Consider the following 71,569-nt stretch of genomic DNA (forward strand, 5'->3'; position numbering starts at 1 on the left):
AGACCAGACCGGTTTTTAAGCCTTTTGCGACTTCTTAGGACCGAATGCGATGCAGCGAAGCTGGTCCTAAGAGATCGCAAGAGGCTTAAAAACCGGTCTGGTCTCTCTCGGTCGAAGTCGGTCGCAAGAGTGTGAACAGCGCGTAATTCGTTCGTTTTTTTTTTTTTTTTTCGCACTTGACGGGTCAGGTGTTTAGAAAACATTCCTCCCACTCCTTTCCACTTTGGGGGAGCGAACTCTAGAGAGGAGGCGACCTCCTCTCCAGCGTTCGCTCTCATAAAGTTTCCTTCTTTCCTCCACTTATGTATCGAAATGGAAATAAAGTTCCCTAATAATAATTTTAAAAAAGTGGAACTAGGTGGGAGGAGCTTCCCCTGAACTCTTAACCCATCACCGACTGTGGGTGCCAATATTTGGTTATCTGAGAACTTTGTAAAAAAGTAGACGCACGAGCATTCTTAGAGTGTGCAAACCGCGATGGAAGAAGAAGAGAAATGTTTCTGAACGGTGCCACCTCGACATAGAACAAGGGTATCGAGGATCCGCTCGCATTTCTCTCAAACGCCGTGACCGCGTGTCCAGTCGCGGACAGTGCCCCCGACGGGATATGCGCGAGGCCCGAGCGAACTTTTGCCGCCTTGGATGACCTTGCCCATTACACATCTCTCTCTCTCTCTCTCTTTCTCTCTCTCTTCATCCACCATGGTGCAAAGTATACAAAATAAACTTGGCAAATTGAAAAGGACGAGATAACGAAGCGACTTTAAAATGTGGGAGACGTCACACACCCTGATCGAACGCGGGTTGTAAGTCCAATGTAGGAACGTTCAGGCGGACTAACCTTCTGCTGTATAAACAATTGCAATTACTCTCGCTTATAAGTCTTCAAGTAGATTACTCGATTACTTGAGAAGAAAAAGTAATAGGTCGTTAGCTGAAAAAGTAACCTTTGCTTTCCGATCACTTCAGATGTTCGAAGGACAGTGTTACCCACCGGTTTGAAAACGGATCTTTCGTACAGTCCCTTATTGCATTAGAATCGCCGATTAATAATTGACTAATCTTCTTAATCTCTCAAGTTTGGTAAGCTATTCTCCCGTCGGAGACCTGTTTCGAGGATTCCTCGGCAGGAAATTTGCGCATTCAAAAGGCGCCGTTAGAAAGAGGAAGGGAGACATAATTACGGTTACAAGTAATTTTTAGCACCTCCAAAAGTAATCACATTACTTTTACGACGACTTTTTAATAAATGTAATTGTACTGCGCTTTCTAATAAATGTAATCTAAATTTAAGAGTACAGGCGACCTGGAGTTCGCCGAAACTGTTCTCTCTCGTTTTAGACCATGGTGTAAAACCGGCGTAAAATCGCAAGGAGAAGAAAGGGACGCCGCAAACACAAAACTACAAAAAGTGTTAAAGTTTTACGGTTCGTTCGTACCTTCCTTCCTTCCTTCGTTCCAGGTGCCATTATGTCAGCGATTCCTTTCGCTGTAAAACGAATAAAAAAAAACGGGCCTTTTAAAGTTGTCGACAGCTCATGGAGACGCGGGGAGTTGTTTGTTGCGTTCACGCTCCCCTGCTCGTTTCGTGATTCGTCTTTTTTTTTTCTCTTTTTCTTATCAACGAATGACGCAATCTGATAGGCTGCAAAGCGATAATCAGACGCTCGGCAGTCGGCGCACCCTGCGTTCCCTCTGTTCGCTGCAGGTACACGATGTCAGATTACCATGCGGACACCCCTCGGGCAAATTCAAAGCGTGTTTGCTTCACACATGTACGCTTCGAACACATCTGCAGACAGCTTTTTGTATGACCAATGTGACGTCATACAAGTAGGCCTCAGACGGTGTCTGGAGACTGTCTTTTGTACATTGTATTAGCAGCAGAAACGCGCATTTCAGTTGTCAGCGACTAGATGGACGGCTGCCCCGCCGTCCACACGGGGCGCGGCCCCAAAGGCAGACAATTTTACACACTGTATCAACATCAACCGCCGGGATACGGGCTGTTGTATTGCCCAACGTACAGGGGACGCGATAGCGTCACGCCTCTATTTGCCCATCGCCCGCCTCGCCACAACCCCCCCCCCCCCCCCCCCCCCCCACGGGCACCGCGCAAGGGCGCGGTCATAGCGATGCAGCCCCAATTAACGGGATTAAATGCGCTAATCCAATTAACCGACTGCCGAGCGGGCCTATATGCGGGATTGCTATCCCGCTTCGCTTTTCCGCCCCGCGAAAGAGAAAGAAGCCCCGTCGCAAACGAACCCCGGAGTCGGGCAATCTGGCCGTCGCGCGGAGAAGAGAAGAGTCGTCGGAACCGAGGCATCAAAATTGCAGTTGCGAGGGTTAGAATTTAATCGATAGGGGACTAACGAACGGTCCTTGCCGGCACATGTTTAACGCCTCTCGTCATCATTCGCGTAACGACGAGTCTTGATACGGGCTGTTGAAGGAACACAGTCGACTGCGTAACAGTCCTGCGAGTTGACTTCCTCGTTTTGCGAGCCAGGAAGTCACACGACTTTTTTTTTTCTTTCAGTCGCGAAAGGAAACTCGCACACTCTCACAAGAAGTCTGCGAATTTTCTTTCCCGCAGAACACGAGGGCAGCGAAACTTCATCAACATATCGCATCCGTTTTTTTTTTTGTTTTTTTTGCCTAGACCAATTTTGGGTTTTGTCATTCGCCGAGATATTTTTATTGTTCAACGTGACTGACAGTCTTCGTGCTCCGCATAAAAGTTAACTCACAAACGGTTTTTTGGAGTGTGTGCCTGTGTGCGCGTGCGCGCAGACCGGAAGCTCTGAAATGGATGTCGGCGCAAAAACAGAACGTGATTTTTTTTTTTTTTTTACACGTTCATTTTTAATATGAGTATACACTCCGTTTCGCATGAAGTCCGACCTCAACAAAGGCCGTGATTGCGTGGAACCAATGAATCTGCGCCAAATGTGCCTGGTCACGGCGCTCGTCCTCTTTGGGCCTTCATTATATCATTGGCTAGACCAATCGCGGACTGAAAAAAGAAAAAGCGTAGGATAACGGCGCATCGACTGTGTAATCGGATTAGTGATATAGCCAAACGCATTCTACACTCTAAAAAAAGTCTGTGCGTCTACTTTCACGCACAACACTCGGAGAGCCAATCAGCGCAACTTACGGAGGCAGCTCAGCGAATGACGATGCCGAAACATATGTTTAGACCAAAAAACGCAGTCTGAGTTGTGACATTAAGCAATGCAAAACGTCACGCTTGCGTTGCTTAATGTCACAACTCAGACTGCGGTTTTATTGGTCTAAACATATGTTTCGGCATCGTCATTCGCTGAGTTGCCTCCGTAAGTTGCGGTGATTGGCTCTCCAAGGGTTGTGCGGGAAAGCAGACACACGGGCTTTTTTTTCAGAGTGCAGACAAAGACGACGAGCATCGTGACGGTGCACTTTTTGGTGCCGCTCGATTGGCTCTGCCGGATAGCAGGGTTAGCTGCGGAAAGACCCGATGTGAAACCGGAGTCGAGGATGTTTCCTCGCTCATTTTCATCCAAATGACGATTAGCCTAATCCGAGTGCCACCCCATCTAATTCGAGCGCTATCTAATTTAATCTCGATGCTACCCAATTTAGTCCCGGCGTCGGTGAATTTATTCCACAATATATACGTGTGCTTGTCTTTAGCGGTCGCGTTTCGTTTACACTTTTGATAACTAGAGTAATTCTTTTTTTAAATTTATATTTTGTTTGGGACAACTGATATTGTGATCACAATTTCGATTACACTCTGAAAAAATCCCGTGCGACTACTTTCCCGCACAACACTCGGAGAGCCAATCACCGCAACTTACGGAGGCGGCTCAGCGAATGACAATGCCGAAACACATGTTTAGACCAAAAAAACGCAGTTTGAGTTGTGACATTAAGCAATGCAAGCGTGACGTTTTGCATTGCTTAATGTCACAACTCAGACAGCGCATTTTGGTCTAAACATATGTTTCGGCATTGTCATTCGTTGAGTTGCCTCAGTAAGTTGTGGTGGTTGGCTCTCCGAGTGTTGTGCGGGAAAGCGAACGCACAGGCTTTTTTTAGAGTGTACGTGGAGTTAAAATAGTCGCATGGTTGACGTAGCTTAATTTACACGTTGATTACTCTTTTGGTAACCTCGAGTTCTTAATAACGCACTGGACTTTAATTTAGCTGCATTGACGTTTTGTTTACTCTTTCTTATTAGCTTATAATAGATCAACTGGTGATATAATAACTCTAAGTAATCAGAAGAGTCACCAAAATGTCAATTATGCCGAATTAAAGTTGACTGGGTCAATAGTAACTCAAAGTAATCGAAAGAGTGATCTTTATGTCTATTGGGCTCATAATAAATCAATTAGTTAAATATTACCTCAAAGTAATCAAAACGGCCATCACAACGTCAATAAGACCGAATTAAAGTCAACTAGGTCAAAAGTAACCTCAAGCAATCATAAGAGTAATCATTAAGTGGTATCTGGAAGTAATCAAAAGTCCCCAAAATTTCAGTTAGGCCGAATTAAAGTTCATTGGGTCAATAGAAACTCAAAGTAATAAAACGAGTAATCATAATGTCAATTTAGCTCATTATAAATAATTTGTTAGAATATTATCTTAAAGTAATAGGAAGAGTCATCATAATGTCGTTTAGGCCGTATTAAAGTCTATGGGTCAAAAGTAAATCTAAGTAGTCAAAAGAGTAATAATACTGTGAATTGAGCTAATAATAGGCGAACTGGTTTCATAATAACTCAAAGTAATCAAGAAAGGCAAAACAATTTAAATTAGCTGGTATGAAGTGTATTGCGTATAGAGTAACTCGAAGCAATCAAACTTCTAATCACAACATCGATTAAGCTTATAACAAATCTATTGGTTTAATATTATCTCAGAGTAAGCAAGTCATCAAGATGTCAATTAAGGCGAATTAAAGTCCATTGAGTCAATAGTAATTCGAAGTATCCAAAAGAGTAATCATAAAGTGACTCGTGCTCACAATAAATCGGTTAGTCTATATAATTAGCTCAAAGTAATGTCAAGAGTAATCAAGACGCCAATTAGGCCAAATCAAACTTTATTGGGTCAATAGTAAATTGAAGTAGTCAAAAGGGTGATCAAAATGGTAGCTGAGCTGAGAATAAATCACTCGGTGGTATGAAACCTCAAAGTAACAATGAGATAAGGCATTATGGTCAGTTAGACTAATATAAAGTCAACTAGGTCGCTAGTTACTCAAAGTAATCAAGATGTCAATAATGTTGGTTTTAAATCATTTATATGACTAATATATCGGGGAAAGATAAAAAGTAACCGCTAAGTTAACTGAGTTAATTTAAAGTCAATTGGATGAATAGTAACACGGGCTATTCAAAGCAGTAATCAAATTCTTAGCTGAATTTATATAAAGTCGCCTTTGTCAATATTAATTCAAAGTGATCGACTGAGTAACGAAATGTTTGCATCTATAAAGTTCTTCATGTCAATAATAGCCATATAACCAAAAAGTAATCAGAATATCAAATGAGCTTCTACGAAGTTATATTTTTGTCAATAATTCCTCGAAGTAATCAAGAAAGTAATAAAAATGTTTGTGGAACTTTTACTCTGAAAATTGTGTTATAAATAGATCGAAGCAATTAGAAGTGGAGGCGAGTTTAAGTCAGCGGTGTCAATAATAGCGAGAAGTAATAAAAAGAGTAATTACAATTGCAATTGTACTTATATCATCTGAACTGTATCAATAATGAGTCAAAGTAATGAGAAAGAGTAAACAAAACGTGAATTCAGCGAAAGTCGAGTGCGGCACTAATAACTCGAAGTTATCAAAAGAGTAATCCACATGTCAAGCGGGCGACTGAAATTCCAAGTGATCGAAATAGTGGTGAATATATCAGTAGTCCCCAATAAAATAATCTAATTGTATAAATAATTACTCGAATTTATCAAACGTGAAAGCGAAACACAACTACTGAAGACAAAAGCATGCGTGTATATATTGTGGATCAAATTTACCGACCCCGGGGTTATATAGGGTAGCACTTGGGTTAAGTTAAATGGCGCATGAATTAAATTCCATGGCATTTGGATTAAAATGAGGACGAAAATCCTTTAGAAGCTTCGCCTTCTGCGCGAGCTCGCTGGCTTCCGCGGCGCTTTGGTTGCGCGTGCCTGCGCGTTCACGCTCGTGTTAGCAGGGCAGAAAGCTCGCGCTAAACGCGGAATGCTTCTAGTCTCAGTTTAAGGGTGAACGGAGTATAGTATGAGTTTCGATCGCACATGCACAGCAGGTGGCCAACCCCAGAAAGAAACTGTCGTACGACGTTCTGCGCTCCAGGAATGTACAGTTTCCCTCGTCGCCTCGGCTCGAAGTGACGACTTCGGAGTACTATTCATTTATTCGTATACGGTCTAACGTCAACTGTCGTTCTTAATGCCAGAATGTATGGATGGATGCGTACGGCTCAACCGTCTAAATCGGGCGGCGACTTGCTCCACCTAGCCAGTATTTGTTTAAAGGGATACTGAACCGATATCTGAACTTTTCAAAATAAGCCCCGGACGAGCTGCCCGGGACGTTACTATACCTAAAAATCAAGACCATACCAAGGGATGGTGATCGGATTATTATATTTCTTTGATTGAAGAGCCGCGTTCGAGCAATCCGTCGGCCGGAAGCCGCCGGTGCGATTGACGCCACCGCGAAGGAGCCCTAGCGGAACTGACGTCACAGACCTCTCGCTCCTTGGCAGACTCGGTTGTCCCGCTGCAGTCCTAATGGAGAACCGCGCCGAGTGTTCCTCATTCTGAGCCAGTTTCTTCAATAATTATGCCGCGGTACTGCGCTGCACAAGACTGCTCGAACAGCGTATGTTACAGCGGCAGGCCTGCGCACAAGTTTCCGAGTGAGCCCACGTTGCGGAAGCTGTGGATTCGCGCGGCCCGTCCTTCCCAGCCAACATGGAAGCCCGCCAAAGGCGATTGTCTTTGCACGGAGCACTTCGAAGACGAGGACTACAAGACGAGCCCGAAGTTACTGCAAAGTCTGGGCTTGCCTGTAAAACAGGCCTATTTGAAGCCTGACGTGGTGCCATCGCTCTTCACGCGAAAACGCAAGCGAGAGCGGCACAGCGGCGCCGTGGAAAAACGGCGACGGAAAGAGGTGAGCGCAGTTACTAAAATATTTTTCTGCTTGTTTCTGAGAGGAAAGCACGAATACGAGTGGTCGTGAGATTAGCGTTGTACATTGCGCGACGCTGTTAGCGCAAGCCTGCTAACTCGCCTTTGAGGACGAGCGCGGAGAAACGCCGAGATCGCGTTTTCGCTAGCAGCGTCGCGCAGGGTAAGTGTGTACTATATTCGTGTTCGCTATCGTGCCCTTAGCCGGACGAAAGGTTGCCGCCAATCGCAGGTGCTCCACTGTCGGTATCGTGTACATGGCGAGACTGCAGCTATACTCTGTTTCACCTTATGATGTACCGCAGGAAAGGCTACAAGCTCGAGCTTGTAGCCTTTCCTGCGAGCTCACAGCGTAGGCAGCTGCCTACGCTGTGAGCTCGCGATTCTTGCCTTCGTTGCGGTACAACATAAGGTGAAACGGAGTATAGTAGCTGCGGCGACGGCACTCGGTTTTCGGGCTCATTTGCTAGAAACTTGCTTTGAAGCTACGAGCTTGCGCCGGCACCTTTGGCTCAGTTGTGAAGGCTGGTATTTATCTTTATTACTACTGATAAATGCCAGCTAATTTTAATTTGAGAAATTTGGCATAAACCAATAAATATCGAATTTTGATTTGGGCTACCTGAAAATGGCACATAGGACCGAGCTGAACCATTCCTGGGAGAAGGGTTAATTGATGATCTACGTACTTCCTTTTGGTTTGCAGCGGGTATATTCCGAGCTTGAGCAGGATGTGCAAACTCCGCGGCATCTTGAGCATGTGCTATTCTTCATTGTGGCGCATAAGGAGATGCTGTTGAATTTCGGAATAGGGTACTCACAGTATGAGTGCCACGCCATTTAGAAAAGTGTGCCTGTATACATCATTCTGTTTTGGAAAACTCATTTTCCTCTCTGGTCTGCTCTCCCTGATGAGGTGGTCAAGCTGCTGTCGCTTCATCTGTTCAGTGTTAACCTGGAAGGCAGTTTCTCTCAACTGCGGAAAATAAATGAAAAAGAGCGCTGCAGTTTTTTTTAATGAGAACCTTGTTATGGTACATATTTCCACCCCTTGTTTATATTTCTGATTACTATGACGATATCTTAGTTATAGACCAACACGCGGCCCTGACGTCACGCAGCTGTGGTGGCACTCTTGACGGCACTGCGCAGGCGCAGAGGCTTCACTTCACGTGAATTCGGTTTCTGCGTTCGCACAGTCCCCACACCTGGTGTGGGCAAATGCAGGCTTTTTTGTAAACAGTGTGCCGGTTTATAATATCTTGTTTCGTCTATGTTCTTCCCATACATTGAATACATGCTCGCAGTAATGCTTCACGTCGACAAGTGCCGAGAATGCCTAAAAACCTGGTGGTGTATGGAATTAAATTGCAGCAAAAATCAATTCTAGTGCCAAAAATAGATGCTGCTAAACGCGTGCCAATTTAGAACAAAAATAAACACTGCGAAATCTTTTGCTGAGTTACTCTGTCTTAATCTCGCGGAATGTGGTGTTTATTTATAAAGTTCACTAAGAACACCAGCTGGCCATTTATGACAATTGCACCCCAATCAAGAGGTTATTACAAGTGTTGTTCAATTTCTCGACTCGAGGCAAGGCCACTAATTAACCTCGGTCGTCATTCGACCGTTTCATCTTAGTGTTCATGACTGTGCACTTGACGGTGTGATTTGCTTACCAGTTCAAGCAAAGTCAAGATGAGGAGGGTACACAGAGTGACATGAGCCTAACGAAGATAAGGGCTTGGGCCAGTCACCCTCATTTGAGCAGAACCTGGGTGTTAGCAGCATATTGACAGTGTGTTTGTTTGCATGTTGTAAGTTTTTATGCCTATCATTTATAGATAATTGCTGAATTGCTGGAGGCACCGGCACAAGCAAAGGCCACACTCATCGCTGAAGAAGTCAGCACATCGTCAACCCCTTCTGGTGACGACACTGAGCAAGGTCCTGACTCTGGACATGAACCGATGCGTGATGCAAATGCTGGCATCGAAGAACCTTGTTCGAGTTCAGGTATGTGCGCCAATTGAAACTACTCGGCTGACATATTTTAGTACTGAATTCTGCCAAATTAGGGTAATCTAGCCTATTGCTGATTACATGAGCCAAGGATGATTTTGTTTTGAAAGACACTTTATTTCCTCTGCTGTGAACAGCCCCCTCCATCAGTAATGCCAAACAGGCTCAACCTGACCTTCGGAACGCTGCTACGCAGACCTCGGGCATCTACAGAAATCGAGGTATGTATCTGCAAGAAGAAATTTCACTGAAGGCAGCATTGTTCAGATCGTTGTAACACGTTATGATGGCACAGGCATACAAGTCACCTTGAAGACTTCATCACGAAAGTCCCAAACGAATCCTGTCCTCGTGACACCACGATGCTCCTCACCAAATCATGTCCCCCAGGCTCCATTAGATTGGATGTTGCCTGAAGGGCTGACTCTGTCGCCGCAGCCGCCAGTGCGCAGACAACCAGCTCCACCACCGGACCCACCACAGCTGCCAACAATAAACAATGAGCTGCCCAGTGCAGGCCAGGAAGAGTCTGTTGAAGAGTGTCCCACGGAGCTGCCAGAGCCACACGTGGAAGCAGACAGCCTATACCTCCCCTCTGACGCTAGCTTCCTCATGATGATGTCCGACACCGGCTTTCTGAGGTTGGTATCAGTCGGATATATGTCATCTTTAGTGACGAGTATGAGAGGGTGTGTAAGAGGTTGCTTTTTTCTTTTCTTTTTTTTATTCCAGGGATGCACAGCAGAACACTGCATCTGACAGCGCACTCAGTCAGCATGAGAGCAGCAAAAGCATCGACTACGTCTCGGAACGAAAGTTTATTGTTTTCGAGTCTTGTTTGGACGAGCTACTAGGTAATTGTCCCGAGTGCACTGCACTGTGCCGCATCACAGAGAAGAAGATCAGAGGGACATGTCTCCGGGTGCACAGAATGTGCAACAATGGCCACCAACACACCTGGACCAGCCAACCATCAGTGAATAGGAGGGCCCTGGGCGATGTGCTCCTAGCTGCAGCAACGCTCTTCTCTGGGAGCATCGTCAAAAAAGTGCTGAGGCTCCTCCACCAGATGGGCGTGCCCTGTTTATCGTACGAGACATACTTTAAGATTCAGGGTGCCTTCCTTCTACCAGCGATCAGACAGGTATGGCACGTTTTCAAGCCTTTCCTTTCCTGTGAGAGGTTTATTTTAGGTGCCAATATTTCAGGCTCAGCACTCCTATGGGATCCTGAATGGTGTAGTACATGCGTAGGAAGCACCATATGTTTCTGTCTACAAGTCACACACTCCTATAAACGGCTGTTTTTACAGAAAGCTTGATATATACATGTTTGCAAGTGCGTCTTCAGGGTGCCTCCATCTTGCCGTGTTGGGTTGTGCTTGGGCGCGGCCATAGTCTGATTACGACACCTTAGTGAGGCATCGTAATCAAATTTAATGCGCCCAAGTGCACTCCAACTGGGCAAGGTGACGGCACCCCGAGGCCGTACTTGCAAACGTCTATAGGTGGCACATCTTTATACGGGCCGCAAGGCAAAACTGCATTGATAAGCTGTCATATGTATATTGTAATATAAGCACAAGTAAGAGCCAGCTTCAATGTTCTTGCGAACTACCGTGGGAAATTTGTTCTGATATGGCCGGCTGTAAGCTCTGCTGGAAGCCGGCATATTGCCAAGGTTCCAATTGTAAGGAAAAGCTGATCCGCCGACCCGAAGGCCACATCTAATGGATCTAGGTCTGTACGATTCAATACACTGCAGCACCCGAGGCTACATCTAATGGATCTAGGTCTGTGCGATGCCATACAAACTACAGGCTCTGCCGATTCTCCTTTGTTGTAACTTTGATACGGCCTTGCACAGCTATGGCTTATACTTGCAAAAAAAGCGGTGTAAGTCGCACCTCTGTGTAAGATGCAGTGACAGGAATTTGAGGAAAGAAACAACTTATGTGCTGGAAAATATTGTAAATAGGGAGAGCTGAGATGTCCTCTGTTCCTCTGCACCTATTTTTACCACACTCCTGGGGTGGAAAGGTACCAACTGTGTGGGCAAAGCAAGTATATACAGGGTTCATGGCACATACTTCAAGCTCGAAGACTCGCCGCATTCCATGTGGGTGAATTGTCGCCCTATGTGTTTCTAAACGTGGAGGCAACGTTTTTAATTAATTCTTATTCTCCTGCTTCGTGACTGATTGCACCTACTGGATAAGTGTACAGTGTAAAGGGCAGATTTTGATTTGGGGAATAAGTAAAAGAATCAAAAATAAATGTTTCCCAGGCCGATCGTAAAGATTAATCGGCGAGTACTCTATTTTTTATACGGGGTGGCATTTCTTCAAGGTTAAAAAAACGAGCCCGCTCTTGAGAAGGCGGCTCCTCGGCAGCCAAACTGTCCTTGTTGATTGCTACGAGGGGAACAAGACCTGAACAGGCAGGGGTGTATGCGACCTAAATAAGTGCAAAACTATGCTTCTTGAGTTTCAATACGGAAAATGTCAAAAGCTATTCATCAACTAGCCCTTGCATAGATAATAGAAAGTAAAAAAGTGTTTTGCCAATCTACCTAGTAGTGCATATGTGCCTTCAATATTTATACTCACGACTCGGAGCATTTCATCCCCTCATTTTGAAAAGAAAGAAAGACGAATTACAATTTGTCAATGCTTTGATCGCATTTACTGGGATTCAAACTTAAATGCTGAACTTCCATGGACGTTCACATAAAGAAAAGAAGCTTGCAGTATACTTATAGGTGAAATGAAAAGCATGTTCAGGATTTATGTTTGTTTACAAAAGTCTTTGCAAATAAACTTCCAGGTGTGGAACAGGAAACAAAACGAGCTCTTCGAGCAAGCAAGTGGACGAGAACTGGTCCTCGCTGGTGATGGGCGGTCAGACTCCCCCGGGCACTCAGCAAAATATGGAACATACACCGTCGTCGACGTGTCAACGAAGAAGGTTCTCCATGTGGAAACAGTGCAGGTAAATTTCCCCTGCTATAAATGTTCTGATGCTTCTGTTCTTCTGGAATGAAACCTTTCTGTAATTAATTGAAAATGAATGGCGAAAACAACTTGTTTCAGACATGGGTTGTCTCATTCAACAGCTCTAGTTGACTTCGTTCTGGATACTTCATGTTCGGTGTGATAATGCAATGTTTTATTTGTCACTTCAGTCCAACGAAACGAAGGGCAGCTGGGCAATGGAGCTCGAGGGCCTGAAAAGGACTCTACTGATTTGTGAAGCCAATGGATTGACTGTGGGAGGAATCATCACTGATCGCCACTCCATGATCAAGTCATTCCTTGCCAAGTGGTACCCCCAGATTCGGCACATGTTCGACTGCTGGCACGTTGCAAAAGGTGAGCCATAAGTAATCGGGGTTCCAGGTTATGCAAAAACAAAAAAAAACATTTAATTGCAGAACACTCCTACCCTTGCCTGTCACTATACTTTGTTTCTGCATATGTTGTACTGCAGGAAAGGCTACAAGCGGGAGCTCCTTGCTGTATGGCAACTGCTCGGCGGCACAAGCTCTCGTGCAGCAGGAGCAGCTGCCAAGGCCATGAGCTTGCGCTTCTAGTTTTCGCTGCAGTACAATATAAGCTGAAACATAAGCCGTGTTTACATGAATGCGGCTTAGTCGCATCGAATCCAGTTGTCGCATTCAATGCGGTGATGTAAACAAACAATACAGTAGGAGAGCGCATCGCATTCAAGTCGCTAGACAGAGGTGGATTGAGATGGCGAATGCACATTTATTCAAAACATGTAAATGGAGGTTGCATCGCAATTTGGATCGGGGAGGATTATGGGAAGGCACCCGCTCTGGGAGCAAGCGAACAGCTGAGAACATGGCGGCAGCCACCCTCGGCGGCGGCGGAGAGCAGTCCGTGTGGTCGCCCGCAATATTTTCTTCAGAGAAGAACCGCAAGCTTTTATTGTCAAACTATGTGAGCGACATATAGCAAATCTGCTCGGTAAAGCGGCCCTTGTCCAGGCCTCGCGAAATAGGACCTTCGTGTCCGAAGGAGTCCCTAGAGCCTTCAGTGCAAGGACAGACGCCGATAGCTCTGAGCACTGCATGCTAGGCAGAAAGAGGAGCTCCAACCTCGGTGCCGTTCCTGGCTGTGCCAGAGCCTTTCGGCCTCAGGGTCCGGTCGCGGTTGGCAAGGTTGGGCGAGGTGGCGTCCCCAGAGCGGTTGGGAACGATCTCGCTCACCAGGCCATGCGCATGCCGACTTCGAGCCCAAACTGCTTGGGTTTTGATGTTTCTCCCGTCCCGTAACTATTTGCGCAGCATCGAAGACAGCAGGCACAAACTTTACACTCGACGAAAGCGTCTAAAAAGTAAAGTGTCCTAGAGTGAGGTATCGCCATGTTTTTTTTTATACTTGAGAAAATGGGGCAGGATTGGGTTTTTCTTGTTTTTGGTGTTCATAATTATGAACTCTTTATTTTGTCAAGCTGTTGTTTCTGGCAATGTAAGCTTGGTGCTTAGCAGAATGAATACAATGCTTCATTTTTCAGGCATCAAGAAACGCATGGTCTCAGCTGGGAAACTCAAATCCCTTGTGGGACTCCAAGACTGGGTGCAGGCAACTGTCAAGCACCTCTATTGGTGTGCGGAATCCAGCGATGGAGCGCCAGAGGAGATCCTTCCTAAGTGGACTTCCCTGGTGGGACACGTGGCTGACTTGCACGAACATGCCGACCCCCTGTATCCAAGGTGCCAGCACGGAGACCTGGGGAAGAAAAAGTGGCTTCCTGAGGGCAAGTAGACCACAGCATATTAACAGTGTTGACATGTTAGTGTTTCATACCAAGTGATGCTGTGAAGTATACACCAACTCATGTTTGCAAACAAACAGGTCCGGCCGATAGCAGTGCCACACATTGCGCAATGAGATGTGGGCAGACATGCTGGTCTGCCCACAAAACAAATTTTGCCTTGCACGCATGCTTGTCAAAGCCTTATGATTATTTACTTTGAATCGTTTATAAGAGGAAGACCAGCGCTCGTGGACCATAGAATTACACTTTCAGCGTTCTCCTCAATGCTTGGGTATTTAGAAAAAGGTCTGCTGCGACGCTGTCTGCTTTTGTGTGGTATGAATACCCGGCCGATTCAGTCAAGGCAATCCGTTTTCCAAAGACGTTGCCATGCTGACAATTATCGCATTCATTTAGGCTTAGAAATGGCCAGAATGGAAAGACTAAAAAATGTGGCAAGGTCATTGCTCATGCTTTGCGATTTAAGTGAGGTAAGGCAAAGTGAAGGCTCCTGCACCATTCGTTGCTGATTAACGCACCCGATACTGCAGCTACAACGACATATTAGTTCCAAAGCGAGCAGCGCTAACTCACCGGGGCACTGCCATGTTTCCCCGCATCTCTACCGAGCCAGTCGCGTGATTTCAAAATCCCTCGCCTAGGTACTGCAGTCAACTTGTAGCCATAGTTAGCGCTTCAAGCAAACGGGCCCTGGTGTGCCTTTTCTAGTGGAACCGCAATTTGCTCACACATAAAACTTTTGAATTGGCCTCAGGTTGAATTCTTTAACAATTTCAACCAAGTTGTTGTACTGGTTCTTAGTTTCAAGGTGTCTGATTATGAATGTGGCAAGTTTACTGGCTCTCTATACTGGTTAGTCCGTGTGGCAGCCAGGGAAGAACCTATGACTGCTGGTAGAGGGGAGTGAGCCGATAGGTGGTAGCTTCAGCTTCCTTCCGCGTGCATCGTTACCGCGCGGTGTTTATACGGACCGCTGGGACCTGTGCTTACATGTTCGGGCACACGAGTCAACCAAGCATGACGATTTGGTGCATCATGCCTTTGCAAAATTAAAATCGGCATCGCTTGGTCTATTCGATAAAAAAATCTAGGCATCATAAACACGGTCAGTAAGCAGGACTGGTAGCAGCCTATTAAACTTACCCAATTTAATCTGTTCTCATCAGCTCTAACCCTTTTATTAACCTCTGGATATCATATATTTTTAATTTAATTACACAAAACTACTACTTTTTCTTATGAGCCTTAGTGTTATTGTTGTAATAGCAGATTTGAAATCACACAGTCTGTAATACAAGTGTCCTACTTTATCCAGGACTTCAGGCACACGACAAGCTAAAGAGCATCGTGCTGTCAAAGCCACTGCTGAAAGACATCCCGCAGCTCTCAACCTCAGCGCAAACCTACGCAACTGAGTGCTTTCACAGCACTGTGAACCAGTTCGCACCGAAGTCGACACACTTCGGTTACGAGAGCATGCAGGCAAGGTATGCAAGCTAACCAATTGTTTGCATGTGCCCGCTAAAGTCTTAACTTTTCAGAGTCTTTGTGGCAGCGCTGCATTTCAACGAAAACAGCGACAGGCCACAGGCGACTACTAAGGAAGGCAAAAAAAGGTTCCTGGTCAAGCGGCCTAAACAAACAAAGAGGCCAATTGCATCTCCCATGAAAGGGCCCTGCACATACGGTAAGATGTCAAAACGAGTACAACTACCAGCTTCTAACATCTAGTCTTAATTTCAGCCTATGTACAAGAGCTCATGAAGGAAACCCTCGCCCTCAATTGCCACTACCCGTCGTACCGAGCTGCACGAAAGGCCAACTGTGTCGAGGCTCCCCCAACTCTGTCCAGTGGATATGAACGCCCCAACAAGGACCTGCTCATCTCTAACCACCGTTCCCGGTTCAACTGCTAAGCTGAAGCTGAAGGAACATGTACTGTCGGGGAAAAATCAAATGCGAACAGAAGAACGCGTGGCTTGCGGTACAAGCTGCGCCGCCTGGAAGCGAGCCTAGGGGCGAGGGTGCATGGCCTACCCGATGAGTTTACGCCCTTCGCTCGGCACTCCCCAAGCTTCAGCAGTCCGCCTCTTAGTGCACTGAAAGCTATCACCACTATCTTTGCTCACTCGGCGCATGCGGCACAAGGAAGCTTGCTGCTTGTAGCAGCTAAAGCGCGCACTCTCTCGGAGCGAGCAAAGATAGAGGTGGTAGCTTTCAGTGCACTAAGAGACGCACTGATGAAGCTTAGGGAGCGCCAAGCGGAGAGCATAAACATATCGGAGTAGGCCACGCACCTTCGCCCCTAGGCTCACTTCCAGGCAGCGCAACCTGTACCGCAAGCCACGCGCTCCTCTGTTTGCATATCATTTTTCCCTGACAGTACATTGTGCAGGAACTTGAAACATTTATTTACACTATGCACAAGCAGCATCAATCGCATCTGTTCCGAGCACGAGCCCCCGGCCGCCATTTCAAAACGTCTGTGGCCCATTTTCTCGTCTTAGGTCTCCGATTGTTGGTACAGACTCCCCACCGAATGGGTGTTACCCCATTTTAAATTTGTTATCTCTAGCGGATAGAGAAGTTGGTCTTTTCAGAAGACTGCCCCTGGCCGGGCGCACTATACATGCAAAAATCCTGCCGTCTCGCCCACAGAAAACCTTTTCAACTCTTCCTATCTTCCGGAGTAAACGTGGGAGCTGTTCCTTCAGAAGGACGAGCCCGCCCACCTCCAGACGTGGCGATTGCTGGCCTTTTGTTTCAAGGGCAGATCGAAGTTCTCTCGGGTAGTCTGACCTCCCGTTACCCAGAGCCTGTTAAAGAATGCTTTCCTTTGTTTCCATATTTCTCGGAGCATCTCTGGAGACGACGCAAAGTCTTCTCTTTCAGCCACTGGAAGTGCTGTCAGTCGTCCTCCCCTGAAAAAGCTAGTCGGTGTGAGCGGCTGGCCTTCGTCAAGCTCATTGTAAACGAATGTTGGGGGACAAGAATTTAGCATCGCCTCAATTTCGCATAGGACTGTGGACAACTCTTCTGCTGCGTTCATAGTTTTTCTTCTGATCACTTTTCTTAGTCCCACCTTCACGTATCAAACCAGTCGCTCGTAGAATCCTCCCCACCAAGGAGCACGCTCAACAATAAAACTCCCCTCGATGGTTGCATTGGCGAAGTGATTCACCACTTCTGAGTGTCGTAGGATCTTCCGAAGTTCTGCCAGGTCTCTGGAGGCTCGCTTGAAGGTTAGCGCATTGTTTGAGTAGATGATGCGGCAAAGTCCCCTCCATGACACAAACTTACGGGCAGCTACAAGAAAACTTCTCGTTGAAACGTCTGGTACGAGCTCCAAGTGGACCACCCGCGCCACTGGACAAGTGAACAGCGTGATGTACGACGTCCTTTGCCTGTATGTACAGCAGTCCTGCAAAATCTACACCAACTACCTCGAAAGGTTCAGCCTGCATCGTTCTCGTACGCAGCAGAGGTCCCGCTGGAGCACTCGCCGGAATAGCACTAAATCGCTGGCACGTTACACACAGCGCAGCATCTTCTTCACCAGCTCTCGTACCCCGAAGGATCCAATACCTCTCGCGGAGCTGGACTGGAGTGTGTCTTACTCCTGCATGTAACACCATCCTGTGAGCGTCGATCACAAGTACCGTGGAATATCGATGCTCTTTCAGTAGTACGATAGGGTTTCGTTCATCGTATGTCATGTTGTTCGATCGGAGTCGCCCTCTTATGCGAAGCACTACCTCTTGGTTGATGAAACTACTGAAGTCTCGAAGAGAAGTGGATGGGGTCTCGGTTCTGCTGGTCGCACGTCGAAGCTTGGCGGCAAACGCCGATATTAGCTTTTAGCCAATATGTCCGCGCTCCTTGGATTTCCTCTGCAGTCAGAGGCCCCGATTGTTTTCCCGTTGACCTAACGTTGTGAAGGAATCGAAACATCCACACTCTTGTTCTGTTGAGTTTTGAAGCTGAGCTGAATGCGGTGACATCAAGCAACGTTGCAGATGGTGTTGAAATGTCCAATATGTCAGCTCTCGGTCCCCTCTCCTCGAGCTTATATCGAGGTGGCTCCTCGCGCTTCTCCTTGGGCCATTCTTTAGCTGGCAGCGGCAACCAACTGGTCCCCGAACAACAGAGTGGAGTGGAGACCAATCCAAGGTGGTCAGACCTCGTGACATGAGGTCGGCGGGGTTCTCCTTTCCCGGCAGGTGGTGCCATGTCACACATTGCAGTTCTTCTGTGGCATTCCAGCAACCTTGTCATTTGCCAACCTGATGTCTGCCCTCTATGGAAGGCAGACTTCGCACCTCCCAATGGTCTTGGCGATCATAGTTTCGGAGTCTCGCATGACATCGTTGTCCGAAGGATCGTCCACCGATGTGTCGATGACACCCATCCTCTGAAGTTCCCAGAATTGCTTGAGGCTTGGCATGGGTTCGGGCTCTTGGACCGCCGTTCTCCGCATGACCACCCTGGAGCAACTAATAACCCGGGAGCTTGACCCTTTTCGTCCCTGAACCGCCCATCCGAATACGGGCTGCACTGCAGTCAAGCTTCCTCTGTCGGTGAATCTTTCCAATGATGTACTCCCAGTAGTGATCCGGGCCAAGCAGGATATCGATGCCCCGATGTTCCAGTCCGGTCATGGCATCTCCTACTAAGCAACCGAGCTCCTTTAATGTCGCGACGATGGATTAATCTGGGCTCGGGAGATTTTGTTCGCAGATGGTAGGTGTTTCTAGCATGTCGATTTCATATTTTTCGTAGTACTGTTGGTCCCGCAAAGTAAGCTGCACCCTGCGAAACAATACGTTCGGTGCTTTCGCCTCTGAACACGCCGAACGTGAGGATCTCCATCCCGAGTTGTTTGCAACCGAGTCTCTGGGACAGCTCCTCCGTAATGAAGGAACGTTGACTGCTGCTGTCAAAAAGAATTCGGGATAGTCTTCTTTTGTTTTTGTTCTCGGCCCATGCGGTCACCGTCTGCAAGAACACTGCTGGCTTGCAGTTCTTTTCATTGATCTGAAGACTGACCGGTGTTTTATCTTCGCTTTCTGTTTTATTCACCGCGAAAAGTCGTTCCAGTACGTAATCCGGGTCACACATAGTAGGCGCATGCCATCCTTGACACCTGGTGCAACACGGCGTGCTTCGGCACATTCTCGCCGTGTGGTTTGCTTTTGTGCAACGAAAGCATCTGTTGCCAGCCTGTAATCTTTGTTTTTTTTTTCTCAGTGAGCTCAATATTGGCGTTGCAGTCAGGTGTGGCGTGTTCTTCGGATTTGCAGAACTAACACTCTAAGCCTTCAGTCTTGCCATACAAGGCCGCTGCGGTAGAGTTTCGAAGGTTTGTGTAGTTTGAAAGTTTCTTCGGCAGTTCTTGTTTAGGGAAACGAATTGCAGGCTTACCGCCAAAGTCGTCCTCTTGTTCCTCTGACGTCCTTTCCCAGCTCTCGACTTCAACTCGAATAAATTTGAGTAGAGTCTGTAGAGCTCTTAGATGAACATTCTCTGTTGGAGACTCGGGACTGGTGCCCGTCACTGCGGTGGCGTTCTTGGTGTCCTCCAACGACATCTTCCGGTTGTAATCCAGGGACATGTCCTTCGGTAGTGCTCGCAGTAGGAGCGAGTAGAGCATGGCGCAGTAGGATTCCTCGCCCACACCCAGTGCTCCAAGTCCCCAGATGTGCGCCTGAAGACTGTCGTACAAACGACGCAGGGTTCGGGCATTGCCCTGTAGTGGTACCTTCTGGATGTCCATCAGACTTTCCATGTGGTTGTGTACCAGAGTCTCTTGCTTGCCGAACCGCTGCTGTTGAAGGTCGATCACGTCCGCATAGCATTGAGCGGTTGGCTGTAGTTTCGGATGGCAGCTGATCCATCTCCGGTAAGCGCTGATCTCAGGTAATTGAACTTTTTCGATGGAGTCAGTTCCGGATTCTCGTGGATTGTGGTTTCACTCCCAGAATGCTTGCCAATTCTTCCGGTTGCCGTTGAACTTGATAAATTCTAATTTTGGAAGCTTGACTTTCTACGGCTGTTGCTCTCCAATCGTTCGAGGGACCACTTGCTCGTTGGCTGTTCTCCACGCCCTTCGCCTTCTTTCTGAGCTTCGTGAGGCATGTGACAATCTTGTCAGTATAATCTATGATTGGCGTGAACTCCATTTTCACGTCTCTTTCGGTAATCAAAGGCTCGATCGCGGCATCTACGTGGCCGAGTTGATCCCGAGAGAGGCTTATGCACTCAATCAAAATCTCTAGGTGATCGATGACTGCTGGAGTCAGCTGAAATAATTCTTTTGCCTCGCTGAGGAGTTTAGTTACTTGTGTTTGCAGAGTCTTCCGTTTCTTCTTGAGGATGTCCATGATCTTTCAGTCTTGTCTCGATGGAACGTTGCTTCTGTCGTTCGATAGGTATTGCTTCGGTCTACCAGATTCCCTTCGTCGAATCGTTACGTAGCGGGTTTCCGCACAAAATGCATGAACTTCTGGTGGTCATTGTTGGTTACGTTGATGCAAACATTTATTTACACTATGCACAAGCAACAAAGCAGTTCGATCTGACGTGTCAATCTCATGTGTTCCGAGCACAAGCCCTGGGCCATGCGCTCCCAGGCCACTAGCTCCTTGCCATGAGCTCCTTTTCAAAACGTCTCTGGCCCATTTCCTCGTCTCCAGTCTGTGATCGTTGTTACACATTGTTTGTAAAGTAAAAAATTGGTTAGTTTGCAATAAACAGTGAGTTTCTTATATGTCAAATATTGATCTCTTCATTCTAACATTAATTATGTACTGCTCGTGCAAGCTGTTGCTCCCAAGTGCTTGGTAGGAAAAGATACATAATTAGGAGGTTTGAAGGTAGATAGCATGCAAACTTACTCAGCACTTTGACTGCTTGAAGCCCGTGTAGTCTGCAGGGTTCGGGGCGGGGAACTCTTTGCGGACCCTGGTCACCACGCAGCTGGGCAAGGTGACCCGGTTCTCCTTTCCGAGCCTTCCGTGTATCCACCAAACAAATTGGCAGTATGCCGTGTACCTGTACTTACTGCAATGATAACATAATAAAGTTATTTAGTTACACTGCCAGGTATCCACTTGGAACTAGAAGGCATTCATTGTTTTTAGTTCGATGGCCAGCAGCAAGACGCCACAAGCTGTAGTTTCATTAAAACATGCATATTCGAGCGAGCAAGCATGTAATGAATGGTTTGCTTCTAAATTTTGGGTATGTTTTTCAGGCCACCAATAAAAACCTGCCTGTGTCGGAAACTTCAATTGCCAACATTGAGGCACTGCCTTTTCTGGTTCATCTAATGCAAATCTCGCTTTGCATCCTCCCTTTATTTACAAAGCGGTGCACATGATAGTAAAAAAGTATAGTAATTTAGTTTCACTGTACGTACGCATTTATCTCCTTTATGTTTCTTGTGCTGAGAGGCCGGCAGACTCTCAGCTTCCTGTACTCTAAGTCCAGGATATCCCTGTCCAGGCAGTACAGCTCGAAGAGCCTGTGTGCCGTGATGCAGGGAAGGCTCCCAGCCTTCTCTTTGACCTTGCACTGCTCCTTGCAGCACACACTTTCCACTGGTGTGGACATGGTGCCACACCGGGATTCGCAGCAGCACCTGTTTCCCAAAGGTAGAAACATGAATTAGTGCATATGTCAACATTTCTGTAATGCTGTGTGGGCACTGGTGTGGCTACACACTTTGCCTCTTTTCTCAATCCAATTGTGTCGCCCAAACACTGCTCAAGCCTCAGATGCCTTTTGGGAGTATCCACAACCACGATGCAGTCACTATACAGCAGCTACATTTTTGCGTATAATAATATAGTAATACTTTATTCATATTCCGGAATCTTTGACCCAGGCATAGAGGGCCGCAAAAAAGCAGTGCTGCCCATGCCACAAAGGCCTGAGTGCCCAACCTGGGGCCCAGCATTGCGCAAACACGTGCATAATAAAAAAAAAAAACAAAAAAAAAACGTACAGCGCGCACGTGAGTACTTCGACGGTGTATCGGCACTACGTGCAGGTTCAAGTCCGCACGCAGCTGATGCATCTTCAATTTCTAACGCGCCTTCGCGGGACAGGTGCACGGGTAGCCCTGCCTTAGCACTGACAGTTTCTAGCAAAAGGAGGCGCATCTTTCTGTAGCCCAAACGATGGAGCCGATAAGTTCAGGTTGGAGCTTACTCGCCGCCGCTCGGCGATACCAAGAGCATGTCAGTCACTAGTACACCTGATAACATAATATATAAAACCCCATTTATCATCGGTTCTTCGAGGCTACAAGTCAACTTCGCGCAACCCCAAAACAATCGGTTCATCGAGGCTGCAAGTCAACTTCGCGCAACCCCAAAACAATCGCTCTCCCGGGCCTATGCAAGACATACGCTGCGCCATGTGCGCGTGTTCTTACCAGCGTGTGTTGAGTAGCCGCCGCCTGTCACTTCGCGGCAGAGCGTCTGGCGAGGAGTCCGCTGCTGGCTCCGTTGAAGTTTCATTACTGTCCGACGTCGCGGACGGGTCGCAGGCGTAAGGCAGCACCTTACGCCTCTTCGCTGGCAGGTGCTCGCGCTCCTCATCCGACGGTACTGCGTCGCTCCCGCTCCCGCTGCAGCTACTGCTGCTGCTGCTGCCGCTCTTGGCGCACGCACGTGTCGCCATAACCACGCCACCGAGCTCGAGGTAAACGCGGCAGGTCACAGGTGACAGCAGACCAACTAAGTTGTGATTTTTCGCGTCTCCTGAGGCAGCTGCGCGAGGTCTCTGAGGTCTTTGACGTCACGAAGCGAGGTTCCGGAGACGCTCACCAGGGGCACCTTAAAATGCTTATTTTCCGGTTTATTAAAATTTACGTGGTATTTTCGCTTTACCAGCGCCAGTAAAAATTAAATGACGTGCCATTCTTGCGATTAAGACCAAAAACGTCGACCCGATTTCACAGTTCAGTATCCCTTTAAAGAATAGTTAACGCCTACGTAACGTATGCAACATTAAGGTTAAGCCTTTTAATGGTAACACTCGGTTTTGGCCAATCGCGCTTCGTAAACAGGACGGTGGGGAACTACGCGGAACAGCCATCGAAGAATTGCAGCGCCCGCTTCCCAACACGTGTCGGCCAGCGCGGTTGCTCCCCGCGGTCTGCATGGCGTGAGGGAAAGGCCAGCGGCCCATTTGGCTAATGACCCCGACGCGCTCAGAGAGGCCCCCCGGCAGCACGTCTTGGCCAATTTCCCCGGCGAAAGCTTCGTGCTGCGCGCTTTTAGCAACGCTCCGAGCGCTCATTTGCATATCCTGACATACTAGCGCGCAGGACAGAGGACCCAAAGAAGAAAAAAAAAAGGAAGGCGAACGCGTTTCGCCGAATGTGAAATACAAATTCGGGGGATCTTTGGTTCGCTTCCTCGTTGCATTAGATTTCTTTTTTTTTTTTTTTTTTTCTGGGACGGCTAGGTTCCGGGGGAATGAGCAGGAAGGCGGGGGATGCAAGTCTTTCCTAGATGTGGGTGCTCTGCGTGCATGCGTGAGCGAAATTTTGCGTGTGCTAGAGTCGATTTGTACCGACTATACGAAGACAGAAGAAGAAAGAAAGCCGGAATTAAGGAAGCAACGCGAAAGTTTTCAAACTTCGGCTCAAAAAGGTCTTTTGTGTCGACTACCTTTTATACTGGAATCCGTTTTGTAAAGTAAGAAGTCGTTTTCGAAAAGTTTAACGCGGCCATACTCTCAAACAACGCAAACGCAAAACGAAAACAGAAAAGAAGGTACGAAAGAAACAGAAAGAAAGAGAGAGAAAGAGGAGGGGAACGGTGCGGCCGAAATTGCCGTCACGTTTTTATTTTACGCCTTGGCTAAGTGACGTGACTCGAGACAACCGCGTTTAACTCGAGATGGAACCATACATCACCGCGTCGTTAATTCATCGTGTACCCTGCTTTGCAGATCCGGTGCTAGCAACCCTGCTTATCTTTTGGAAAACGCGGAAGAGCTTAATTATGCGAGATAAAATGCACGGAAGTCATTACGCATGCGTGCGCGAATATCACATTTCCTGAAGCACGATTCCAGCGTTGCCAAATTTCGAGCTAGCGGTAGAGCACCTAAACTTAACTTTGCCTCCCTCCTTCTGAAAAAAACAAACAAAAAAAGTATAATTGTATTTGCCTTAAATATACTGCGTAAGTTTTATGCTATTTTTCCTTGCAGAAGAAGTTAAACTGCAGTCCCTCGCCTCACACCTTCGGTCGCCTAGGTAACTCTTGTAAACAACTTTCACCGGTTCCTAGATTCAATGGCTTTAAAATTTCTCACTCGCACCTTTCTACCTAACAACTTGAACAAATTATCAGCCTCAATATATGGTAACCATATTTTATATTTCAAATTTTCGGGATGCACTTGCCATCTTTTACGGTTTCTAATTCCACTTATGCATTACCCTTTCTTTGTTTGCTTTTTTTCCTTTTTTTTTTGTTTTTGTTCATATGTCTCCCTTGTTGAAAGGCCCTGGTGGACATATAAGGGATTAATAAATTAATTGAATTGGGGTGGAAACGATCAAAAATGATTCCCTAGCTAATATGCACGAACAAAGAAAGGGCCGAACACGAGCGAAGCACGAAACGGCTCGCGTCGAACCTCACTTGGGCATAGCAAGTGAGGGCTATACGCCAGAGCGCGGGTAGCCGCGGAGCACGCACAATAAAGTAATGAGAGACGGGCCCTAACTATTAGTGTGATGTATCCCATTGTCCGTAGACTTGTTATTTCACCGCGGCCTCACTCGTGGCCGTCCTACATCCGGGGGAAGATCACCGTCGGCACGATCCAGGAGGTATGCGGGAACTGCCGCAAACTGTCCTTTGTCCTCGCCGAGTGCTTGGCGGAGACAATGTCAAATTAGTAGGAGATGTTTCGAAAATCAACGTCTCATAGCGAACGCCGTCCATCGTAGCAGGCGTGCGATGTGAGACAATTCATCTCCTCCCTTCGTGGCTAGTTGATAAAAATGATGTTATCGCTGGCTACGAAGGCCGGTAACAAAGGTGTAATCTACACGTCTTCGAGCAGAATTTTTTTTTTCGTTTAGTGGGAGGCCGTATTTCTTTAAAGATTGGTTCGAGCGACTTCATAAGGTAGGAGTTACGACAGTGCGACCTTTCCAAGCCAGCTAGGTAGCGGTTCGCCTACGAGGAGGAGGCCCGTATCCCTCATCATCGCAAGAAGCAGCCAGACGTCCTAGAGGGACGGTTTTTTTCGCCATTTCCCCTGCAATCTTCCGAGTTGAAACGCGGCGAAGGGGGGGTAGCGCGTGAACGACAACGACAGGCGCCCATCCCAGCGGAGTGCCGCAAGAAGACACTCGTCTAGTCTCCCTCCCTCCCTCCCCCCCCCCCCCCCCCCCCTCCCCCGAGAAAACACACACACAAACACACACACGCGCGAGGCAGCGTATCGCCTAAGCATATATTTGCGGGACGACTGGCAACAGGAAAACAGCTACCCGCAGACGGTGAGAGGGTGACATCTCGAAAACTCGGAAACTCGGACTTCTTTTCCCAGACTGGTTTCCCGTACTCAACGAGAACAAGCACTGTTTCTCGAAGAACTCGGCGCCGAGGCTCTCTCTCTCTCTCTCTTTCTGTCTCTCGAGATCCGTCGGCCACCGAGCTTCCGCTTTTTTTTTTTTTTTTCGTTCTTTTTTTTATAAGTTGAGAGCTCTTGTCTCCCTTCATTTTCTTCCACTGTGGGTGGTTAAAAAAAAAGTTCTATGAAGAGCCTATTGTCCCCTAACTGCGAGAAAAAAAATACAAATATAGAAACAAACTTATACGCGCACCTGCGTGAACGCTTCTCGTGTATACGCCTGGTGGTGCCTCAATGCGATCTACAAAAGAAGGGAAACATAAAACTAAATAAGAGCAAACTATCATTTGCGGAGTCTATAAGTGTGCCAGTTGGCACACTTATAGACTTAGTTGCCAGTTCTAAGGAAAATGGTTGGTTTGGTGGGTGCTTGCGCTCGTCCCACTCCCGCCTGAAGCGTTGGAGTTTTCGCTCGTTGGATCGGGGATCCGTTTATCGTTCCACTTAATCCTCGAGATGAGCTGTGTTTCAAAGAAGGCACTCATTATTGCTGGGAGTATACTCGGGCACCAAAAACTAAAAAGTATAATTTTTTTTTTTTTTTAATCTGCAACTTGCAAGTGCAAGTGCTTACCTACTCGCAAGGCAATTGTTTGCTCATTGTAGAGTTGGCTTACGGTTGCAAATAAATACTCCTTTAAAAGAAACGCTCCGAACAGTAACCAGGATATGGTGTTTAAGGTCAGATCAGAATACGGCTGAAGCTGTGAACCGCAAGGATCAATCGAACAAAGACCGGACTTATCTGTAGCAGATGCCGCAATTAAAAGAAATGGAACTTTTTTTCCCATTAAGCTTCAGCGCATGTGTAGATCGCCTGTCCTAGCCTTGCTTCTCGCTGTCGCCATTTTCGGAGAGCAAAGTTCCGGTCGACCAACATCACTCTAAAAAAAGCTCGTGCGTCTACTTTCCCGCACAACACCTCGGAGAGCCAATCACCCCAACTTACGGAGGCAGCTCAGCCAATGACGATGCCGAAACATATGTTTAGACCAAAAAAACACAGTCTAAGTTGTGACATTAAGGACGCAAGCGTGACGTTTTGCCTTGCTTAATGTGACAAGTCAGACTGCGTTTTTTTTTTTCTTTTTTTTGGTCTAAACATATGTTTCGGCGTCGTCATTCGCTCAGCTGCCTCCGTAAGCTGCGGTGATTGGCTCCCCGAGTGCTGTGTGGGAAAGTAGACGCACGGGCTTTTTTTAGAGTGATATTCAGCACCTATCCTTGCGCGTATTTCGCCTCTATTGGCCATTCTTATTTGTGTATTCGCTAGTATACGGCATAAAAGGCAACGAAAATCAATACAACGGCACGATGCCAATGTATTCTGACGGGCGGAGTCAAGTTGGGCTGCCCTTCGTTTGTTTAGTTTGCAGACAACTCCGAAGTCGGCGCTCGTTACTAGCAAAAGGTAGGGAAAAGAGGTCCATTGGCCGCAACCTTCATCTTTTAAATCATATAATGGATGAAATACAAAATTTATGAGTGATCGTTTCAATCTTCTGTCAGTTGTTCCGCGAGCTCTTATCAATCTTTTTTATGTTTTTTTAATCAATTTTAAAGAAACTGATTGGGTGCGTCACGTGACCAGAGAGGGTAGGGAATCAGGGGGAGACGGCGGTATGGTGGTAGAAACACCTCAATTGACTTGTGCATGCCTGACGAGAAGAAAAATTAACAATAAACTGCACCTTGGGCTCAGTCGTCACTCCAAATTCCAAAACTTGGAAACCATTGCCTCAGTTTGTAACAAAGCCAGCGAGAAATGTTCGCAGCAGGTCAGCTGACGGAGAAGCCCTAAACACAGCCCGTGGAGTCGGGACCGGTCAAGCCGAGCTTGTGTGCGACCTTGGCGTTCCTCGCAACCGCATAACCGGGAATCGCGAAAAACGTATCATTTTCGGAACAAACTGGGGCAGCGGCGGTGTAGGTGCAAGATACGACGCTATGCGCTTCACAAATCAAGCGAAAAGAACGGACAGGTCGAAAGGAAAAGGGGGCTCGACAAAGGTTGAGTCTTTCGTCCGCATTTCCTAAGAAGAATTAAGAAAGAAAAAAAAAAGGGTAAGACGCCTTCAAAACAAGAACCCGCCGCCACTTTCCACAGTCGCACTTTTAAAAAAGTAGGGCTACGCCATTTTTCTTCCGCTTCTAAATTTCTTTCCTTTCTCGGGTGCGCGCAGCGAAAGTTTTGTCGTCCATTCTTCAAAAAACTGCGGGAAAAAAAAGCGAAGCAACAGCAACCCCAAACTAACTTTTTTTTTTCTCAATCAAAAGTTTTTGTATTTTCAGAAAAAGTCTCCGGAGAATCGAATTTAAAACAAAAAAAGAAAACGGATTCGAAAAGACGCATTCGACGAACGATAAAAAGACAGAAGATGCGAAGCACGCATTTCAAAATGCGGACGTTTTATAGCTCGAAAAAGCAGAGAATAAACGCACTGTATCATCCTGACCCATTGAGACTCGGAGCATTTTCGTGGAGAGAGCTTTGCAGGCGATCAAGTCATTGTGGTTTCCTTCGAACACAAAAAACGTGAGGAAGAACCCCCTAAACCTCCGTCTTCGGACAATCATTTCAAACGTGGCCGGCAACGATTAAAGCTGCCAATTCCTACGTCCACACGGAGAGCAAAAAAAAAAAAAAAAAAAAAAGAGAGAAAGCGAGTTTTAAAGCTGGAAAAGATTTGAAGTTCGTTCTTCGAGTACTACGAAGTCAAATAACTTGATGCGCTCTGGCTGAATCAACCATTTCGATCCAAAGGATCCGGCGATAAAAACATAATAGAGAAGAAAAAAAAAAGCGGGGCGGAAACTACAGCCCGGCAGTCACCGAAACGGATGTAGGCGTGCTACTGACGTCTCATTAAATCGCTTTCAAGGACCAAGTTCCACAACGCACGTTCGGAGCCCCGTGGTTACCTTTTAATATTTGTTTTTATTTTATTTTTTATTTATTCTAACAATGCGTTTCCTGTCCCCGACTTTAGCGTGTCTCGGTGTTCGCAAAAATGCGAGGTTCCGTGAGTAACAGGCGATTTCAGTCGTCCCCAGCTTTCTGCCCCAAGGTACAGTTCCTGACAAGATAAAGAAGGGCATGGAGTCTCTTTCGAATGCCCGGCGCCCCGAGTACGCGCTTGTTGGCTTGTTGCCTTCCGTCGTGCTTCGGCTGCGCCTGGAGCACGAGCATCACGAGACGCCGAAGAGTTGTTGAAGGTATACGAAGCGGGACAGCCGTTCTTATGTTGCTATAGGGGCCGTTCACACAGAACTGTTTTCTTACGTTGGGGGGGGGGGGGGGGGGGGGGGCAGTTATGGTTCGGAAGCTTACGCCGGGCTTACGTCGAGAGTCACCGAGACACATCTAAGCTTCGCATGAAGCGTGCACGAATCCATTTCAAGGCATGCTGATGTTCAGGTGACTTATGCGTAACGTAAAAAAAAAAAAAAAAAAAAAGTGAGCAAACGTTTTTGTGTGAATGTATCTTAAAGCGGCAAGGAAACGAATTTCGGGCTGGGATAAATGACTTTAGATTGGGACTTTACTAATCGCATATCGTTTAGTGGGCCAAAAGAAAGAGGGTAGAAAGTCAAAAGCCTGCTTTTCGGTACGAAAATTCGAAAATATAGCGGACTATTTCGTAGCTCCTTTCCTTCAAAAGCTTTCCGCCTTCTCACCGCGGTGCGTCCGCGGTACCCGATGCATGTCAGCCTACCCCAGCACAAGCATTGGACAAGAGCACTGCGTCACTCAGACGAATGCGCTCGTGAACAATGAGTCCGTCGACGAATATTTGAATTCGCGTTCGTGGCCAATGAGTGCCGTAACGGCGCTTACCATCGCTGCGAATGACAAGTTTCACGGTGCGCCTTAAGCGATTCTCAGATTCAATTTTGTCTTTCAGAAAACAATTAAATTATATTGTCATTTCTTTTAGGAATATCATCCGCGCAATATCCGAATTTTTAATCTTCCGCCGCACAAGGAATTCAAATTTAAACAGGGCCCAACTGCTCAGATTGCACCTGCAAAAAACAGAGCGTTTTTGTTGGCAACAGCGGAAGCTCTGCCGTAACATCAGGCAGAGAGAGCCCCCTCAGTTTATGACTGCTGTATCAATAAAATAACTTGGTTCTAAGGAAGACAAGACTTACGGTTTTGAGGGAAGCTCAATTCTTCAACGATGATCTTTGCACGTACCATCTACCATTGTTGATCAAAACCGGAAATACGTCAGCCCCTGCGACTCCGACGTTACCATGCCTGATGTGACGCCACGACACGACGAGCCATGCATATTTGCGAAATTTGGCGGAATGTTCGTATTGATGTTCATAATTGATATACGAAATATTGGAGCGTCTTTCAATAATATAAATAGCTTATCTCACTATATTTAGGCCCTCTCTACCTGACCCACGCCAAAACTTTGTAACTTCCGGATATCACAGGACAATTTCTTTAAAAAGGTGGTGGAAGCTTGGAGTCACAGTACCGCGTGATTTTTCATTTTGCTTTTTAGTTGAGGAGGAAGACTAAAGAGGAAGAAGGTAAAAAATAATTTCATGGCCCCTTTGTGTGTGTCACTTATCGCGTGATCTTGCGTATTTTGTTTCTGATTGACCATCACGTGGTTAGCTCGTGTTCTCTTTGCCGAAGACGACTGGGTGATCATCATTACACGCCTGACACTTCGCAACCACCAAATCCCAAACTTTGGGAAGGGTAATACTAGCGCTCGGGCATTACTCTTTTAATGCGTTAGCATTCGAACGCTCGTTTTGACGAAAACCCTGCGTTGTCTTTCCTTTGTCAGTCGTCGCGTGCGACGCTCCCATTGGTTCGAAGCGTTGACGTGAGCACACGTCAACCTCTCCCGCTCTCCGCGGTGCCGACAAACTGACAGACATCGCCGGGTTTTCGTCAAAATTAGCCCTTTTGTTTTTGGCAAAGTAACACGCACAGCTGGCGCGGAGCTAGAGAAGAGGAAGCGTGCGCGCGCAGCCAAAGCACGACGGAAGGTAAGGAGCGCGTGCTGAAGGTTGGGCATCCCAAAGAGACGCACTGCGCTTTTCTTGGCAGCACAGATTTCTGCCATGCGAAGTGCGGGTTCGAACCCCGCCGGTCCTATTCTTTCTTTCATCGCTATTTACTTTTTTTGGAAATTTTCAGTACTTTCTCGGCTGCGATCGTGTGTTCTGCAGCAGTAAAACCTTCCTGAACATAGCGCGTGCACAAAAGCAGCGGTAGCGCACTGCGCTTCGTGTCAGAATCGCCCTTACGTCGCCACCGGAGGATGTACGGCGCCTTTTTCCCCCCTTTGTTGAATACACCAGTTCACCTCATTAAACATATATTTTCAGGTTTAAACAACGTAAAAAAAAAAAAAAACAGACGAATGAGAAGAAAAAAGCAACAGGTTACAAGCGCTCTCCTGCGTTGCTTACCCCTCGTCCGTATTTTTTTTTTTTTTTGCGCTGTTTATATTATTTTATGTATAACGAATACAGACTAGCCCACTTTTCGACCTTTACTCTATATTCAGTTCTACACTTATGTGCTTCTTTAATTCGTAACAATAGCAACAGCCGAGTAGATTGGTGTGTGTGTGTTTTTGTCTGTCCGTGTATGTGTGGTGTGTCTGTGTGTGTGCGCGTGTGTGTGTGTGTGTTTGGGGGGCCGTAGGAGAAGATAAAAGGAAAAGTGTACTGGCGGAATTGCCGAACTGGTTTTTCTTGAAGAATTAGAGAAAGAGAGAGAGAGAGAAAGAGACAGGTAAAAAAGAGAAAGGTAATTAATTCAAAAAAAAAGGGGAAGATAAGGTAGATAGAGAAAATGGGACGAATCGCACGGGTTGAAAGGGAAACTTCTACAATCCATAGGCGAGTCTTGTTAACTCCAGTAACTCCAGTAGAGAGTTCTCGATTTTCCGGCGACGGCGGTTGTAGCTAGAAGGGAAGATGATGGTTTCATCCGAAGGATTGTCAATGCCGATCGCGTAGAGCCTTGGGGAAGATAGGTGACGCCAAGTGTGCTAAAAAGTTAACGCATCGCAGCTCGGAGCACGTGGAGCTTCGGAAAACTCGCGCTGCGGAACCAGCGCGGCTAAAGAAGAGACAATGTCTCGTGACGATCGAGGTAATCATACACCTCAAAGCAGCCTTATATCAATCTGGTCTGCTAATATTATGTTTCGTGGAAAAAAATAACTGTAATGTTGGAAACTCTATAAAATGTGCAATTACGGAAAACATTTTTTGTTCCATTGGTCCTGACTCCTGACAATGTCGTTTGCCATGACTCGATGAATCATTCAATAGTTTATGTCTACGGTTCACTAAATTGAGTTCAAACGTTCAGCGGCAAAGGACAGAATGCACTAAAGAAATGCCTGCGCGTCTACTTACCCGCGAAAGACTCAAAGAGCCAATCTTTGCGATCTACGAAATCAGCTCAGCGAATGAGGACACGGAAGATTTGTTTAGACCTGAAAATGAAGTCTGCGCTGTGACATTACACAATGCAAAGCGTCATGCTTGCATTGCGTAATGCCATAGTGCAGACTTAATTTTGAGTTCTAAACGGATGTTCTGCCTCGTCATTCGCTGAGCTGATTTCGTAGATCGCAAAGATTGGCTCTTCGAGTGTTTCGAGGCTAAGTAGACGCGCAGGCATTTCTTAGAGTGTGTTGAAGCGAACAGTACAAGAGACAAATAAAATAAGTGAGCCTGAAGCCCGAGGGATCCATAAAAAAGTGTCAATAATTGAAAGAATAATAGCTAAAAAAACAGTAGAGAGTTTTCAAAGTACGACTAAAGACACCGATAAAGAGATAGAAATTTATTCATTAGTCGCACCTTTTGCGCTCGCGAGACTTAATCGCTTCTTTAAAAGTGACACAAATTTCATAGTTCCCAATTTATCGAGTTTACTGCGTATAAAAGATTAAGCCGATTACGCTACGCGAGGTGGACATACTTTGTCCCCAGCCCTCTTTAAACGAGAGAAATTCCGGCTGCTTTCGTGGCAGAAAACTTGCCAAGAAACAAAAAAATATATTGGCGCTGCACTGCGGTATAGTGCTGACGTTTCTATTTTTAAAAGAAAATAACGTAACTCAACACACGCCGCGGTAAAGCTCAGTTAATTTCGTAAGAAAAAAAAAATGAAAGCCGTTTACAACTCCCTGTAACGCCGAATTAGAGCACAGCTCTTGAGGAAGAGGAGGGAAGGGTACTGGGGGGTGGGTCAAGTGACCTCGGGGGGCGGGGGGTCACGTGACCTTGTGGGAGTCACGTGACCTCGGGGCGTCACGTGACGTCGGGGGGGGGGGGGTCACGTGACCTGGGGCCACGTGACGATGCCGATGACGTCATCAGTGACGTCACTGATGACGCCATCAGTGATGATGATGATGACGATGCGGATGCCGGTGACGTCATCAGTGACGTCACTGATGACGTCGTCAGTGATGATGACGATGACGATGCGGATGCCGGTGACGTCATCAGTGACGTCACTGATGACGTCATCAGTGGCTATGACGTCAACGGGGGGTCACGTGACCTCGGGGGTATCCCCAGGTCACGTGACCCCCTCCGGAATCACGTGACCTGGGTACCCATCGTGACCCTCGTGAGGGTAACCCTAGTAACCCTTGTGAGGGTAACTCTCGTGACCCTCGTGAGGGTAACTCTCATAACCCTCGTGAGGGTAACCCTCGTGAAGGTAACCCTTTTGAGGGTAACTAACCCTCGTAACCCTCGTGAGGGTTACGAGGGTAAGTAACCCTCGTGAGGTTAACCCTCGTGAAGGTAACCCTTTTGAGGGTAACTAACCCTCGTAACCCTCGTGATGGTTACGAGGGTAAGTAACCCTCGTGATCCTCGTGAGGGTAACCCTCATGAGATTAACCCTCGTAACCCTCGTAACCCTCACGAGGGTTACGAGGGTTGCGGTTACGCCGACGGCGACGCCGACGCCGACGCCGACGCCGACGCCGCTCAAGCCGGGAACGGGCCCCTAAGAGCTGCGCTCTAAAAATATATATCAGGGAAACTGCTTTATAAGTGGCGTCACTAGACGAACGCTGCTATAAAGGGAATTCACTCGACGCCATTTTTTAGTGCAGTGTTCACTGCGCATGCTCAAAACGAGCTAGCTCTTTTAGGCTACCAATCTTGACGGTGTGAAATACGTGTGTTGCTAAAGTGCCGCAGAAGCTCGCCGTCAGCACGAGTCCGGCATCCGGGAACTCGGGAAAACGGCAGGGCATGTTTCAAGAAGGCCCGGCCTACAGCAGGCGCTCGCCGCTGCGTAGGCCGGGCCTGCACGCGCGCGCTCGAGACGCTGAAGCGTTGTTTGAAACTAAGAAGCCCGCGCTGAAGGCGGGACAATGAAATCTCCCTCCTGCCGTCTTCACTTTCCCAGCGACAGTAGCTAAATAATCATCGCAGGAAATAAAACGCGACGCTCGCTTCACTCGGCATGTCATAGTACCAATATTACCGCGTCGCCAAATGTACCAAGTCCTTTGCCAAGTAAATTAGACCGCAGTCGCGCCTTTCATCTGCTCGTGTTCAGGATTAGATGCAGCAGGGGCGGATTTGAGGAGGAGAAAAGGGGGGAGGGCGTCTTTTTTATGTTTCCTAAGGACACAAGCTTCTTTTTCTTTTTTTAGAAAGAAATTGTTTAGTCTTTTGGTGAAATGGCGAATATTAGATAAAATCTATATCTGGGCAAAGTTTCGCTCATGACGTCACTCCCATCTCTAACGTCAGATTCTCTCTGCCCCCAAAAAAGCCTGACCCGGGCCGTAACACATAGATGATCGTCTTCCTACAGCCCTTCTGCGAAAAACGTTTCCGGGCTGTCCCGAAAACGTTCTTGTTTTTGTTATTTACATTACTAAAGCCCACGAATGTACACAGTGCAGTCATTTACACATTCTGCTAAGCCTATAGCTCAGCAGGATGTTTTGTTTGTACGACAATTCGAGCATGAAAGGCACTTTTCAAAGCCACGCGCTCGCGGCAATTGACATTGTATAAGCACTGCGGATGCTAGTGAGATAAAGTATAAATGTGCTCGCGAAAATGGACCTCTTGCCTAAACACAAAAAAAATCAGGGCCGATTAATCTTTTTTTTTTTTTTTTAATATCAATTGGTAAATTTATGTACTGAACACAGGTTCTCAATGTTATCAATAGCCTCCTGCCTGAGAGCGAAAGTTTGCCGATAGCTTCCAGTCTTTCTTTTTGTCGCAGTTTAAGCTTTTAAGCAGCAGTCAGAAGGAGGCGTGCAGACACTATCCGCGGCTTTCTTCTTTCTTGCATGATGTCACAATGGTCGTACAAAAACTGTCTGCAGGCAACTTGGAGGCATGCATAAAGTAATCATGCTTCTAAGGTGCTTGAGGTGCAGCCGCAGGTGCTTCGGTCATCGTGCCTGCAGCAAACACAGTGTCTTTTGTCTGGTGTACAAGCAGCGTGACTGACGGGGCTTTAGAAAGCTCGCGATCGTTCTCCTGCAACAGGGTTTGCTGGCATTTCTGTAGAGTCCGTGCCACTTCGCTATAGTTTCCACTGCAACTGGTATTTTAATGAATGCGCGATTGTTTCTGAGACTAATTTTTTATACGGGTATTTTATTGTTCACTCCGACGTCCATACGGTTTTTCGATCTAAAGTGCATTCATACACACGCGCGCTTTTGCTTGAGTATCATTTCAGACATTTTTCCGCCCAATCGTTTTTTTATGCATTTTGAAGTGCGCGCAATGCGGTGTCACTCGGCTCGAGCACGTAGCTTAGGCTAGTGCATAGACGCCATTTTACCGCCGGAGTCAGAGTGCGCTAGAGCGTCACGGGCTGGCACATTTAGGGCAACAATGGATGTCTTCACCCTGAGACAGACAGACATGTAGGCACCCTAATTCGATCAACTGCGTGCTCTGTGAAAGTGACGAGCCTAGACCTTGCGCATCGAAGACTGTTGGCGGCTCCATTGAAACGTTTTTCGGACACGAGACTGTGGTCTGCTGTAAAAAACCAATCCACAAAACTGGGTAAAAAAAAACAGGCAGAGCAATTTACTGATCACCGGATAACATTTTTATACATCAGTCAGCTGCGAAAAACATCAAGTTCCGAAAGTAGGTCGTTATAAATTTTCCCTTCAGTAACCAATATCAGAAAGTGGTCTCACCGCAGTAGTGGTGGTGGGGTCGCCCGGAAATTTATGGAAGTGCATCGGCACTGTTTTTTTTTTTTTTTTTTCGTATATCTTCGATTGATGTCAGCCTTCGTATACGACTGCGTTCTCATTCCGACATAGGAAGAACCATACTCCGTTTTACCGGAAGTCAGATCGCAGCCGACGCTACGAACCAACAAGCTCAGTGAAGCAGCGTCCAAAGTGCAGTGACACGGTGTTCTTTGTCCTTCTGTGCGTATATGTCACCCCCGGCTAAACCAATCAAACACAGTGAACGAGCCATAACCTGCGCGTTTCTGTTCGTGTGTCTGCTATCCTTTGACTGGTGCCTACGAACCCGCCCAGATGATGCACGAGGAAACAAAGAGATGACGGAAGAGACGCAAATAGAAACGGCTGTCAAATATCCACACCCGCGGTGAAACAATGGCGCGGACGGACGGGGTGCATCGACGTCGAGGTGTTTACACGCCGCCGATCAAACCACGTTCTGCTGACAGACAAAGAAACAGTAGCCGCGAGCGGGACCCAGGAGAAAGAAAACGACCTCATCATCGCCGTCGACGCGGCACTTGAAGAGTTTGCCGGAAAAAAAATACTTCCCTCGGTTGGAGACTCTCTCGGCGGATGGGGGACATCCCCGGCGGAGGTGTTCAATATCTTCCGAGACAGCGGGCACTTCGCAGAAGGACGGGTCGCCGGAGGTAATATGATAGAGCGGGACCCAATGCGCGAGCGCAAGAGGAAGGGCGAACTAGGCGAGAAGCGAGAAGGAAGATGAAGCGTAAGAACAAAAAGAAGAGAGGAGTACGAAACGCCGAAAAAAGAAAACGGCCGCGCGGGCATTCTTTATTATTATTTCTCTTTATTCTAGAAGGACGGCGGCGGTGCTGGTTCGCGAACCAGAGATCTCGGATCTTGATCAATGGGAGGGGTGTGAGCTCGGTGGGGAACTCCGGCGCACAAACGGCTATATACCGGCGGGCTGCCTAAAACACATATGTACACAGCGAATTCTAGACAGAATGAAGCTATTAAGGTAAGGTGTGCTCGCTCGCGCTCAGCGGATATGAAGTCGCGAAGATATCGCTGAGAAAAGGGGTTTTTCCGTGTCAATAACTAGCCAATATTAGTCATTCGCCGGATTATTTTTTCTCGTGCGATGCAAACTGCGTCTAAACCCTCGATCGCGGGTTCCGACATGAAGGCGTACAAGTGTCGATGGATGGATGGATGAATACGGCTGAGCCCTTTGGATCGGGCGGTAGCTTACGCCACCTAGCCATTTTGTTTTACCATTTAAGCTTAGAATATTTAAATGTGAAATCTATATTCACTCCGCAGTGCAAAGAAAGTGAGGCTATGAAACCCCCTTGCCATCAGTGATTAAGAAAATACCTAGTTTTCTCTCGATTTCTGCCACCATTCACTTAATCTTTGCTTGGTAATCTCTACAGTCTTGAAATCCACTCTCCCTTCGCTGTCTCTAAAACCCAATGACTTTATTAAATCTATGTTGTCTTCGGTAGGCATAGGGTGAAGCCCTTTACAGTAGAGTATCAAGTGCTCAGCCGTCTCGTCCTCCTCTCCACAAGCAGTGCACACTGTATCAATTTCCTGGTATTTCACTCTGTATGTTCTGGTTCGCAGAACACCCGTTCTTGCCTCAAACAGCAATGAGCTTCCCCTAGAATTGTCATAAATGCTTTCTTTGGCAATAACTGTTTTGTTTAATCTATAGCTTTCCAGAGCAGTCTTTGTCTGCATTCCCTCTAGCCACCGATCTCTTTCTGTGGCCTTAACTTTCTTCTTAACTGAGACTTGCTCTTCCGTATCTTCGCTATAGCCCAAAAACCTTCCTCTTAATTTCCTAGTGCGCTGTCTCCACTTTGTGTCTACACTCCTCATGTATAAATAGCTGAAAACCTTTCGTGCCCATTGCTCCCCATCCATTAGCCTCAACCTATCCTCAAATTCTACCTTGCTCACCGCTTCCCTGCTCTCAAATGATGCCCATCCCATGTCTCCTTGTACTCCCTGGTTTGGCGTTTTGCAATGCGCCCCCAAAGCCAGTCTACCTACTCCGCGCTGTTTTATTTCTAGTTTCGCATGCACTTCGGATTTCATGCATAGCACTGCGTTTCCAAAAGTCAAGCCAGGCACCATGACCCCTTTCCAAATCTCTCTCACCACCTCATACCTGTTGTAATTCCAAAGTGCTCTATTTTTCATTACAGCTGCATTTCTGTTGCCCTTACCTATTATATACTTTTCATGGTCTCTGAGATATTCTGCACCATCACATATCCATACTCCTAGATACTTGTATTTACTAGCTCTCTCGTCGGGATGTTTCGGTGGCGCCCCCTTACGGTGTCCGTTCGTGACGTCACGACCATAATTTTATTCGCCGTGACATCACGAGTTGTGCATTCTTGACTACTTATCATCAGCTGCGTTCCGGAAGTTCGATGGCGCGCGTAAAAATAACGATGGAAGCTCGGAATCATCGTATTCTTAAACCAGCATCGTCACAGCATTGAAACTGACATTGCGTTAATTTCAGTCTATGAAGAAAAAAAAATACTTTGATCCAAATAAAGACGCCGCAGTGAGCGTTTGGCCAATCGCCAACTGCGACCAGAGCCACGCTTTTTCTCGCGTACGTCGCTAACAGATGGCATGGCGCTGAAGCCACGCCCCATTTCACTTCAAGTCCGTCCGCAGTCCACGCTCAGACGGAGTCAATGAGCATCGTCACGACGCTTATTTTCCTTGGTCTGTTTCATATCACCCGCTAAAGCAATCACGCGTAGTGAATGCACCGTGATCTTTTGTTCCTTTTGTGCTTGAATGATTTAACCGGTGCATATATAGCAAAACGCAGAAAGACAACGACCGTTTTGTCGATTCACTTTTGGCGATGCTCAATTGACCCTATCGGATCGTTCGTTGGCCGAGGTCGGATTTAATGTGAAACGGGGTATACAGATAGAGGGTTTATACCTTACGATGCTTCACGGATATATATAAAGCTTTCGTGTTGTCGCCCCATAGCACCTCCTTCAACACGGCGGCACGTTGTAACCTGTGCGCGTGTTCTCGTGAATAAATGAAGTAATCGTGTCGTGCGATATTGTTTAGACAGCGGGCAGTTCGTCAGTCAGTGGGCCGCCTAGTCGCTCCAGTGTAGATGAGAAATTGAGCCAGTGCAGGGCCACAGACAGCTATATAGCCTGGGGTCTTGAACGCGCATTAGGCAGTTCAACGTGCGTCACGACGGCACGCTGGTATACGATGCTCATCCAAATTGAAACTGGCATGGGAGAGGATTGCATCGTCCAGGATCCCTCAGTTCTGCAGCGCGAGTTTTCGCCCGACGTTCTCCGAGTCGTGGTGCGCAAAAAGTGCACGACTACTTATTCAACCCCACCTCCTTCGAAGGAATAAGTTCATTTACAATACTGCGAACAAAAAGCGCGGCAAGCCTTCATTCGCTCACCTGCCGACCTAATTCAAAAGTCGTTTCGATGCGCGAACGATCTTCGAGCAGCCTCGTGGGCAGTGTATTGTCGAGTGCGCCGCGGCGTATGGCGTGATCGGGCGCAGGGAGCGCCCGACGACGCCGATCGAATTTCAAGGACTTTTCGACCGGGCTTCTCGCGTATGGGGATGGAAAACGGCGAAGTCCTTGATAAATCCCGTCAACAGCCTCCGGCGCCCAGATGCCACCGTTACGGGCTCCGCTATGCGATGCCAGTCAGTCGGGAACCCCTTCTTGGCTCGCGCGGATAGCGCCAACACAAGCATGGCTTCCGCGCGTTCAACGCGCGGCACAGTTCCGCTGGCATCGCGCGGCTTCTAGACACACAAAACGTTTAGAGCCGCACTCGACGTCCTATAACCTCGTCAAGAATGTAAAAACTAAAAGCAACTTTAGGCATAAAAACATAAAAACGTATGGAGTCGGAGCTGGTGAGAAGGGCTTTGGAGTGAACCACTTCAAACCCTGTTACTGTTAATGTTCTTTTTTTTATTAGACATTTTAACAATCTGGAAGTTTCAGAAAGGCAGCCGAAGCCCCACTAAGAAATTTATTATTGAAAAAGCTATGTCTCTTAGCTGAAATTAGCATTCTCCTCTTTGCACTGGGAAAATGTCGTTAGATAAGTGCGTCTGCTATTCGTCCATTTTTTGCTGCTGTTTACCGGTTGAATGTGCTCACGCGAATTTGCTTACCGCCTGCGTCAACCGACGGCGTCGAGTCTGGATTACGCTTTTAGAACGAACGGGAATGGTACCCGCAGATCGCCAAGGGAAGTATGTATTCGAGTGCGCGCCGATTATTATACTTAAAAAAGGAGGTAAAGTTACTTGGAAGTTGGAGCATTAACAAACCTGGAGAAGAACTCGACTCGTTGTTAGTGTCATTCCGCAATCAGGTCTAAACAGTGCCTGTGATGTTTTACAAACAAGAGAGTTCCCGGCTCTTGAGAAGACGCATTTCTCCTTGTATTGCTTATTCATAGCGATGTTAACGTCTTTGTTGCAACAGAATGACGGAAGGCGTCCACTTCAGCTCTAGCTGTATAGCTAAGGTGGGGAAATCACGTCATTTTGTGGCACGAAACGTGTCCGCCGGCACGAGCTCTCAGCTTCGACCCGTGCTAAGGCACCACCTCGGATAAAGACGTATGTACCACTGACCTCGCAAATGCAGCAAAACTTTTGCCCTATTGAAATGCGGTTCCAATATCACTTCATAGATGTCGCCAGCGTACCAGTGTAGTCTCTCGTCGTAAGAAATCGCAAGAGGTCGTAAAGCAGTCGATTGTAAGCGGCCACAACTGCAGTGCACGAAGTTGCTGGACCTCTGCTGTTGATCGCGATAGTTGACCATCCCCGCGCTCGGCGGAAAGTGAACGCGCAAGCCATGTTTATAAAGAGGATGTTTATCACTCGAGTAAATACGGTATTTTCAATTAGGCTTTCTGCGATCGTGCACTGCGGTCAGATTCGGGTATTATAAGGAGTGGCACCATCCCACGCGGAGCGCAAGTTCGTCTGAGTTGAAGCGACGTCAAAACGAATAGCTCTGATTGGCTCTGATGGAAGGATAGTGGGTAGACCTCAAAGCAAGCTGCTTTGAGGTTTACTCACTAAGCTTCAATCGTAGCCAATCAGAGCTCGGCGTTCTGACGTCACCACAATCTCCGCAAAGGAAGCAGACGCGAGCTTGCGTTCCCCACGGGAAGAACATTGACGCGCCCTAGTTATCAACTCGAAAACATCAGTGTAAAAGCACTTATCCCAAAGATCGTGGATTTTAATTTTTGGGACTGTGATATGTGATAGCGGAAGTATCGCAATCGATGTTTCATCTCTAGAGTTGGGACGCATATAAAATCACCTCTCATTGCAGTGCAAACTTTGTGCCCAGATAAGTCTACTTCTCTTACTTTTATCGCGAGATAAACGTTGTAACTACATTTTTTAGGCTTTTGTTCTTTTTAACTGTGAGCTTTTGAACATGCACAGCGAAGGACAACGTATGTTTCAGCCTCTCGATAAATATCCCAAAGATTTATTTGTTCGAATATCGGTTGTTTCTGATTGTTTTCGTTTTTGGAAAGTGTCCGCAAAATATTCTTAAAATAAAAAAAAATAAAAAAAAAAAAAACACTGTGGGACGTCAACACAGTAGGCGCTAAGTCACAAATAAAGAAACGTTTTGTTTAGATTTCGTTTACTCAGCTGTTTATTAGAAAGCACGATTGTCAGTGAAGTTCTAACCTCAGGCATAATTCTGTTTAAAAAAAACAACTTTTGGATCTAAATTGGCCATCTAACAATTTTCGCGTGGGCTGCTCAAAATGTTTTTGATAATTTCGATCAATGAGCCATTGTGTAATTGGTGAAGACATTTCGAAACCGGAGATCGTTGTAATTATTGTACACAAAGCCTGCAACAACCCCTCCATCATTTTTATTACCTGCCCCTGTCAATAGGGACTTCTAGCAAACCGTTACCGTGTTCCGCGTACCATACCGGAACCTTTGAAGCCTGCTTTTAAGCGGGCGCCCGGGTGATACCGTGACCGCGGGGCGCACGCTTAAAAGCATGCTTCAAAGCCTCCGGTACGCGGAACACGCTAACGGTTTGCTAGAAGTCCCCAATTTCGATCTAAGCATTGTGCCGGCGTGCTGTAGTGCGTCACTTCTGCGTGATGCGCGTTAAAGACTTTCAGGTTTAGCAGTCAAAATGCGATTGCGAAATTGGCCATCTATGAAGACACCATTAAGAAAAAACAATAAAAAGAAGAGAACCCAAACAACCACATGTTAATTTCAACAACAGCCGCTGATTTTCGATCTCGCTCCCTTAACCGAAGTTCATCATTTTCTTTAACAATTTTTTTAGGCAAATTGACTATTGGTGGCAGCAAAAATGGTGAGTTGGGCTAGTTTGTTCATTACGTACTACATAGGTTTTTATATTTCTCTTCTTTTTTTTTTTTCATATTGAAATAAGTATGAATTGCCAACGCGAGAGCAGACGGAGGGATTTCACTTTTCGTTCCTTTACCTGCCTCGACTCAGTTATGTGAGGACACCAGACGCCATCTTTTGGCGGATTATCTTCCCACCGCGCAAACATCTATACATCGAATTCAAAACAGACACTTACAACGACGCACGCCACCTCAGCAAAATAAGCATAAACAAACGCTTGAAGGTGCGTTGACCCATCACAGCGGAGCGTTGGCAATGACTTGTTTATGCGAAGACAAAATGTCAAAGAAGAACATCTCGCCATAAAATGCTTCGCCGCAAAAGGAAATAAGCGGGTAACACATTTTTTTTCTTTCTTTCTTCTTGACTACCCTTTCCTACAGTACTTGATGAAACTCGCATGTCTGGGAAATAACACAGAGAAAAAAAAAGTAAACGATTTGAACGACTGCCGACGCACGCATAACGAATGCCAGACGCGTGCGCGAGTTCCGACGCGGTTTAGCCAACGTCAAAGCACACGCACACGAAAAAACACTAAGGAAAAAAACAACTAAAAAAAGGGAAAATTTAAGAGAGGAAAGAACGGGTAAAGAAGAATGAATCGTGGTGTCTCGGCCGCCAGTATGAATCATTCGAGCATACACACATACAAACACACATGCCATCGAGCAGGAGAATGCTTCGAACGCGGGGTGGAGACCCCAGAACGTCACTAACCCAGCGCGCGATTTTCGTTGTTGCGTTTTCTTTTGATGGCGGGCTGCGACGCCTCTTGGCGATGAAGTGAACTGGGCCTCCATCCGAAGACAGTTCGGGACGCGGGGGCCGCCCGAGAAAATTGCTTCGTTCCTCGGGTCGTTGCGATGGGGAACGCCAGCAGGGAGGCAGCGGGGGAAGAAAGCATCGTGGGGTCAGCTCGTTTTCTTGGCGACCGCGGCACGAACAAGTGTTTCCGTCCGCTCGAGAAATAAAAGGCTCGGAAGGAGGAAAAGAAAGCTGTCGGGCCGAAGGCGCGCTCGCTGGAAGCGGAAGACAGCGCCTGAGAAGAGCGCCGCGAGCAACCAGCGAAAGCGACGGGAAGAGAGGCTTAAAAATCGGCAAAAACTAAACAAAGCAACAAAACGAAACGAAAAACGAGCTTGGAAGGTTGTCGCTGAAAACTGCTACGCAAGGTCACGATTAACGCCGCGTTGAATGAGTTCTACACCACACAAAAGACAAGTTGCAGACATCAGTCACCGCGATATCCGTGGTTAGAATGCCGCGTGCCAAGCTTCTCTTCGAGCTCGTTGCCATGCGGCATTCGAAGCACGAATGTTGTGGTGACTCGCGTTACACACTAAATCCAGTATGAAAGACAGTGTTTAAAGACACTGTCTGAAACGTTTCTTCCGCGTATGACGGTCACATGGGTCATACAAGAACTGTCTGCAGCCATGTTCGAAGCATGTGTGAAGCAAACATGCTTCGAAGATGCTTGAGGTGTTGTCCACAGATAAGTCTGTCGCCACGTCTGCAACAAACGCCGCGTCTCTTGTGTGATGTGACCACGGCTGGATGTAAGTAAACTCGTCCCAGGGTCAAACATACGGTTGTCACGTGCACAGAGACCCCAAATACCGATGCAACGACGACGCACGCAAGAGAGCGGCTTCGCGTCCCTGTTGACGGCTGCTCCACCGCTTTACGCACTTCTCGACAGCTGAAGGAGTCGTTCGAGGGTGAGTATGTTGCTTCGTTGTTGCAACGGTTCACATAAAGCAACGCAGCTCGAAGTTCGAGAAATACCCCTCCGAGTGAAGCCCATGGGTAGAGGCAGATGTATAGTTGCTGAAACAAATCTCAACGAAACCTCCGTCGAACCGCACCAGACCCTTTGCACCCCTTCAAATATGAAGTGTGTTTCGTCGCAGGCAAAATCACCCCATACTAAGATTAAGAAAGAGCGCACTACTCGAAAAAAACGTGGTGTAACCATGAGCGTAAGTACGTATCTGGAAGGCCATTTTATGTCCTTAAAAGAGCGGTGCAACGATATTCAATTGGAATGTTATTCACTTTACACGAGCTGACAGGCACTAGTGGGACTCAAGGATACTCGCAAGCAACGCCACTGGCCAAGAAACTCCTTTGTTGCGGTGTGATTTCAAGGATAAAAGCGATCATTTTCATTCGATCTCTCCTTTGCAAAATTTGATGACGTAACGTGGGGATTGCAGTACACCCCTATGACAATATCTGAATGCGATTCATAGATTGGACCCGAGCATTACGTGGGCACTCGATTTCGGCTCGTGGTAATTATTAGCTCGAGAACCATTCGGGTAGTCGCCCGTCTCCAATCGCTGCAACGACGACAATAGCCGAGCCATAACAATGTCTGGAACTCAGCGCGTGTTCTGTGCTTTGCCAACCCCAGCGCGTGGCTATGGTCAACATTGGCGGCATATAATCGGCTCAGATCACGTGGCCGCTTGTTCTGGCTGAGAGTTGAGGGGGTGAACGCTGCTCGTTTTTCTTTAATTTTTATTCTGGGACTTCTATTGCGTGAGGTGAAAAACGAACGCGTGTTTCAAAGCTCATTAACGTCAGGGATCCATTCTAAGCGGTATTTTCGCAAAGTACAAAAATTGTTGCATCGCCCCTTTAAGAGTGTAAACAATTTTACTGTGCAATGTCTGGTTTGCGACTCGCGATTGCTGGATGAAGCTATCTCTTACAGTGCTTGCAACGTTGTGTCCGCCGAACACCCGTCCCGGTGAGTCTATCGTTACTGTCGCTTCGGGGGCGATCATGGCAACTGACTGTACTATCTGAACCAGCCATGATGATAAAGTCAGCGGAACAATCGTGTGTTGTGTGCCGCGTGGCTAACAGCCCATGGAGTAGCTGCGACAATCTATCGCGATCCAAAGAGGCGCGCTTCCCTGTTGTTCTCCGTCTGTGATTGCGCCGTCGCAGGCGCGTAACCCACGTAACCTGTCCCGTCTACTTCCTGTGTTCGCTGTCATGCACCGTACGAGGCACGGGGGTTTCGATTACTTTGTCATTGCTGTCCTTTCTGTTGTTGCGAACGCAAGTGAACCGTGAACTTGTTGCTGTTACTTTTCTTGAAGAAACATTTCGTTAAAACATCATGCTTCACCTGCGCTCGTCACCTGAAAACGAGAAGCTTCTTCTTTCTTTTTTATTTTTTTTATTTAATGATGTAACAAGGGCCTATTATTTTCTTTCTTTTCAACTCTCGCTAAGTTGCATGGATGTATTTATTTTATTTATTTTTGAAGCTTATGGTTAACGTAACGGTGGGGAGAAGAGAGAAAAGTAAAAGAACGCATAACCAACAGAGTTCCGCGCGAGAACCCTTCCTCGCTCGGTGCGACGTTAGACACATCTTAGTGAAGTAATGCCGAATCAGCGGCATGCTGAACAAGCAACAACAAACGACCACGACTATAGTCGCTCCCTTGATTATTGTCAAAATACGCGCAAGATCCCGCCGGAAGAAAAAAACCAAAGAAACAGACAACTTGCATTCGAAGTGGGTACGAGCGAACTATCTCCGAGCCCGTACCCTCCGAGGGATGCACGCGGCATATCGAGGGGTCGCCAACCGACGCAGTAGCTGTAGAACACCATCGGCCGGGGTGGCGACCCCCGGCCAACGCTCCGTCGCGAGCCGCGGCCGATGCCACCGACGGGGCAGCAAACAGCGAGCAGCTCACCGGATTCCTCGGCCGAAGAGGCGACGACCACGCTGGGGCCGAAGAGCACGCACAGGACGACGACGACCAGAGGCGCAACGGCGCGCATGGTTCCTCTACGGCGACGGGACGAACCGCGAGCACACAGCACACACACTGGGCGAGAGCGAGACGCACACACGGATGGACGCTCGCTGCTGGACGGTCCGCAGCTCAAGTGTCGGGGGTCCGGGCCGCGGCTTCCACCGCCGACATAACCGCTGGAAGTGCGAGGCGAGCGCTCGCTGGCGGACGCGCTGCTGATCCTGCGCTAGCGGGACTCCGGCGAGCACGTGGTCGCGCGGTCGATGCCGGAGCGGCGAGGCGCGCATTGGCCCACGCGCGGCGCCGCACGCGCTGCCACCTGCCGCCACCGCGCCGGACCACGCCAACGGAAAGCCTCCGCGGCGGCGCCCGGCGCTGGGGGCTTCTCCACTACGCACGGGAGTGGAGTGGCCGAGCCGTGCTACCGGGCAGTGCTCTGCCGCGGCGCCCCGTGGGTTAGAAAATCGGGAGCGCCAGCCTGGTAGCCCAATCTCGTACAAAAATGGTCTCCCGTGTGTTACAAAATCGCCATTTTAACATTTTTTTTTCGAGCTTGCAAAATAAAATAGACGGTGTCAAAAAAAAAAAAAAAAAAGAGGACTGGACAGATTGTTTTGTGATTAACCTTGCACTACAATGGATCATACACAAACACAGACCATTGGTGAGAAAGAAATCGCTGCGGCCTTCATGGGACCCAGAGATACATTGCTAAACAGTAAACATGGCCTCAAAAGTTTCATAAAGTGTTTAGGAGATTATGGTTATCTCTGCTCCTAAGCGTTGAAATTCAAGACCAAACAGCTCTGACGTGGGGCTCACCATTTTTATTTATTTTTTGTTTTTAATTTTAGCAGATAGTTTTTTTTTACTCCCGATATCCCCGATACCCCCAATACGACGCATTCGCAAAGGCGGCGGCGGAATATCGGGCCTCGCTATCAGAGTCATCGGCATGATCTACTAAAACTGTAATATCGCTAGAGCGACGCCCGGCAGGCCGGTATAGTTTCGCGGGACGGAGCGCTGCGGCAATGTCATCGAGAATAAAGCAGTGCGTACAAAACACCTTCATGTGCGAGCGTCGTCTGCTAGGCCATTCTGCTTCTACAATGAGGTGTTGGTTGAATGGGCTAAGCCCTCGTGGGTCTCCTCTCTCAACACACACCTCGCTGCTCCACGACGTAAGATGGGTGACAGTCCAAAGTGCCGAGATAATGCCAATAGAGAGCTTTAGCAAACTCCCAAGGCGATGTAGCTACGATACCGGTACGGTTCGGGTACGGGCTCTTCGCCACTGTTCATGCGCGACGCAACCGTAGGCGTACCGGCGAACCGGCAATCCGCTACCTGAACATTCTGGGCTATGAAGCCTACAATAAAGTCACTGAACCCAGGATCTTGACTTCAGCCTACAGTAGTGGGGCGAATGATGCCCCTTTCGTAAATCCGCGCACTACAAACGCTAGGGTTTATTTATTTTCGTTATTTTCGCGTGCAGATTGAACTAAAAATAAAGCCAAAGCAAACGTCAGCACGTGGATTAGTTGGAAAGAAAAGGTTGAGGCTTCCATATGCAGCTTGGTTGCACCACGCCACGGTCAGTGTTTCTTTTTATTTTTTGGAAGATTATTGTAGTACGGTTGTTGCTACCGAAACAGGTCCTTCTGTGAGGCCTGTGAGGGGGGGGGGGGGGGGGGGGGGGGATACCGGCACTACCGGCACTACTCTCCGGTACGATACGCCGAGGGCGATCCGTGATCCCGGAACACAACCGGTACAGAAAGCTTCTGTAGTCTCGCGAGATCGTTTCCAGCGAGAGAAAGTAACTCTGCGAACAAGATGGCTTCAGTGGACCCAGTGAGTGGCGCCAGACGCAAACGCTTCTCTGCTGCAGACGATATGCTCATTTTACTTTTAATGATTCGAAGAAGTGGCTCAGTTCTCCGAAGTGTTAACCAGGAGTCTCCTAGACAATTTACAACAAGGGTTATCAAAGAACACTTGGACCCGCTGAGGACACATTTCATCAAGGAGGACAGCGCTACAGTTTAGAAGCAAGTGTGGTCTTTGAATAGCTACGCTTATGTTTTTGTTTCTTTCTAATCGGTTTCTGCACAACCCGAAAATGCTATGGGAGAAACGGACAACCCCCCTATCACGTTTTTCTATATAGTTCTTTAAGGACAAAGTTCGAGCCTCGCACCAATGTATGTTCAAGGCTGGAGTTGCTCACCGGCTTCGAGAAATGTCGGCTTGTTGCATATGGCTCCGGTGGTCCTGAATTAGGTGCCACACTAGCTTCGTTCGGTTTTCCTGCACTTCTTGCACCGGTGTAGGGAGGTGCACTTCCGGTCGCATCTCAATGCACATACCGGAAGTACGCTGACCTATACTTTTCTGCACCGGTGCTGGAAGTGCAGAAACTACTCTGGCGAACTACTCTGACGTACCCAAAACAAGCAGTGGAGAACTTTAGAAGTTTAGAGTTCCGCGAATGTGCTCCTGCCACGTAACCCTGATTAGGCGTCTACTTCCTCGCTCAAAAAGTGCTCTTGACGAACATTCTTATTGGATTAATTGTAGGTTACCCTACATCCTTATGTTCATCATTTTGGCACCTTTTCCAAGCTGAATATACATGCCCTGAGCTTTGCTAATACCACACTCCTATCCTTGTCTTTCTCAGAAAGCTGTCAGGAATTAACGATGCTCGTGCCCGGTGCTTCATTTTGTTCCAGTGAAGTGGAGCCGATGCTACAGGTACGAACATGTTGTTTTGAACGACGCTTTCACCAAATACTTTCACTTCAAGAGCGCGCGTGCGCTGCTGGCCAGCTGAAAGCGTTGGGACCTGCTCTTGTAGCGTATTCTTCACTCGCACGGTTAGCACGCACGACTGCAAGCTTGTCAAAGTTACCATCGCCCTTGATCTACAGTCAGTTACAGGTTAAGAAGGTAGCGGCAAATGCTCCTCAAAGGGCATCGGATATCCCTCCGCCACCTCCGCATCCAATAGCGTCCCACCGTTTCCGTGACGTCGCGGCCAACGCGCGAGAAGGGTCTTGCCTTTCTGTACATATTTGCTTTATCTTTCGACTTTGACTTAGCATTGTGGAAGCCTCGAGATGGAGATTAGAGTTCTCCCCCACCGACGGAAACAAATACGACTTTCGGGGATTAGCTTCCCCCCCGATGGATACAAAGGCTGCTTTCAGGGGCTCGGTTCCCTCTCCGATGAATACAAAGGTCGCTTTCTTAAAAAGTGGGATCGGAGACAAGTGGGAATCCATTGAAGCGGAACAAGGAGCGTTTCCAGTGAACTCTTCTTTCGACTGCGGAGAGATTTGAAACGGTCGCATCACACTTGTGGGAGGAGCTTCTCCTACCTTCTTGACTTGTAACCGACTATAGTAACCTTGAGCATCGCCATCATGTTGCACGTGCTTGGACAGAATCGACGCCGCGACTGCATTTGTTTTGGCAACCCGTGGTAACTGAGGGGTACGACTGAGATCCCGTTGGGGCTGCGCGTGCTTCTCATCGTGAAGTACCTTGCTCTTTCAAGATATAAAATATCAAAGCGATCGCTGTAATGAGCTCGTGTCGCAAAAAACCCGGCGTCGGCGTCCGTGGGACGGGGAAGTCCTGACTGATCGATAAGTAGATGAATTTCAGGCGAAGCAGGATTGAACCCACGAACCTCCAGTTGCGAGCCAGACACGCGACCGACTAGGCCACGCAGACTTTTTTTTTTCTTTATTGGATTGGGCCACGCAGACACTTTTTTTTATTCTTTATTACATGGACGTTATATGACAAAAAAGGCAGTTCAATCTAGACATTAATGCCTCTGGACATACATTATAAATATAATTAGAAGATGTATATACAAAGCACATTCATTCGTCTGTAATGTAATGGCCTATTTCACAGTTCAATATTTGACCGATTAAGTAGTGCACTAAGTAGTGCATTAAGCGAGCACAAGTAGTGCATTAAGCAAGCACAAATAGGCATAGAAACTTTCAAATCTAACAGCATTCAGAAATAATACGGCTGTCCAGATTGATGGAAAAAAAAATTACATACAAAATATAAGGCTAAAAAATAACCTGCACACACGAAAGAAACACTAAAAAATCTGGCCGTCCCTTACATGCCCCTAAAAGTGGAAACCAGTCTGGATGTAGAGCTTGTGCCGCGTAAACGCTGCGTGGTTGAGCCATTTGTTCTACAAAAAGTGACTTGGTTGTATGAGGGGCGGTTCAGCCTTTCGATCAATCATCCTGCATTTCAACTGAGGCCACGCAGACACGCTTGCATTGCTTGGGAACGAGAGGGGGTTTATATTTAGCTATCGTGTTCCACTCTTTCAGGCGAAGCTTAAGCGCCCTCCAGTAATTTTCACAAGAAGCTGTTTTACCGCTATTTCCAGTCCATGCTAGTATGGCGTGGTCCACAGCAGCCAACAGAGCGGAGGCGCAGCGAGAACGTGGTCCACGGCAGCAAACGGAGCAGAGGTGAAGCTGATGACGTGGTACGCAGGAGCCAATGGCGATTTTGTCTCCATTGTCTCCAGGTTCCAAAAGCATAACCGGAAAGTGGCAAAGGTTCGCCCAGAAATGCTATCGCACTTAAAAAATAATTTGCAAAATTTTGTTCCTTAAGCCAGTAATTGTTTCTTTACGCTGATGCACTGACGTCCTCCGCGGTCGAAAATGTCGACCGCGGCGGACGTCGACCGCGGCGGACGTCGACCGCGGCAGACGTCGACCGCGGCGGACGTCGACCGCGGCGGACGTCGACCGCAGCGGACGTCGACCGTGGCGGACGAGTGGGCAAGCGCACAGCAGCTAGGAGCACGTGAAGCGAAAGCTCGCGCTGCAGAACCCAGGGATTCTGGGTTCAATCCCCACCCCTGCCCGTTTCGATCTGGATGAGCATCGTACCGGCGTGCGGTCGTGTATCACTACTGCGTAGTACACGTCAGAGGCCCCAGGCTATGAATAGTACTGCACTGGCTAAATTTCTTATCTACAGCAGGGAAGCAAATCGCCCGATCAGGCAGAATAAGTTCTAGGCTGTATAAACATACACACACCCCACTTTTTTTTCGCGATAACGTAATTTTGCAGGAATAATTTCTTTATTTCCAGTCCCCTCTCTGGTTTGAATTTTTGCCGTCTTAGAAGAAAGAAACCTGTATATTTTAATGTGCTATTACCAACATAATAAGATATTTAAGCAACTGACCAATGTAACGCCTGCTTCTAGGAAATGCACCATGAAGCTTACATTTTATTCTACTTCTCATCGACTGATACTTCACAACAAGCTGTTGTTAATTTCCAAAAAAAAAAAAAGGAATAAAAAAGGCTTTCTGGTTCTAGAAGGGTCTGCAGGTGGTTTGGCCGGTTACATCAACGAATCTCCAACATTTCTAGCCAATGAAGTCGTATGTTCAATTCATCATACTTCTAGGTAACAAATCTCAAAGTCATGAGCACGCATATGACTAATTCGCATTTTTCACTTGTCGGCGACCACATTATTGTTGAAAGTTGGAATCACAAGGGTTCATTATTCAATTATGGCATGGGTGTTAGTGATACGAGTAAAACTTCAAATACTATGGTTTTGCCACTCTCAGTTTTGCTTCTTTCAGCCCACTTGTCAGCTATAGTACAAGAAACAATTCAACTCAGGTATACTAAGCCCTCTAGGTAGGTCAGTCAGCTGTGAGTCTACAGATCGTTCTGTTAGGGGTCCGAGTGCGCCCGCGATGTGGTGGACTGAGGAGTTGAATGTGAGAGGCAGGGTCGAAGCATGCCTCCCAAACGTTCGCTCCATGTCGTACAGCCGCGTGGCGCATTCGAGTAGCCTAAGCGCGATGCACGGTGCTTCTTCCTTTCTAATGACAAGCCTTGGGTGTGCTTCAAGATACTCAGGCAATCGAACTGCATTTGCGAGTCTTGGAATGTCACTAGTCGAACCTGAGCTAGTCTTTCACCTCCTAATCGTCCATCGTGGTGAGGATAAAGCGGCCATAGGATGATCTCAAACGATTCGGGAGCGGTTCCTCACATTCTTCGAGCAAGAGTACCTTCTCAATAACATCCCAGCTCAAAGCTTCCAGCAGCAGAGGGTGAGTAGCACCTTCTTTCTAGTCATTTTCTTAGCAAAAAGGGCACCCTGTCGTTGCCATTGCCTCGAACTGACTAGTGCTTCCGTTAGATTGGTTGGCATCACAGTTTTCTTCTTTTTGCTCGTGGCGATTATAATTCAACACTGGATTGACGTTTCGGAATTATTCGTTCGATTCATGTAAGTATATAATGTATATAAAATGCACCAAAAAAGTATTACTTGAGATTCTTTTTCTTTTAGATCATAGTCCTCTATTTTGATTTAATTGAACGATTTTCTTCGATTCCTTGATACACCACGTGTCGCATGAGTGTGCTCGAAGCTGCACGTTTTATACGTTCCTACGGTACGTTGCCGTGCTCGAGCATGCTTTGCTAAAGCTGATTTCTGAGCCCTTTTCCATACTGACATTCGGTAGTTCGTTCCGGAACACCGGTCTCGTCCCGTGCGTACCGCAACGATCTGCTAAAACTCTACTAAAGTTCAGCATTTTCTCGGTGACACGAAAACGCAGTACACCAACGCGTGTTCGTTGGCGTACCGCAAAAACTGTGTTGGTATAAAAAAAAAAAGAAGGAAAAAGCACTATACTACGGTACGTTCACACCTATTACAGCTTCATTTTTTTTTTCTGCATCTCATTCCTGGGGGCATTCTGTTTGTACTTCAGATGGCTGTTGTCGTACAAAATGTTAAAGCAGCGCAAACGACAAGAAACGAGAAGAAGAAGAACAAATACGCAGCGCTGTAATAAGATGATTAACATGATTTTTTGTAGCCTTTTGGTTGAGAGCGAGACCAGCGAGACAGAAGAGAGACGATTAATGCCGCTTGCAACTTGGGAACTCGAACAGAATGCTGCTTTGGCAAGCGTAACTTCCCCTTTGCGTTCTGATTAAATGACTCGTAACGGGCGCAAACGTTTCATCGGCGGCAGAAATCGGTCTCCGACAGATCTCACTCGCCGCCCAGAATTCCGCCGCCTTCTAATGGCGCCCAACGTCAAAATATGCCCGGGTGTTCCGTCGGATGCGCAAATGTGAACGGGCCATAACGCTGCTCAATTTTCTCCGGTGGTCCCTGTGAGTTGGCGTGTGGGGTTGACAACAGACTGATATCTCACAGGTAATCTGAGAACGCAATTTCGTTTAAAAAAATGTTTAGCAAAAAAGAGAAAAAGAAACTCGTTATACGGCATGACGTTAGAGGGATTGTCCGGTCAAATTTTGTATTCGAGAAAACACTCGAATAATTTTGTTATAGCCTCGAGACGCATCGTACGTGCAATATCTGAATTTTATATGCCCCTCTGCATGAGTAATTGAATATGTACGGTTCCAATTGCATCCTAGCGTAAACGCTGCTTTCATTGGCTACATTGCAGCTCTGACGTCACACAACACAAGGCGAGCATTTCTGTTTCGTCGTGTGCCTGTTAGTGTACGCAGCAGCGAGCTTGGTTTTTGTTGTTTCGCTCGACTTGTTTCGTGGCTGGGTGAGATTTTTGTTGCGCGGTTGGGTACCACAACCACCGGGCAGCACATGCGAGCCCAAGGCGTGACGTTCCACACTTTTCCGCGTATCGTCGTCGTGCGTAGAGACTGGGTTCCCGTCAAGATCGAGATCCCGCTTATGCATCAGTCGTCTCACAGAAGACAGCTACGAGCTGATGTGTGATGCTGTGCCAACGATATTCAACCATGTCCACCCACCCCTCGCCCAAATCGGATCAATCGGTTTTATTATGCAGCGAAACCGAAACCAACAGCTAGGCCATCTGGAAACGATGCCAAAAATATGTATTTAGCACGCGTGCAGATTGATTCTCTTTGACCCGCGTGTAAAAATAGAGCGTGGCTACGATTCACCAAGCTCGCCTAAGTCAAGTAACGGCATGCATTTGAACGATTCGCCGTTTGCCTTCGACCCGCAAACGTCGCCTCCGAGGGAACGACCCGCAAGACCCATCACCGGTCCAGTGGACCCGCCGATATGTGGACCTAGAGGCCGCTTCAGAGGAAAAATCTCCATCCTTCTCCTTACAAGCGCTCTTTGTCCGATCGGTGGCCGTCGCAGTTGTGTTTGCTCGAAACGGCATACGTTTGCCCGAAGCTTATGGCTGTTTTCGAGGAATATCCTGCTAAAAGGCGTGACTTTTTTTGCCACACGCTTCGGAACTGCATTAAAAGAAACATATTTCAGTAGGGTACAGTCTACGAGACTACATAATTCGAAACAAAATACAAGACACCCATCAACCAACACTTGTTATCCTGACCATCCGATAATCCTTTCGGTTTTGTGACGTCACGCAGCAGCTACGGATGTCAGCCATTGACACTGGCGAAATTGGGTGCAGTTTCGTGCATACGCTCATGAAAGGTTTAATTCATGGGGATATCATATATCAAAATATAAATGACGTTTGTCTATATGAAGGCTCCCTCGACGTAACGAGCGCATAAACTTAAGTACTTCCGGTTTAGACCGGATCATCCCTTTAACTTCTACCACGACCGCTGAAGCTTTCGGGGACAAATTACAACCTAATCCAGAGTTTTCCTTGCACCAACCCTGCTCGCGCGCGTCCCAACTTCTAAGATCTACCGCAGTATCAAAGATTAATCCGTCGCGCCTAACAAGCACGCGAACGAAGCGGTGTGCTCCGCGGTCAACCGCTTGCAACATCTCCGGACAACGCCGAAGCATGCAGCTCGGTCGCCTCATGAGACTGCCCTTCCGGCCTGCTATTGGGATGTGCGCTAGGGGTTTGGGAACATTCTAATTTTGCATTCGAATTGAACAGTGATCATCCGAGTACTTCGATACATCGAATATTAGTACTGCTGGCACAAATTCGGGTTAACCTAGGAACGTTTTCATAGGAGAAATAGTCGTCGCATGCCTGTAATGCGTCTAAATCAAGCCCACAACAGGAAGCCACCATTAGGCACTATTCGATTTTAATTCGATACGAGTTGAATTTTTCTATTTGCACACCTATAATATGTACCACTCTGGACTGCGGAGATCAAACATTCTTGGTTCATTTTGCCAGCTTAATATGTCTCTTAATGTCGTAGATGACAAATTAGTTACTGACGCAAGAAATGTAACGGTCTTTGAGCGACTCGGAGCTCAGTCTGAACCACGGCAGCTGCCTATAGGACGCCCACAGACGTAGAGAGTTCGCCGTAACTGGAACACAAACACTCGAGCGGTGCCGAGGCGTCATAAGAAATCAGCGCCGTTTTGTTATCGCATGCCGGCACTTTCCTACGACCAGTGTTGTCAGCGTTCCCGAAAAAAAAGTAACAAAATAAGTCACTCGTTACTTGCAAATGAAAGTAAAGTGGTCCCAACCCACGCTACTTGAAAAAAAAAAAAAACGCATTACCGTTGCCCTTATCGTTACCAATAAAACGTAGCGCACGTTACTTTTGCGTTACCTTTTACTCGTGAATTAAAACGTTTTACTGTTTTGACGTTACAGGTATGCATTATATCATAAAAAAAAAGTTCACGCAGAAGCTTGGCTTGACTACCTTATTTTTTTTTAAGGTTCCCCCTGAATACTCACAGAAAAAAAAACGCAAGAAAACGCCACAAAAAAAAAGTGAAAGCCGTTTACAACTCCCTGTAACGCCGAATTAGAGCGCAGTTCTTGAGGAGGAGGAGGGAAGGGTACTGGGGGGGGGTCAAGTGACCTTGGGTGGGGGTCACGTGACCTAGGGGGGTCACGTGACGATGACGGTGCCGATGACGTCATCAGTAACGATGACGATGCGGATGCCGGTGACGTCATCAGTGATGATGACGATGACGATGTGGATGCCGGTGACGTCATCAGTGATGATGACGATGACGATGTGGATGTTGGTGACGTCATCAGTGATGATGACGATGACGATGCGGATGCCGGTGACGTCATCGGTGATGATGACGATGACGATGTGGATGCCGGTGACGTCATCAGTGATGATGACGATGACGATGCGGATGCCGGTGACGTCATCAGTCATGATGACGATGACGATGTGGATGCCGGTGACGTCATCAGTGACGATGACGTCATCGGGGGGTCACGCGACATCGGCGGGGGTCACGTGACCTTGAGAGGGGGGTCACGTGACCTCAGGGGAGTCACGTGACCTCGGGGGGTCACGTGACCCCCCACGAGGTCACGTGACCCCGGTGGGGGCTCGCGCGGTGCATTATGGGACATTTCCCATGATGCACCGCGCGGTTACGCCGACGGCGACGCCGACGGCGACGGCGACGGCGACGGCGACGGCGACGGCGACGCCGCTCAAGCCGGAAACGGGCCCCTAAGAGCTGCGCTCTAAAATTGTATACCTAGAAACACAACTAAAAAGAATTAAGTTTAATTTTTAGAAGTTTTAGGAAGAAGATGGAACTATGGTCCGTTGCAACTCAAGAAGGTAGGGCGAGGGAAAGGAAGACCGGGGAGGAGGAAGCAGACGGAACGCTGGAGAGGAGAGGGGGAAAGATCCTCCTCCTCTCTCTAGCGTTCCGTCTGCTAACTCCTCCCCGACCTTCCTTTCCCTTGCCCTACCTTCTTGAGTTGCAACGGACTATAGTAATGTAACTATATATTACCCGATACTCGAAATAAATACCGTATGTACGTTACGCATTACTGCTTTGAAAATGTAACGAGTGCGTTACTACGTTACCGGTAACGCAATTACTTGTACCGCGCTACCGCTAACACTGGCTGCGACTGAAACGTCTGTGGCTTCTTTCAGGTGACTACAGCCGACACAGTTCAATATAACGGGGCAACGAATACCTTAGAGTTAATTTCGCACTAGCTCGACATCACTGGTAATTCACGAAAGGTGCACTGATGTTGAGATACTCAATCAGTTACAGTTGTATATAATGTTAAAAAACAAGTCAGACGCAAGTTAATATTTTGGATAAATTAGCCTTAATTTGTTGCCGCATTCTGGATAAATTTGCTTTTTATTTATCTAAATTTAAGTACAAATATTAAAAGTGGACACTTTATATACTTACAAGATTCCATCAGATTTCCACTATCAACCGCGGTAGACGTAAGAACACGCGAGATAATTACCTAAACTTAAAACCATTTAAAGGCAAATAATATGTTAGCTTGCATTTTTCAGTCGGGGATGTGTACCCCGTCGGTCAAAATAGTCCACAGCAGTTTTTGTTGAATTTCTGCGAAACCAAATTCTCGTCCACGCCGTTGAAAATGTAAATCCAGGCCCTCCAGAGACCGCCATACCGCGGAGCGTTCTGCGACGGCGGGGGAGACGCAAGGCATTATCATCAGTCACGCCTTCACTCTCGATTTGCGCTGTTCCGCGAGAGGCCCCGGAAGCTCCAGAACTGCGCGCTTCCTCCGTCTCGTCGTGTGCGGGAAGACGTCCCTCAAAACGCGGTGTCGAGTCTCTCGGGAGAAACCGCCGCGTGAGCCCAACGAGTGTGGCACGTCGAGTTTCGCTCATATCCGGGAAAACGACGGAGTATCAGGCGTTACGTAAACTGCTGCTGCGCGAGAGACCGTAGGACCTATGATGAGGGAATCGAAAGGCACAGAGCCGGTAGTAAAGGTTCTTCGGATGTGACGTCGCAGGACACGCTAGCTCGTTGGGGAGCCTCCGGATGCCCAGCAATTCTGCTCGTACCTCACTGGAAGACGATCAAACTACCCGGATGTTCGCGAACAATACAACAAAAAACTGTCAATTAAACGAGGCTTTAAAGTTATTCGGGGCAAGGTATCGCTGCACTCGTTGCCGGAGTGTGGTTAGGGGGGGATTGCTGAAATGTTCGTCTCTCTCCGCTCCCAAAGTCCAGTTTCTTTTAAAACCCAATCCGCGTGGAAAGAACAACATTTTCAGGTGCAGGTAAACCAAGTCTCGGAACGGCGCGCGGATTGAGGCTGGTTCCCAGTCTTGCGACCGCTTACGACCGTGTGCCTAAAGGACTCTTGGGACCTCTTACGACGAGCGCACTGACGAGTAGGGAGGCTCTGGGCGCAACTCAACTCCTGGAGAGCGTTTGCAGTTTAATGGCGGCGCCTGAAGGGGGAGAGGATTGGGAAAAGATATGCGCCAATGTTGCCTGCACGAGAGCAGATGTTGCAACTTTGTTGCCCCATGCGCCTTTCCTTCTCTTGCCTCCCTTGTGAAGGCGCTATCCGTTCTCCGCAATGTTTTGACGCAGCAACACGCAGGAGACGACGCATACTGCGCAGCTCGATACGCAGACTCTGTAAATGCGACTGGTAAGAGGCAGGGCGGCGAGTGGCGCAAACTGCTTGTCCAGCCACCAGTGCAGGTGGCGCGAACACTGGCGCGGAACTTTGCCGACATGGCCCGGTATGTGCGGGACCTGTACAAGTTGTACTTCAACAGTGCTGCCGGTAAAGTGTCCTGGCAAGATGCCGTGCTGAAGTGTTAACTCAGAGGCCCAATTGCAGGTTAAGCATTCCAGTACAGGTTCCTGTATTAAACACACCACACGCGGTTCTTGTTATTTGCTGATGGTATTAAGTTATTAAGTTGTTTACGGCGGTTAAAACGGTTGACGATTGTGAATGTCTTCAGCGAGATATAGATTCTATTTCGGCGTGGTGTTTTTCAAATAACCGGATGTTATATCCTTTTCTAGGAAGCATAAAATTCTGAGTTTTCCTTAGTATTAGATTCCACCGATATTCCTCGCGTTGAGGACATCCGTGATCTAGGCGTTTTTATGGATCCTGCAATTAATTTCAATCATCACGTGACTACAATTGCGAATGCTTCCTATAGAGTGCTAGCCATTACGCGAGTGACACGCGGTTTTTCTAACCCACTTCGTATTTTACGTTTGTTTTCTTCACTGGTGCGTAGTCGTGTTGAATATGCCTCAGTTGTCTGGGAATGTATTGGAGTGACAAATTCTGGTGTAATTGAGAGTGTTCAACGCAGATTCGTTTGTGTTTTGTTTGATCGTTATTTTCAACCGAATTATTTCTATACTTATGAGAGGATTTGTGAACTCGTGAAGTTAGACTCGTTGCACAACAGGAGAATAATTCGTGGGCTGACACATTTGTATAAGGTTTTAAATGGTGTAATTGATTCACCAGAGCTACCCAGTCACATCTCCTTGTACGTTCCTCGTAGGTCTTGTAGACTTGATACTTTGTTTTACCCTACCGAATTTTACCATGGTGCGCCCATTAGAGGCCTACAACTGACGTATAACCATTTAGAACAGATTTGTGGGAATGTTAGTCTTGAGATTTTTGATGAAGAACAAAAAGTTCGAAAGTGTGTTGAGGCTATTATTTTGTTCTAACATTTCGTTTTTATCCTGTTTAATATTTTACTGCTAATTGACTCCTTGATAAGTGCACCACTAAAAGGCGTTAAGTTGTTATATAAATAAATAAATAAATAAATAAATTGCTGCATGAACAGTCTCCTTTCGTGGCTGGAAGTTGTCAAGCTGTGAATGCAATTTTTTTGCCCCTCAACTCTGTCTAGGGGAATGTAAAATTAGAATATTTTTGCAGCGTTTATCTTAGTTGTGTTGAAGTGGAGCAAATTAAAGTATTTGTGCAGTGTTTATCTTAGTTGTGTTACAGTGGTTCACTCAAGACAAAAATTATTTTAAGGTTGCACTATTTTATTGTTTCCGACGTTGCATGGTCGATTCATTGGTTAGTAAGAGTTGTGAAACTTAGTAAGGAGCTTAGGTATTATGTTGTGGTGTAGTGCAAAAGTGTCCTTTAGAGGTTGTGTTCTGTGATTGTTGTGATTATCTTGTAAAACCAAAGAATAAAGGATAAGTTGTAGGATTTGGAAAACAGACATATCTGTACATCTTCTTTATCCCCATCCTCACATGCGCATGTCAAATGCCCTTAGGAATGCTACTTGCCTGTCCTTAAAAGCAGACGAGATAAGAGCATTTAGTGCTCCCCAATTTGCTCTCTAGGACGGGGAGGTAGAATTCCTAAGGAAATACGACAAGTACGATGGGGGAAGGAACTTCAACCGTGAGAATGTGTATATTAGAGTACATTATTTGTGGCCCTTGCACCTGCATTAGGGTTGTAGGTATTACACCTCTTCGGTACTGTAAGACCACATCCAGGAGATGTATCTGGCAGTAGCCGTACAGGTGCTCTGGCATATTTTGTAGAGTCCTAGACAGGGGAAGTAGGAACTGTTGGGACGGAGTTTCTTTGTTCTGTAACTGCCGATCAATGTCTTGGCTAAATTTAGTGTCGTTGGTGGTTCTTTTACGTCTAGGTGGTCGTGATGTGCAGGAAACAGTTTTTGGAGAGACAGGGTTCACAAAAGCAGCAGAGACGGACTGAGGAGAAGGAAGGGAACGGTCTGGAGCAGAGGCAGAAGCTTGAGGGTGAAGAGAGGCAGATTAAGAAGGCAAGGTAAGAGGGACATGCGGGGAGTGGGTGGGAGCAGAGGAGGCCGAGTGCGCAGGGCGGTCGTCGCCACGCCCGTCCAGGATGGCAGAAAGTAGCTGCGATGCGCTGTCCTCCAGCTCCTCCTCGAATCCTTGTAGGACTTCTTGCACAGAGTTTTCATTCTCCACGTCTAGTTGGATGTTGCTAATGGTCCTAAACACAGATTAAACATATTTTTTGATTGGCTATTAAGTGCATTGAAATCATCCACATATTCAAATTTTGTATTCCATAAACACTTGAAAATTTGGCTTACATACACGCCTGGCTTCATGGAGTCCCGAAGGAAGAGCAGCTGATTTAAATATGCCCATTTTAGGGTGGGCTCTGCTGCACCAGCACCACTCCTTTTCTTCATCTCCCTCAGCTTCTTGCCGAACGTATCTCTAAGGTTTATCCACCTCTTGGTGACATCCCTGATGTCTTCTAAGGAAGAATACACATTTCAGGCATTTTTAAGAACCATATACCAATGTGTAAAAAAAATTTGCTTTGTTGAATTGCATGCAGCGTACTCACAAATGTCTACTCATGCAGGTTACTAAAGGCACTCATTCTACATTAATGCATCATGTAACTGCTGCAGCAGACCTTTCAAGAAAAGTGCATGCAGTCACTGTTACTATCCACTTCACAAAGGCTACAGGCATTGTGCAATATGTGCAGTGAAACAGACTCGATATTTTTCTAAATTACCTAAATTGGATGGAGAATACTTCGAATGTAGGTATCTCAAAATCAGGTGTTGCATAAAGCAAGTACAAAGTAATTTATTTCCGGTTTATAAAAAAAAAAACACAAAAAAAAACAGTTAGGGCTTAGGCAAGTTGGTGCAGCTTTACCATTTTTTTTAGACCACCTGAGACTGGGTAAGAAACATGACGACGTGTTTCTTTCACACGTGGAAGAAACACGACGAAGAAACACGACCACCCAGTCTCAGGTGGTCTAAAAAAAATCAGGTTTATGTTGTAGAACAGCTGCTACAGACGCCAGCATGTGTAACGCGTGCAACTCGCAGCATGGTCCTTTGGACTCAGGTCGCGCGACGCGAAACGTTTAGCTTATCTGGTTTACGGGATTTTCATAAACACGCCTCAATAGACAGTTTTAGTGGACCGTACGCTATAGCTTTGCGTACGCAATGAGGTTGCGGGTCGTGAGTGCACATGCGCAGAACGCAATAGAAGGGCTAGCGCATTGCGTACGCACGCAACGCTGGGGATTTTACGTTTAGTAAGGTACGTTGTTGGGCTAATTGGTTCATCTTAGTAAAACATATAAAATAGTGCAACAGAAACAAGGACAAGAAGTCCTTGTTTCTGTTGCGCTATTTTATATGTTTTACTAGGATTTTACGTTGCTGGCTAGCGTTCCTTGCGGGACGCTCTCGAGAGATCTCGGACCCAACGAGAGCGCCAGCTTCAAGATGGTGGTTGCCTCGACTGGCGCAGCAAGGGCGACGTGGTGTTTTCGGAGTTCTGTGTTACGTGAAATTGCGTGGTGTTCAGCTCGACGGTTCTTTCTGGGACCTACCGCGGTCGAATCAGATCGCCCTGCAGCTGAAGGAGTGCGCAGTGGAAATGTTCGCCGCTCGCAGTGTGCGTCGACACTGCGATCTGCTCAACGCTAAGCCTATTCCCACAGTTCATCGCCGACTGACGAACGACTCTAAAAGAAATCGCCGAAGTTCTCGTTATGCACTGGACATCAGGGTCATGAATTTTATTCCAGGATAGCATTGATAAAAGGTGCCGTTTCCACGGGACGACTGACGGAGGCTCCGTGATCGAATTTGGCTACACACTCGTACTCGTAGCCTCTGTACCCCGCAAAAAAGCGCGCTTGACGAGGCAGCTGTGGTTTGGTTTAATCTGAAATAAAATGATTGGACACTTTTTCTTTTTTAATGTTTCTTTCCAGGAGCATGGTTGCGCTATAAGCACGCGGAATTCTACGGCTCTAGCAAATTTAACTAAGATCATGCGCGGTGTTCACTCGAAAACGTAACGCACAACTAAATTCGGTCCGAGCAGGTCATTTTTAGCGTACGCTATACTATTGCGTATTGCGTACGTAAGACCCAGCAACGCTATATTAAAACTGTCTAATGAATCACGCGCTAGCTTTTAGCGGCTTCTAAAATTAATTACGCAAAAAAAAAAAATATGTGAAAGGGACTGTCAAAAGGGGCTGCCCAAGTTGTGGCGAAGCTCTGTGGTAAAGGCTGCTTCACATGCAGCGGAGCCAGGGTGAAAGCCGAAAAGCAGACGGTACACTTTTTTGTTGTTCTTTGATCAGTCATTTATTTGGCGATATTGACAACGTATCTTATTTCACAATTATCGTTCTAAAAAAGCAAATTCGTCCTCGACGAAACGTCGCCGGACGATAGGGAACAACTTCTACCATGAGCTCTCCGCGTCGTGCGTATAGCCATTTCTAGTCAAAGTGCACGACGTTCGCGCGGACCCAACGGCCGTACGTGTGCATTCATGACGCACATTTCGTTACTTCAGCCGACCGCTAACTGACATAAAATTTAATATCCTTCTCTTAATGAAGTGTAACAGGAACAGCGATAGCGACAGGAAACTGGTGGAGTCCGAGACGAGAGCGCGCGGGACGCTAGAACGTCGAGCTCCGGTCGGCGTGAATCGTGGTTAGAGGCAAAGCTAGCTACTTTTGCATCTAAAAACGCGTCCGATTGCCAAATGCCGGCGTCCAGTGTTTGCATTCGAAGAGCCAGTGGTGACAAAGGCAGCTTACTTTTGGCCTTAATTAATACAGTCGGCTCGGCATTCTGGCGTCACCGCGCTCTCATTTCCACTTCTTTCTCAGTTTCTTTGCGCATAGCTGTCTTTAGTTGAAACCTCTCATAAATACATTTCCGCTAATGATTAGGCCCTTCATCGATGAACAAACAATAAAAAGCTCTACGGTTGTGAATTGTTCTGCCCAAAGGAAAAATGACTGCATCTCGACGTGGTGAATGATGTTGATTGGGGCGAAGCTCTGGTGGTGCTAATGATACTGATTTTATTGTTCATAGGTAGTGCTGATGGTGCTGATTTTTTTTTTATTGCTCATAGGTAGTGCTGAGTTCCGGGTTGCGTTTTGACTTCATTATTACTGCTTTATGGTCGGTGAAATGCAGAGCCAGTGGTTCTTCTAGCGGATCCGCTTGAATCCGCTAGAAGCCGTGGGAACGCATCTCTACCGCTTAAGTCAACGGTCCATGTCAGAAAGAGAATGTCTGGTATGGATCGTGGTTATATACGCATTTGAACATTTGACCGCAGCGCCCTCTCGTCTATAAACGTTGAGCCAATGCATGCAAAGTTTAACGCGATTATATACGCATTTCACCGCAGCACCCTCTCCTGTATAGACGTTGAGCGGCTACATGCAACGTTTTACCCCTGAGAGAAACCTTAGCTCTTGAGTTACTACCACATCTCAGAGCCCCCTACTCGTCCCACAGTCGTGGCCGAGTGATTAAGGCAATGGACTAGAAATCCATTGGGGTCTCCCCGCACAGGTTCGAATCCTGTCGACTGCACAAAAATTGTTTTCGTTTTGTGTGAGCACGGACGGACGGACGGACGGACGGACAAGGCTAGACCCTAAGGAGCTTCCAACCTAAAATATATAAAAAAAGAAACTTCCATCGTTGACGCTCCGTGTACTTACCATCTTCCTCCGTGAGGCCCATCCCAGTGGACCCAAATTTCCAGCAATTCGCTTTCAAATCGCCGTTTCTATACAGCACCGACTCAGTCCCAAATATCACGCTTGCTATATAGCAGCGTAATCAAAAGCTCATTTTGAGCAACGCGCTCCGTCCTGCTCGCATCCATGGCTCGCTCGGTCCGCTGTTCTCGCACGCATGATTTAGTGGGGGGGTCCGGATGTCCTGAACCCCCTCTTGATTTCTGCATGTGTAAAATTTAGGGCGCAAAACGAAGGAGAGGGGAGGGTGTTCCTAAACATATGGCACGCTGACCAACACCTGACCCCCCCCTCAGGAAGCTCCTGCATCCGCCCCTGGGTGACGTCACCATGACGTTCGCGCCATCCGTGTTGCCATTGGCTACGGCCCTCCGAAAATCGGACAGCAGTGCGGCGATATCTGGCAAGTTGGTCGCATGCCGGCGCCCGACGGAGCGCCCGTCCGACGCTCCGGTGCGACGAAAACCCTCGCCGCCGAACGTCGTTCCGGCAGTTCGCTAGTCGGATCGCACAGTTTTGACGGGCATGTGTCTCGCGTTGTAATCTTTCTCCCTTCCGTCTCGCTCCGGGAATTACGAACGTCAAGAGGAGAAAGCAGGGTTGCCAGACAAGCAGCAACGTCCAAGATGTCGGAATTTACCCAAAACTGGTAGTTATAAAAAAGTAATCATTTATACCTTGCGTAAATTATTCGAGTACATTAATGGGCTTTTATGGCCTGAGATAAAAAATAAAACGACCCATTGCCCCGTAGACTCCCAGCAAAATTTAGCAATTAAATCGCGTTCATATACCGTGATCCCCGATCTAGCAGCTGCGCCCACAATCCCTATTGACAAGCGAACATGCTAGCGCCATCTATTGGACAGGTGTGGAACGCCTTGGCATTTCAATATATTTCCTTTCCTTTTTTTTTTTTTTTTTGCGCATCATTCTTAATTTTTTTTACTCGATATTTTTTTATTACAATGTCACAAACGACAACTTCTCATATGTACGCGCATTTGATTTTGCAGATAACGCGAAACCTTCGCCCTATAGACCTTTGCAAAAATCGCCCTCCGCACGCTGCCATCCTTGTCTGCTGGGCTGTGGAACGCCTTCTGAGAATGTGCTTTAGCTCTGTTGTGCGGTATATTTGACGCTGCTCATGCGTCCACAGCTCAGTGACTTGGCGTTTTTCGCCCGGATGGTAAACGATGGAAAGGTCTCTAAAAAAATTCAGATCCAGGGTCACCTCAGAGTAGATGTCGCCAACGTTCCAGCTGCGTTCTCTCGGCGTAATAGATCGCAAGATCATGGTCGCGAGCAAACGGGAGGGAGTGAACAGGCCTGGTTCGAAGATGGTCGCGGGGCCGTCGCCCCGCGACCATGACACTTATCTTGTCAACAGTAGACCCTTGTGATGGACGGAACTTTTCTTTTAAAGAGTGTGTGGAGAGTTGAAAGCACTTCTCCCTTGTTACAACTTCTGTATCAAGGAATGCAAGAAGTACCGTAAGATCGTCTTCCCCGTCTCCTGAAGGCCCTTTAGGGTCCAGCTTCCGGTTGCACCTCAGCAGAAGACCAGAAGAGAGGGCTCTTTGGAGTACGGTGTGCAGAAGAACATCGTAAGAATGTCCATCCACTCCTAGACTTTGTAGGCTCCTGAACATTGTCACTACATCATCATGGAGTTTCCTGAGTACCTCTGTGTCCTCTGAGGATCTTATTGGTTTGGTGCCCATCAGATGGGAAAAATGGTTATTAACTATCACAGTTGGCTGACCGAATCTACTCTTTAAGAGTTCAATCGCAACGCTGTAATTGCCACGGATCCCGGGAATCCCCTTGGCTGCAGCATCGGCTTTTCCGACCAAATATATCTTCAGATATTGGAACTTGACGACTGGAGACAGTGTTGGATTGTGGTCTATAGATGACTGAAACTGGTCCCAGAACGTTTGCCAGTCTTCAAGATCAAGATCTCCGTTGTATTTTGGAAGTTCTAGTCGTGGAAGCTTGTCGTTAGGTCCACTTGCTTGACGTTCTCTATGGTCATTTGCTTCTGTGTCGTTGTTAGAAAAAAACTTTAGTTGCAGTGCTGTTTTCGTAACGCTCGGGCCGTTCTTGTTTTAACGTTGCTTATAGTCTCTTCGTACGTGGTACAGGTTTGTTTCTTCTTTTATTTCTTTCTGGTGTAGCGACGTTTCTTTCAATGTGAGGAAGTTGAGCTTCTCTGCTATGTCACCTCCTGGTAGCGGAGTCAGCTCTAATGCCGAGGAAATGTTAACAAGCTTGGTAACAGTGGACCGTATTACTCCTCGTCTTCTCTTCAGCCTTTCCATCGTTTTTTCGTTATTTCCCGGGTTTTGGCACCAAGATTTTGTAACATATCGGTACAAGAGGAGTAATCAGAAAGGTTTATATACAATATTTACACTTAGAAGGCGTTGAGGTCCGTTGAGGCGTTTTTTTGCGATCACGTCTTCATCCTCCTCGTCATTCCGTTTGAAATTTCGTGATCAACTATTTGTCATCTTCTTTGTCTTCAATGAAACCGATATAAGTTCATATAAATATTCTACAGCCTTATCCCAGTTGTTCGGTCAATAATGGTGCTTTCGCTTATGAGCAAACTGGTTCGTTACAGCATTTTGAAGAACCATTCTTTACGTTTTTATCGCGACTCTGACGTCACTGCGGTGGCGCTACTGTCGGCCTGACTCATGCGCAAATGCCTTATTTCCCTGGAATCACGTTTGTGTACACACGCAGCGCCTGGTGCGGGCAGACGGGGGTGTTGTCCGTAAAGAATGTTGACAATAAACGCGTAGCATTTACACCGCCAGCTCTCGGGGTTTTCGGGCCGCGGATGTAGCCTTCATGAGTAAAGCGCGAAACACATGTACGACGAAACCGTCCGATCCGACGTCCGACCGGGCAATACGACGGTCGGAGGCGAGGGTTTTCCACGCTCTCTGATGCTACAAAAACCCTCTCCCCTCAAGGTCATTCCGGCAGTCCGCACGTCGGATCGGACGGTTTCGTCGTACATGTGTTTCGCGCTTAACACCGTAACGTCCCTATAATTGCTACGCATTTACTAGAACGCATTTGGAGAATGCCCAAGAGACAGCCAACTTTTAAAGCGCAGCTCTTAGGCGCCCGTTTCCGGCTTGAGCAGCGTCGCCGTCGGCGTAACCGAGAGGTCACGTGCCCCGGTGACGTCATGTGACCCTTGTGAGGTCACGTGACCCCGATGACGTCATGCGAGGTCACGTGACCACCTTGAGGTTACGTGACCTCGGTGATGTCATCTGACCCTTGTAGGTAACGCGACCCCCGGGAGGTAACGTGACCCCGGTGACGCCATGTGACCCCCGTGAAGTCACGTGACCCCCGTCAGGTCACGTGACCCCGTGAAGTCACATGACCCCGTGAATCAGGTGACCCGTGACGTCACATGACCCCGTAAGGTCACGTGGCCCCGGTGACGTCACGTGACCCCTGTGAGGTCACGTGACCCCGGTGACGTCACTTGACCCCCGCGAAGTCACAGGGGTCACGCGACGCAACCAGGGTCACGTGACCTCACGGTTACGCCGACGGCGACGCTGACGCTGCTCGGAGGGAGGAGTAGCAGGCAGGACGAGGAGGTGAGGAGGAAATAGGAGAGGTATACCCTGCCCTCAGTACCCCTCCCTCCTCCTCAAGAGCTGCGCTCTAATTCGGCTTTGATTTTCTTTTATAATGATTAAAAAATGACCGCATCTTTACGTGGTGAATGATGTTTATTGGGGCGAAGTTATGGTGGTGCTGATGATACTGATTTTATTGTTCATAGGTAGTGCTAATGGTGCTGATTTTTTTTTATTGCTCATAGGTAGTGCTGAGTTCCAGGTTGCGTTTCGACTTCATTATTACTGCTTTATGGTCGGTGAAATGGAGAGCCAGTAGTTCTTCTAGCGGATCAGCTTGGATCCGCTAGAAGCCGTGGGAACGCATCTCCACCGCTTAAAGGAGCGGTGCAACGATATTCAGTTGGAATGTTTTTCTCTCTACACGAGCTTACTGGCACACCTGGGACTCAAGGATACTCACACGCAACGCCATTGGCCAAGAAACTCCTTTGTTGCGGTGTAATTTCAAGGACAAAAGCGATCATTTTCATTCAATCTCTCCTTTGCAAAATTTGATGACGTAACTCGGGGATCGCAGTACACCCAAGTGACGATATTTGAATGCGGTTCATAGATTGGACCCGAGCATTGCGTGGGCACTCGACTTGGGCTCGTGACAATTGCTAGCTCGAGAAGCATTCGGATAGTGACCCGTGTCCAATCGCTGCAACGACGACAACAGCCGAGCCATAACAATGTCTGGAACTCAGCGCGTGTCCTGCGCTTTGCCAACCCCAGCGCGTGGCTATGATCAACACTGGCGGCATATAATCGGCTCCAGGTCACGTGGCCGTTTGTTCTGGCTGCGAGTTGAGGGGGTGAACGCTGCTCGTTTTTCTTAAATTTTTTTCTGGGACTTCTATTGCGTGGGGTGAAAAACGAACGCGTGTTTCATAGGTCATTAACGTTAGGGATCCGTTTTAAGCGGTATTTGTGCACAGTACAAAAATTGTTGCATCGCTCCTTTAAGGCCACGGTCCCACTGAATGTGGCAGTTTAGGTACTTTTTGGCAGGCCATTACTCATCTCCATTTAAATACTGTTTTGTGGGATTGATGTCATTCGAAAGGCAATGCAATCCTCTTTCATTTGATATTATGTATGTGTTGGTTTTTACTGTTCATGCGCATTTGTAGCGTTGCGAATATGATGGCGCGGACCCTCACTTGCTCCGCTAGTTCATGTTTTATGAACGATCCATTAAAAATAGCACGGTTCCAATATAGCAGTTTTGTTAAGATGATGTCGGAGCAGAATCTAACGATACACTTTTTTGGTATTTGCACTACTTTGTTTTTTTCATCCCTCCAAATATTGCCCTAAAATTGACATTTTTCAGCACAAATATGTTTTTAATGACAAGCGCTAGGGCAATGAAATTAGCTACAGATGTAGTACTTATAATTGGTAATACGCAGAAAAAAATGTAATGTTGTGAAAAAGTTTTTTGTTTAGATATTTTATATCACACGTAGCACTTTTTTGTGCTTCGAGTCATGGTAGTTGAAATGCCGCTGAAGAAATAATTAAACTATGATAAAATCTTTTATAACATTTAGAGCTACAATGGCTGCCCCAGAGGTGGACGATGGCTTTTTTTATATTTTCAAAGTCATAACGCTCCAGGAGCCCTTCAAACTTACCTGTTTCTGACGCATATCTGTTTTGGACATCAAACAGATTTATTGGCATTTAATAACATTTATTGTTTGGAATAGATATACATTGCGATGTATTAAATTTTCACAATGATCTTGCTTTGGTTTCTTAATAGGTGTAGAGCTTAGCTAATTTTAAAAACAATTAAAACTGTTTGGGTGTTTTGTTGCGCTACCTGGCGGATGGCAGACAAACTGCTGATTTCTAGTGTTCAAAAAATTTCCGAGGGCGGCGTTGTAGTCTGTATCATCATCAATCTCCGTGTCTTTTTACCTTCACATTTAAAAAATATATTGGAAGATTTACTATCGATAAATAAATGGTTTAAGTACTGGGTCAGACTAATAAATCTAAGACAAATAATTACACAAGCGTAGCGTGATATAATGCGTTCATTATTCGATATGATTGAAATCAGTAAACAATAAAGACGAAGAGGAAAATAATACACCCGAGTTCTCTTTATGCCCAGAGTCACTACATGAGCTTTAAAGTATCGGCACTCAGTTCCCCAAAATTGGTTTGGGCGCCGCCATTTTGGGTCTTGCTCACAGCAAACGCAACTGCCGATCATCATGATCCAAAAGTACGACTTCCTCAGCATTAGATGCGGTGCTAGGAAGCTGATGCAATATGGAAATGCTATGTCGCGGGTTGTTTAAACATTTGTGAGGGACGGAAAAGCGTTTCCTGTGATTTTAGATAAAGCTCCATATAACTGGCAACCATGATTTTAACCCACAATTTTAAGCCAAGTGTCGTTACTCGGAACCGCAGCTAATTTTCTGGCACAAGCGGGAACAATGAAGAAGAGGCAGGTGTCAAAAGGTAGTGGCTTGTGGAGTCCACGGGGCTTACGTCATGGCCCCTCCAGGTATAACAAGCCTCTTGAACAAGAGCATGAATAGTGTCATTAAATAAGCTACGCTTCAGAGTAGCGACACTTGGCCTTATTGTGACTTAAAATCATGGTTGCCAGTTATTTGAAGCTTTATCTGAAATCACAAGAAACGCTTTTCCGTCCTCCACTTTAAACAGTTTTCGACAAAACAAAGCAACATTACATGAGCTTCCTAACACCAAATCTAATGCTGAGGATGTCGCACTTTTGAATCATGACGATCGGTAGTTGCGCCTGCTCTGCACAAGCAACAAAATGGCGGCGTTCACAACACTGTCGGGGAAGAGAGTGCCGATACTCTAAGCGCAGCTCATTTATTGGCTCTAGTTCCCGCGAAACTCCTTTTCCCTGACTGAAACTGAAAGTAAATATGAATAATACACCATTATTATAGCTTATTTAGTTATAACAAAATACAGATAATGAGAGGAAGAAGCGGGCGGATAGGAGAAACGCGGGTTCTATGTGGGACCGTTCTAACCGTCTCAAAAGAAAGAACGCACGAGCTTGCACTAGTTAAAAAAAAAAAAAAAAAGACATCAAAAGAAAAGATGCGGCACGCTGTGTTCTTTGTTATTATGCGTCTAATTGCAAATTGTTGTGTGTATGTTTGTACAGCCGGAAGTTAGTCTGCCTTAGTGGGCGTGTAGTGTCTCAGCTGCAAATGAACAATTTAGCCAGTGCGGTACAGCCGCAAACCTGGGGTCTTTAAACGACCGCACGCCGGTACGATGCTCTTCCAGATCGAAACGGGCAGGGGCGGGGTGGGTTCTG

At 47.1% G+C, this 71,569-nt stretch overlaps 2 protein-coding genes and 1 pseudogene across 2 annotated transcripts; 1 reads left to right on the top strand and 2 right to left on the bottom strand.

Annotated features, from left to right (window-relative positions):
• The first annotated feature begins 6,820 nt into the window (after positions 1 to 6,820).
• Positions 6,821 to 15,980, top strand: LOC115322491. The gene is made up of 11 exons (XM_040210012.3): positions 6,821 to 7,183; positions 9,045 to 9,216; positions 9,360 to 9,443; positions 9,518 to 9,863; positions 9,955 to 10,366; positions 12,048 to 12,212; positions 12,406 to 12,592; positions 13,761 to 14,003; positions 15,340 to 15,511; positions 15,566 to 15,711; positions 15,768 to 15,980. The coding sequence occupies exons 1-11, from the start codon at positions 6,851 to 6,853 to the stop codon at positions 15,938 to 15,940; spliced, it is 2,433 nt and encodes an 810-aa protein (XP_040065946.1). The 5' UTR covers positions 6,821 to 6,850; the 3' UTR covers positions 15,941 to 15,980.
• Positions 15,981 to 20,917: 4,937 nt separating this feature from the next.
• LOC115327026 (P2X purinoceptor 7-like) lies at positions 20,918 to 21,635 on the bottom strand. The gene is made up of 2 exons (XM_040210013.3): positions 21,442 to 21,635; positions 20,918 to 21,083 (listed from the first exon to the last, which is right to left on the bottom strand). The coding sequence occupies exons 1-2, from the start codon at positions 21,633 to 21,635 to the stop codon at positions 20,918 to 20,920; spliced, it is 360 nt and encodes a 119-aa protein (XP_040065947.3).
• A 38,404-nt stretch (positions 21,636 to 60,039) lies between these two features.
• LOC115310146 lies at positions 60,040 to 64,701 on the bottom strand (annotated as a pseudogene).
• Between the last annotated feature and the right edge of the window lie 6,868 nt (positions 64,702 to 71,569).

The sequence above is a fragment of the Ixodes scapularis genome, unplaced genomic scaffold (genome assembly GCF_016920785.2).
Source record: "Ixodes scapularis isolate PalLabHiFi unplaced genomic scaffold, ASM1692078v2 PGA_scaffold0__279_contigs__length_252992795, whole genome shotgun sequence".
NCBI lineage: Eukaryota > Metazoa > Arthropoda > Arachnida > Ixodida > Ixodidae > Ixodes > Ixodes scapularis.

What these genes read in the sequence shown, in the direction of transcription:
- LOC115322491 (XM_040210012.3), top strand. Translation starts at nt 6,851, where the DNA reads ATGCCGCGGTACTGCGCTGCACAAGACTGCTCGAACAGCGTATGTTAC. An exon ending in AGAACCTTGTTCGAGTTCAG is followed by an intron (nt 9,217 to 9,359) that starts GTATGTGCGCCA and finishes TGCTGTGAACAG; the next exon opens with CCCCCTCCATCAGTAATGCC. An exon ending in TACGAGAGCATGCAGGCAAG is followed by an intron (nt 15,512 to 15,565) that starts GTATGCAAGCTA and finishes TTAACTTTTCAG; the next exon opens with AGTCTTTGTGGCAGCGCTGC.
- LOC115327026 (XM_040210013.3), bottom strand. Translation starts at nt 21,635, where the DNA reads ATGTCCACACCAGTGGAAAGTGTGTGCTGCAAGGAGCAGTGCAAGGTC. An exon ending in AACATAAAGGAGATAAATGC is followed by an intron (nt 21,084 to 21,441) that starts GTACGTACAGTG and finishes TTATCATTGCAG; the next exon opens with TAAGTACAGGTACACGGCAT.